General features: G+C 43.0%; 2 protein-coding genes across 3 annotated transcripts; both read right to left on the bottom strand.

The window, feature by feature from the left end:
* Positions 1–6,986: 6,986 nt before the first annotated feature.
* Positions 6,987–23,038, bottom strand: RAB33B (RAB33B, member RAS oncogene family). Its single transcript, XM_066186417.1, has 2 exons — positions 22,759–23,038; positions 6,987–9,962 (listed from the first exon to the last, which is right to left on the bottom strand). Exons 1-2 carry the CDS (start codon positions 22,999–23,001, stop codon positions 9,519–9,521), a joined length of 687 nt encoding a protein of 228 aa, XP_066042514.1. The 5' UTR covers positions 23,002–23,038; the 3' UTR covers positions 6,987–9,518.
* Positions 23,039–32,014: 8,976 nt separating this feature from the next.
* On the bottom strand, positions 32,015–58,503 carry RASGEF1B (RasGEF domain family member 1B). Of its 2 annotated transcripts, XM_066186416.1 has the most exons (15): positions 58,399–58,503; positions 57,962–58,115; positions 46,692–46,874; positions 45,094–45,216; positions 44,177–44,314; positions 41,367–41,582; positions 41,193–41,267; positions 39,796–39,891; positions 39,131–39,233; positions 38,351–38,430; positions 37,871–37,966; positions 36,347–36,442; positions 34,985–35,108; positions 34,262–34,334; positions 32,015–33,462 (listed from the first exon to the last, which is right to left on the bottom strand). In XM_066186416.1, the coding sequence occupies exons 3-15, from the start codon at positions 46,866–46,868 to the stop codon at positions 33,438–33,440; spliced, it is 1,422 nt and encodes a 473-aa protein (XP_066042513.1). In that variant the 5' UTR covers positions 46,869–46,874; positions 57,962–58,115; positions 58,399–58,503; the 3' UTR covers positions 32,015–33,437. The 2 variants fall into 2 exon arrangements, with proteins under 2 accessions (XP_066042513.1, XP_066042512.1); XM_066186415.1 differs by lacking the exon at positions 57,962–58,115.
* Positions 58,504–61,655: the final 3,152 nt, after the last annotated feature.

The raw sequence follows: 61,655 nt of genomic DNA, 5'->3' as shown, positions 1-61,655 counted from the left end.
AATTCAGTTCAAGCTTTCCTACTTCTATTTTGTAGATTGAAAGTTTAAAAGAAATCCTTATTTTAGGGCCCATTCTGCTAAAATTTATTACAGATCTAGACCAAGGTGTTTTATTGTATTTTCTCTAGGGGACCTCTTCTTTCTCTAGACTGAGGAACTACAGCTTCCAGTCAGGTTCTGTCATCTCTTGAAGTACACAGAATTCCCATGTGTACTTTATGTTTCACTTTTAGGTGAATGTCAAGTGTTTATCTTGCCTGCAGACCTTGAGCAGGGAGTGGTAGATGACTTATCCCATGATACAGGTTAACACAGCATTTGAACAGGGCCTGGAAAATAAGTTCCCATCTTGAGAAAGTGGGTAGTAGGATAAGTCATGCCCACCACGAGGCATGTAACTCCAGGAATGATCTCATGTAAAACTTCTCTAATTGGAGCAAGTAAGGAGCCTTTCATGGTCCCAAGAGAAGAGTTGTTCTTGAATTATTGTTTTGTCTAAAGACTGGAGTCCTTTTCACAATGTTGGTAAAGGGGTTCCAATACTTAAATGGCTTTAAAGTAAAGAAGGTGGGTTTAGCTTAGATATTGGGAAGAAATTCTTTGCTGTGAGGGCAGTGACGCGCTGGCACTGATTGTCCAGAGAAGCTGTGGATGCCCCATCACTGAAAGCTCAAGGCCAGGTTGGATGGGTTGGATGAGCAACCTGGTCTAGTGGAAGGTGTTCCTGCCTGTGGTAGGGGATGAAGTGATATTTAAGGTCGCTTCCAAACAATTCTGATTTTGTCATGATTCTATGAAGATGTTACACAGCTTTTGTTGTAATCTTGAGCAGAGAAACACTCTGAGCCCCAAATTTAAGAAGTCCCAGTGAACTCTGGCACCCCTTTGTGTGTAAGGTGCTTGCCAAGTGTATCTGTCACTGACTTTAACCATTAAAATTATTAATGTCTGGGAATATCTCAGATCAAGAGAGCAGCCCTTACCACCAGGCTCCCTCCACAGCCCTTCTCAGGTCACATATTGCTTCCTTCACTGCCCAGCTTCAGCCAGGGAAGCTGTCCCCATCTTTGGGTGCTTGGGCCAGCAGCTTGGCTTGGGAGGCTTAACTATGTGCCACAGTAGCCAAATTCTTCTGGCCTTGGCTCTAAATACCTTCATGACCTTGCCTGCAGAGCTACAGAGTGACTGAGGTTGGAAGGGACCTCTGGGGATCACCAGGACCAACCCCCTCCTCTGCCAACCAAAACACAGCCAGTGTCTTATTCACCAGCTGTGAAGGTGTTCATGTTTTAATTGCTTTAATATATTAATTCAAATGTTGTGATTCAAAATGGGATGCTGTGCCTTTTCCTCTGAAATAGTGCCTGTCAACAGGCATCAAAGCACTGAGCCTGACTGCTCTCCCTGTCCTCAGATGCTTCTGCAATGAAATGCTGGGGAGTTTTGCCTTGATTAACACAATCTGGTGTTCTTGTACATGAAAAGAAAGTCAGACTCCCTCAGAGGGTATTGGGCTCACTGAGAGCTGAAAGCAGCGTGGCTCTGGTTAGCCCAAAACAGATTTTACATTGCTGAAATGCACTGCTCAGCCTCGGCATCATTTCTGGGTGGGAGTTACGGTCCCATCCAGAAGTGCTGTTCCATAACCACTTGCTGCAGTGTGACGTACTGAGCACAATTCAACAGCATGTGACTGCTGCTTGAACGGGACATTTTGCTTTTACTGTGAGCATGCAGAGCAACACGTCACCAGTCCTTGTTCAGATGCTGTGCTGTTTCCAGTGGCTCAGGCAGATAATTCCTGGGATGAGGGTGGCAGTGCCACCCTGGCTGCTGCAGGTCGGGTCCTCCTGGCACAGCTCTGGGGCACAACCCAAGCACCTAGCCCGGCTTTGAAAGCCTTTGATCAGTGGCATTTAGTGACAGGTGTGGCAGGTACTCTCTTGGCTGTGACACAGCCTTGGCAGCACCTATTGAAGTCTTAGGGTGTAAAAGAGAAGTGTGCTCTGTGCTACTTCTGAATAAAAACGTATGCAATTGATTTATCAGCAGCCATAAGCTGGCTTATTTCCTACACAGTCCTTCCAGTGGTGCAACTATTGCAGATCACTCACAGACACAGGATTTCAACAGTTCCTTCCACATAAGTGGGTGTTTCCAGAAAAAATGACAGCTGCAGAATGGAAATTGGTGGAAACTGATTATCAGTTTAATGTTGCACCTCTTTGGTTAGTGTTGCAGAAAATATATTCCTGCCTGCTGTTTCCAGTGCTATATTTAGATCCTGTTCCTGTATGCGAGGTACAAGCGCCTTTCCCAGAGCCTGCCCACGGAGGGTCCATAACTCCGCCTGACTTTCACTGGTGGAAGTCAGGTGGAGTTACGGACCCTCCATCATGGACCCCAAGCATTTTGTGCTCACCTTGCATCAGCATTGCTTGTATTAAAACAAAGAGAAGGCATTTACATTAATTTTTTTTTTTTTTGTGGGGAGACAGATAGAGATGGTGCTGAAGGCAATCTTGCCCTTGGTATACTGCAGCTTTGTTAATTATCCAAGAGTGGGATAATTGCCATCACAGCCATGGGTGTGATAAAGAGTGAGTGACCTGGTTGGGGTTGGTTGGAGTCTGCTGGGGGGGGGGGGGGGGGACGACACATGAGGTCGTGTGAGGGACAGAAAGGGTAAGATGTTGTACGAGGGACAGGTAGGGGTAGGCGGCCATGCTAGGAACAGGAAGGAGCCAGCTGGAACTGCAGAAGGAAGGGAGGAGAGAAAGAGCTGGAGCTGCCCGTGGGATTGCAACAGAGAAAACGTATGAGAGACTTTGAGCTAACAAGGTGCTGATACTGAAAGCCTTCTGAAGTTTTATTGAAGCACTCTGAGTGTCGTGGCCATCTCGACAACCACGCTTCTTTATCTCAAGTAGGCTGAGACAAACACTGCCCGATTCCCTGAGGCAAAGAACACGGCACACCAAATCCCCGGGTGGATAAAAGAAGCAAAGCCAGCCAGCCCTCTCCATTAGCAGGGGCCAGAGATAATCACCCAGCGCAATCAGAAGGTTAATCAGGGAAGCTGATTCTGGAAGTTAATGTTCAACTAAGGGCAAAGGGTTTTTTGAAGTCATTTCCCCAACAGGAGGTGCAGAGGAGGAGGGAAAGAGGAGGGATCTTCATCATGGTGAAGATCATGGAACCCTTTCAAGCACTTTTTTTGCCAATGAGCCAGTTTGGGATTTTTAAAATATATGTATTTTATATATTTCTTATTTATTTATATATATCTGATTTTTTGTTTTTCACAGATGTATGTTTTGTGCAGTCCCTGCCCTGTGCTGCTGAGCTGCTGGTGCTCGGGGTCAGGGCAGTCTTTGCAGGGCACAAATGTCTTTCCCCTTGACTGGCAAAAGGCAGTGAGAAACCAGGGGATACAGTCACAGCTCTGTGTCTCCACAGCACACCCTAATTCAGCACGTAGTTGGAAATTGAAGTTAAGCTTCGCTATGGGTAGATGAAGTGGCTTAAAATATTCTGAGTGGGGAATACATAGGTGTTGCTCATTAAGCATGCTGCTGATTGCTGGGGAAAGGCAGACTACACAGGAGAGCCTTAAAAGAGCTGGGGAAGGACAGGAGTGGTACTAATGAATCAAAATACAGATATGTTCTGAAAATAGAAAGTGGTATTTGCCTGCAGCTGAGAGGAGGAATATTCCTTTTTTTTTTTTTTTTTTTTTTTCTTTTTTTTTTCCTCTTTTTCTTTTCTTATACTCAGTAGAACCCCCATCTAATCTAAGAAGTACAACATGCATTTTTTGGAGTCAGACTGTGTGAATTCTTGTTTTGTAGGATCATAGAACCACAGACTTCTTTAGGCTGGAAAGGATCTTTAGGATCAGAGTCCAGCCACTGATCGTTATAGGTCCCTTCCAAACTGAGATTCCATGACTCTCCAGCACTAAAAGTGTGTTTAGTATGGGGAAAAGTTGTTGAACTTACCTCTAACTTGAGGAGGGAAGCCCATCAAAGCAAACAGCATTCCCCACCCTTCCCTAGCAGGTTCTCTATAAAAACAAGGACTGCTCTACCCTGCATCTCTTCAGGTCAGTCTAACCCAAGCATGTTATCAAACTGCACAGTTTCACTTGCACTTTCTGAGCTGCTGCAGTAATGGCTCTTTTCCCTCCCTCCCTTTTTCTTTTTGTAGTTACAGCTTCAAAATTACACAAATGTGTGTCCTCTTTCACTGACTTGACATTTATGTTATCTTAATTTAAAATGACTTTGTTTCACAGTTCATGTTTCATCCTCTAGCTTCTGTCCACTACATGTTTTTAAGTACACTCACTACTTTCTTTTTTAGCCAATATTAGTTGCGGTATATGTTATGTTTATGGTGGAACAATACAAACATGCAAATATTGCTAAGCCCTTGCTCCTCATCCAATAACCGTAAGACTGATTCAGGATGACAGATGGTGTTTTCAGTTTCCAAATTCTTCCCTCTAAACATATCTTATAGCAGTTGCTTCTGTGTTTCTGATTTTGTCTGATGCAGGCAGCCTCCCAACCCCGACTGACCCAAGTTTTTGCTTCATGCAACACTTCTTCACCCATAAACGCCGAGAGCTGGAGCCTCAAAGCAGATGCTAGAGCTGGGATCCCACGAGTGTCATGTACCACACATCAAAAAGAGCTGGGGGAATGCTGTATGGAATTCCAAGTGTTGCATTGTGATGCAAAAGTACGTATGCCTCTGGTGATGTGAATATACATGTTTTCTGGCCATCATTTTAGATATATATAGAGAGAATATATCTTATTTATCTTCTTTTACCCTCTACTATCAGCATGCATATAAATGAAATACACCTGTTTAATGACAGAAGAAAGTATTGAAATCAGCTCTTTCAGGTCAGGTGCATTTTGACAAAAGCACTGTGAGCCTTGAGGCAAAAGACAAGGGCTGCCAGCATTTGCGCTTTTTAACTGCAGCATCACAGTGACTCAGATACTAGCTCAGAATTGAAGCTACCACTCCCAGGCAGTCATGAGGATGCACAGGAACTTGAAAACGCTCTCTGATTAGCACATGCTTCTCTTAATCTACAGCTGAATCTTTGGATGCTGAAGCCAGAAGCCCTTCACTGTCTCTAATTTATGAGTGTGTTAAAAATACCTTGAAGTAAATAGAAAAGCTGTTTCATGTATTTCAGGGTCGGTTTAGTCTTTTCCTCTTTCTCCGGCCTTCCTTAACTGAAGAAAGGTCCGAGAGACAGAGGACTGTGAAGGGTAAGGAGCACCTCAAAGCCCCCTGAGCATTTCCAGTGTTTTCCTGTAGAGGAGTGGGTGTGAAGGATGTGGGAATGACCAGGCTTTGGGGAGGATCAATGGTTTGCAAATGCAGCTTCTGCTTTATGACTCCTGATTTAGAAGCCCAGCGTGATGTTTTTAGCAGTAAACTACTAAATATTTTCAGAAACAGGGATTTATCATATTGCCTCACCCCAGCCGTTTTTCTGCCTGTGACCTTTCCAAAAGAGCAGTGCAAACAGTAAAATAACAGAAAAGGAAGTACTGAGCTGAGATCATGGTCTTATGACTCTTAGCTTTCATATGCCCAGAGCTTCTTTCAGCCTGGCCTTGAACACTTCTGGGGATGGGGCATCCACAGGTGCTCTGGGCAATGTGTGCCAGTGCCTCATCACCCTCAGAGGGAAGAACTTCATCTCAGTAAGAGCAGCATATTTGTTAAAGGCAGGCCAGGGAGAGGATTATGCTCTGTTTTGGTTTTTTTTTTTTTTTAAATGATCACTGGTATTGCTGGGAAATTTGTTTTCCAATAATTTCAAATGATTAGCTAAGGATTCAGTAATTTGTGATTCACATTAAGCAGTGATGATTCAGCAAAGAAAACAATACTGTCAATAACATCCCCCCAGGGATTGTGCACCTCAGGGAATGTCCCTGGATGATCCGTAGCTCTTATTTGTCTTCCTTTGAGCTCTGGAAATTGCTTCCAGAACTACAAGGAGCTGCCTTCAGCACGTTCTTCTGTTTTGCAGGTGGGAGGCTGCAGAGAGCCCAGCGAATCCCAGAACATCCCTGGAAAGCAGCAGCCATTGTTCCTCTCTCAATGCCTCCTCACAGCCCTCACCGATGACGCCATTCAGCTGGATAAATGAGGCCTGCTTTGGGCACCCAGCATCAACAGAGGAAGGAGAAAAAAATCCCACATCCTCAGAACAGTGCGATTTTCCTGTGAGTCCTAAAATAATGACAGTTCTAATGTTGTTTATGACTTTAGATTTAAGATTATGTGTCGGTGTTGTGTTGATTTGCACAGAAAAAACAGACTATTACATTAAAAAGTAACATTACTATTACTTTTAAATAACACATGGCTCTACATTTATCTAGGAATTGCAATGTTAAGCAACATCAAAAGTAGGACTCTGGGGAAAAAAAAAGACTATTAGAGTTATACATTCTGGTGGAAGTGGAAATGGAAATATTCACAGAGGGGACAAGGAATATGACTTTCAACAAATTTATAGAAGTTAAAAGAGGTTTTATTTCTGAACAAGGTAAGACTAGAAGAAGAGTAATGGAGAAGACTCCTTTAGGGCCTTGACTTACATCCAAGGGTCAGTATTTGCTATTTTTATAACTGTTGTATCACTTGCCCTTCTGCTGGAATCTGAAGTAAATACTGAACATGCTTCTGAACCATCAGGTGAATCCTTCAGATGCCTCAAAATCACCCAGAGTCATTGCAAGAAAGCACTGACAGTAGTCCAAGTATTGTGACAGTCTTTTTTGTACAAATTGTCACCCACACAGACAGAAACTAGAAAGTCCTTTAACTCCCTCACAGCATTTTTTTAACCATACAGAATCATACTATAATTCTGTATAATCAATATAATTCTATATAATTATACTCTAATTCCTATTATAATCATTGAAAACAAGTGATAACAGTTTGTGGCAAAGCCAGTTTATTAGGTTTCTGGGATTGTGCCTTGCCTGCCCCCAACACATACAAAAGAAGCCAACTTTACAGTCTGGTCAAGTGAAAATACACACACAAAGTATTCAGTACTCTGACATCCATTCTGTGGGCAGAACATCACCACTGAAAGCCAGGGAGCAACACTGAATCCTGCACTACTGACCACACTGCCTTCATGGCAGAACCATTAAAACATGCTTTAATGTGCTGAACATGGAATCACACACTTGAACACCATTTCCACACAATTTTCATGACATGAGGGCCCTTATTTACAAGTTGTGATAACTCAAATAAAACTTAACAGATGTGCAGGTGTTTCAGATCAAATATAACAGTAACACTGCAGCTACATTATTTTCTTACCCCAACCCCCAACCTGACTGACTGACTTTAAAATTCTTAACTCTGGGATATTTTTTAATTAAAAAACAAAACAAAACACTCGATGACGTATTTAGTATACAAAAAATTAAGAAGGATCCTTCTCAGAAAAAGGATTAAGGACATGAGTGAAAAACAATCTGTCCAACAGGACTGTAAACCATATTCACTTACCATAGTATAAATATCAATTTAAGATCAATCCTTTTCTTAGAGAAATCATTAAGGACACTAGTGTTAAAAAGGTGATTGTTTCTGAAACAACTGTAAATTCTAGTCATGTAAGGTTCAGAGTGAATACAAAAGCTCCCTTTTACAAATGTTTCCTAAGCAAAAATACTGTCACAATTGAAGCAGCTTTATACAGGAAAAAGTATTACCTTTTGTTTAGATTCTTTTTAAGCATCTTAATCATATTAGACCAAACTAAATGCTCCTTTTAAAATCTAGAAAAAAGTCAATGCATTTTTTCTGCATAAATTGCAATGAAATTACACCTTAAGAATTGTAATAGTTCACATAACAACAGTTACCTTGTTTTATTAATTTGTTTCTAATGTGATTATTAGGGTGGCAGCTTCTGAACTAGCCCTTCCCTTTAGTTTCTAGTAAGCAACACATGCTACACATTGCCAATAAAAAAATCTTCATTTATACTTCAAAAACCAAGTCACAAACCACAGTTTGATGTGGCACATGTATGAAGTCATAGATTGCACTCTACGGCTTTCATTTCACTTTATGCAACTATGTGCAACTTAGCACCATTTTTATTATGAAACTTGACCTTATGATGAAACTAGATCTTCAGATAGAACAGAAAGAAAGCAGTTGCAACTATGAGAACACAGAAAATGGTGGTTCAAGAGGAAGAATTTCCCTCATCTAACCCCTAGCAGCTCACATTAGTAATGCCAAGGATGCCCTACATACAGTCACAAGATTATACATGCAGGCTTTTGCTCAAGAATCTGTAACAGATGATGTACTTGGTAGATTTACTCCATATATCAAGACCCAATTTAGTCTGTGTTTGGAAATATTTTAAGAAAGTACCATATTCCTAAGCATTCCTATTCCTGAAATATGTTAAGTTGGCTTTTCAAGATATTTGAGAAGCACTCGTGATTTCTTAAAGCCCCGCAAACCCTGCGTTTGCCAAATTCACCTGATCTTTTACTCAACTGTTTTTGCTTACCCTGAGACACTCAACTCAAATACAGCACCTTCAGAAATAGATAAATAGATTTTATATAATTATTTTAATAATTACATAGAATTAATTTATCTATTTCATAAATTATTAACTTAATATAAGATCATAATAATAAGATCAGAAAACTTATGGACAGATAGAGTCCCAATTTTACCCCAAATCCTGTGCTACAGTATTTTCCACACAGGTTAACACAACGTAGTTTGGTATCACATGCTAATTATGAAAAATTAATGAAGTTTTAAGTATCAAATAACTGTCTAGAGGCAGGGAGAAGTTAGTCTATTCTGTTACCACTGCCATGAAGAAACAGACCAAGTTTCATAGTGGAATGACAGGCCAAAACCTAGCAATTTGCACTGACACTGGCAGCCCAAACTTTGACAGACCTGGGTTTTTTTTTGCTTTTATAATAAAAAGGTACCTGCTTTCTAATTTGCTAGAGGTCACCTAATATTCCTTCATATGCCAAAAATCTTCCCCACTTGCTGACCCAAAACCCAAGTTCCCTGGATGTCACAAAAGGCTCTTCCTCCTGCATTATTCCAACCAAAAAGTATTAGTAAACTGGCCTACTATTTATAATCTTACCACAAGTGATGAGAACAACCTCAGGCAGCATGAGCTCAATTAGAATTGCTTTGTCAAAACTTGACAAAGTGAGTATGTTCCCATATATTTATAGTGAAATTTTAGTAATTCAGAAAGTACAATTACAAAGTGCAAGAGCATAAGATGGGCACATCTACATAAGGAAAAATTAAAAAAAAAACCACATTAAAGTGCCATAGAGATTTGCTATAATTGCTACCAAAACCTGGAACTTTGCCAAGACCATAATTTTGAAGCACTTGCAAACAAGACAAGGTGACAGCCAGTGACAATGCGATCAGTGACAATCCTAACACCAGCAGGATGTGGTAGGTTTTGGTTCAGGCTTTATATGTATTTCATCATGATCTGGGGGTTGACTAAGCATTAATGGCTTGTGACTCTTAAGCTTGTGAGCCAGTGTCATGAAAATGGCCTCCACATGGTCATTGTCATTGGGGTTCTTGGCAGAGGTTTCAAACAATGGCATGCTGTGAGTGTCAGCAAACTTCTGGGCCAGGTCCGTGGGCACCTGAATAGCATTTCTCAGGTCACACTTATTTCCAACCAGAATCCGTGGGATATCATTGGCAAGCAGGTGCTGTTTGCATTCCTCTATCCAGGAGGGCAGGCTGTGGAAACTGGCAATGTTTGTCATATCATACACAAACACCACAGCATGGACATTCCTGTAGTAGTGCTGCACCATGCTCTTCCTGAAGCGCTCCTGGCCGGCAGTATCCCAGAGCTGTATCTGAAAACAGGAAGAGAAGGAGAGGAAAAGATGGTTTATTACTCAAAATAATAACACAAATTACCTGTAGTGAGGAGAGTTATGTAATCACAGAAATCTACTCTTCTGAATTAATCATATTGACAAGTTTGTGCTGAAGAAAACCGTTGCATTCACACGGTTTCAAAGCTGCTCACAAGTGAGGCCAGGAGGAAGGATCACACAACTTGAGAGAAAATACAAATTTCTGGAAGTTTACTGGAGCCTGTATTATTAAAGATTTTTATAAAAACCAATCCAACAAAACCAATAAAAACCTGTGTCAGTGAAATGACTGGATTTAATAAGTTTTGTTGATTGTAATCAGTTCTTTATCCATCTTGTCCCGTATTTAATTGATAACCAGTAATAGCCTTAATAAGATGCAAATTGTTTTAACATCAGAACATATGAGCTTTTTAAAATTAATTATAAAGGAGGGGGATGTTGTGACAGGGAGAAGAATTATAAAAGAAAGGCCTCATAAAATCAGGCCTGTTCTATTAAATTAACAGCTAGCCTGTCATCTCTTCTAAGTATAGTTAAGCAATTTGCAAGTTCCCATGCAAAAACAATCTTGGTATGAAAGGTTCCTTAACACAACCATCTATTCTTGGGTTGAAAGTAAGTGCATCTGTGTAAACAGTAAAATCTGTTCCAGGAGACCCCATAGAGGAAAAATGTAAACAACCTGAATCTTAGCACACACGCACAAATCACCTTCTGACCAAACAATGAAGTAGTAAGAAAGCTACCGGCCAATAGGATTTCATAAAAGCTTCAGAAAAATCAGAATGACAGAGAGAATACCTGTGGGTGCTCAGTTGTGCCACCCATTAGCGCATTTTGCATGAAGCTGTGAGTCCTTTGCTGCTTCCTGCATATCTGAGTGTTTATTCTTCCATCTATGAGCTTAATTTTGTGAGAAAGCAGATTATGGCTGATTGTGCCAGGGGTTTATTGCTGTTTGCTTTTCCTTCCTTTCCCAGAACTGCTGGAGAAGAAGAACTGTGAGCTGAGAACAGCAGGAGGGGCCGTGAGGCATTCACTGAGTGGGGTGACATCGCAAGACATCCATTTTGCCACCACAGCCACCCCAAGAGATGAAGGAAACGTTCACAGTGGCTGGTATTCATCTGATCAGTAACAAAGGAGAAAAACACGGAACCATCACTGCCAGGGTTGGTTTGGGGTTTCTTTGGATCTTTTCTACCTGTCTGTGGATGTGCAGCACGGCCAGTAGAAAATTTGCTCCTTATTTGTTAAAGTATCACAGCAAGAGTTTAAATGAGACCCTGCTTTAAAGCCTCGAGTGGGTTTTTTGATTATTCATTGTAAATTCAAGTAATTATCATATTTTTGATGCCTGTAACCCATTCATGCTGCTGTGTCATCACCAGAAAAGATAATGCTGTCTGCCCACACATGATGCTAATGTTTCCTGCTCCTGATTTCCTCTCAAGTTCTGTTTCCTCTGCCTCGCTCTTAATCCATCTCCTGCAGGAAGATTTCTGCAGGCTCTGTAGAAAACAAATAATGTCAAGATTATTTTCAGAAGTTCCTATTTCTCAACTCTGTACAAAAGCACTGCACATGTTGCTGTGCATGTGTCCACCCACTGTACACAGACACAGGACTGAAAAAATGAGCAGCTTTTGCATTACATTTAATTTCATTACGTTTCATTACATTTCATTTCATGGTTGTGTTGAAGTAACAATGTCTGTGGGATTTGCAGCTCCATGAACAGAATTTTGAAATGTCCGCTCTCAGAATAGGTGCTGTCACTGAGGGACAGCACACAGAGGTGGAGTTCACCACTGACTGACATAAGGATGCTGAGAGGAGGGATCTCACTGTCCATGTCTTTAGGTAAATCTGAAAAACAGTTACGTAGATGAAGCAGTGAATTTGAGTTTTGCCAGTGAATTCTGTCTCTGTGTCAAAGGTCTGCGTAAATCATGCGATGATCTAACAGACCAGGTCAAATCATGCAGCTTCTCATTTCCAAGTGAGAGTGTTTCCTCGTGTCAGGCACATTTGTAAATTCATATTCTGTTTTTTCATTTTTTCCAGGTTTGGATGGGACACTCTATGATTTCTTTAACGGCTATCAAGACTTGAAAAACAAGAAAATCAGATTTGTGGGGAATCAGATTTGAGAGAATACAAGATTGTTTAAGAATCCTGAGATTTTTCCTCAGGAAAAAGGTTTTTCCTTTCCTTGACAAACTGTATGAAGTTTCAAAAACATGCAAGAAGATACCAATGATGTAAAAAGAGTTGTAGTTGTCATATTTCCTTTCCAACCTAAATGATTTTATCATTGTAAGTGAAATAGTTTTCTTATCTGACATCCAGGGGTTTTATTTATTGGCAGATTTTATGGAAGAATTGCAGTGAAACCCAGAGATCAATAACTTAATACACTGCAAGCAATTAAAGAAAATGCCAAAGGCTTGGCTGGAATATCAGGAGAAAGGATTCGGGTGGACCTTAGAAAAAAATTCTTTGTGGAAACCATGTCAATCATCTGGTTCAACTTATGTATGAGCTGGATATTGACTGGTACGTAGGTAAAGTGAAATGAAGTTTGATTTCCTACTCCTATATCTTACACAGACAGAATTTTGTGGCAAATTGAGATCAAACTTGGGTTTACACGGAAATGAGGTTTTATTTCTATCCTGTGCTAACACCCACTTTTCTTATTAAGACTTCTTTGCACTTCTTCTGTGTTTTTAGGGCTACTTGATGGGAATTTAGAGGAATTTGTCAGAGTCACTAGAAGTCCAAAATCTGTCTCCAAAACCCATGACTGTCCTGATATCCTTGTTCAAGGGGAAGGACGATGTCACAGACCTGAACCTGAGGCTGAAAATCTCCAAGGAAGAAAAAAGCCTTGGCCTTTTCTTGGTGAAGAACAGGCAGGAGTTAGCCCGAACCACTTAGACCATACCAGGACTTCGTGATGTATGAGTGAAGTTCAGATTGCTTCATTTGGGGCTTCACAGTGAACTGAATTCATTTTAAGACATTTCTAAAAAACAGTCCTACTGTATTTAGCAGTTCTGAGCACCCTGTGCTCTGCAGCAATTTTGGACTGATTTAAGAGTCAGTCAGGCTGAAAAATGTCCCGTTCCGTTTCTTGTGACCTTACCTGGGACTGGCAGTTTGCTGTACTGTCCTACTGAAATATATGGAACAGGAGCTGGACCTCAAGGAGAATTTGGCTTTTTTCTGTGAAATTCAGCTCTGAATTGTGCATAGAAAATCAGTGCAATTCCTGGCGTTCTTCCCAAGGCCCACTATGCCTTAGGCAACTTTGGATGTTCTTCCACAGCACAATGAGGTCACTTCCAGGTGAATTCTGCACTTCTGGAGCAGCACCTGATCCTGAGGGCAAGAATCAGTCCCCAGGGCCAGGCCTGTCTCCCACAGGAAAGGTGATGGATAAGCATTACAGCTATTACCTGGGATACAGGGGGTTTCCAAGGATCTCCCAGAGCCTGCAAGGCTCCATTTTAACACTTGTGAGCCAGGAGAGCTTCCTTGCTTCCTTAGTCCCACCTCATCCAAGATCTTGCCTAACAAGGAGTAATGGGAACAGCACACTGCTGAGCACACTTGGAGCTGTCTTTGCTGTTTCATACTGAACCCTCTCTTTTTTTCCCCTTTTCTCTTCTAGTCTAGGGAAGCTAACACCAATGCCAAGACCTTTGAGCTCCTGAAGTAGCAAGGAGAGGGAGAGCTTTTGAAAGAAATGCAGGAATGGACTGTGCCCTCCTTCCCCATCAGTAGCCGCCATCTCCGGAAGATGGGGCTGTCTTCTGGGAAGGGAATTGGGACAGCACTGCAGCGGCTGAGGGATGAGTGGAAAAAGAGTGGATACCACATGGATGAAGAGGAACTGCTGAACTGCCTGAAGAAGTAAGTTGTAAAATGAGTAATATCAGAACTGTTTGTGCCCTGATCCAAGTGGGACTGAGCTCCCAGGAAACTGAGCCTCTCACAGCCAATTGAGCATTTGTCGCATTTAACATTTTCATTACTAATTCCTAACTTCTGCAAGGAGAGATTTCATTTTATAATAATGTAAAACATTGGTTGACAAATTCCACCTTCTCAAGCTTTCTTTGCTGTTTTTGGTGATAAACAATTACTGCTTTATCATGACTTAGGGCATGAGAGGTGACAGCAAGACTTTTCTCCTGACTTTCTACATCCAAAAAAAACCCCAAAAGGTTGTTTGTATCCTGTAGATAAAATCATGGAGGGGTTTTGATGTGCCTAGGAGAATGTGTGGAAATAATGGTCTCTACCTTATCTCTTTTTGTATTTAAAGGTGGGTAACAGATGGAAATACTCCAGCAGTTCCCAACAGCCTTGCCGTGGAAAACCAGGCTGTTTTCTAGGACTGTGTCTATTTTCTGGAACTCCAGAATCAGGTTAAAAGGATGACTTGGCTGAGTATCATGAATTTCCAGTAGTTTTTCAGTCACTTATCACTGAGTAACTAAATCCACAGCAAGCTGGTGAAGGTTCTGCATTTTATTTTCAGCTTTAGGTGTGAGACAAACTATTAATGTTAATTAACATTAACAAGGGGAGATCCAGCTCCTTGTCTTGGGAATTTGCGGATTTGGAGCAGAGCTGTTCCTGGACTTTATTGATGTCTTTCTATCCCTGGGGTTTTTGGTGTGCTGTTAAAAAATCTCTGGGAGCAGCTCTTGTGTGTATGTAAGTTTTCCTACAGAACCAGGGTAACCAATAAACTCCTTTGGATTTCATTTTCCTTACACATCCTTTCGCAGCACTAGATGCCAACACTGGAGCAATGCTGGAAAAAAAATCAGCATTTTGGGCTTTCACACAGCTTCCCAGCTGCCTTTGATTTTCCTGGGATGTCTAGTCCTTTAAATAAATTCTCCTGAAGGTGCCTGGGAATTTGTGAGAGCCAGCAAGGGAAGAGGGAAAGTGCTGTTTGTTATTAAGGCAAAATCTCAAAAGAACAGGATGGTGCTTCATTTTAAGGAGGTGATTAAATGGAAGCCTCCTTTGTGTAATTTCTGGAACTAGCTTGGGAGGGAGAGTGACAAAGTTCAGGGCTGTAGAGAGTCCTTTCAAGATTTCACCCAAGTGCAGCTCTAGGGCAATGACTGTGCAGGTGGTGAAATATTGACACTTTTACCCAAAATTGCTGTCAGGGTCCAACTCCCCTTGGAGAAAGGATTTTTAAGGACAAGAGCTTGAAATTTTAGATCTTGGCATGGACCTTATGGATACCTTGGACAAAGTTTAGCAGGGAGATCTTCCCATGAAGTGCAGTTAAGCAATTTGCAAGTTCCCATGCAAAAACAATCCTGGTATGAATAGTTCCTTAACACAACCACCTACTCTTGGGTTGAAAAGTCAATGCATCTGTGTAAACAATAAGATCTGTTCCAGGAAAAATGGAAACAACCATACAGGAAAAATGTAAACAACCTGAATCTTAGCAGGTTGTTTACACACACAAATCACCTTTTGACCAAACAATGCAGTAGTAAGAAAGCTACCGGCCAATAGGTGCTGCACACGAGGTCTGTGAAAACTGTATAAAATCAGTGAATAATTCACATGAATAAAGAATTGGCTTTTCCCGCATGAAGAAAACGGAGTCTCGGCTGACTTAATCCCACAGCTGAGGACTCCAGGCAATCGCGGGAGGCTCGGCCGAGGCTGCCGCGGCAAAGGCGGCGGGACCGAGAGACGGAATCCACAGAGCCGCGGACGAGCGGCCCGCAGCGGGAAGGAATTCCAGCGGCGGATACACGGAGCAGCGAAAGGCGCCGGCGGCAGCTCCAGCCGGGCGGGGACGGCCCCGAACACACCGAGACAAGGAGCGGCGGCGGGGCGGGACCCGAGCGGGCAGAAACAGAGAAACCAACAGAGAAACCACAGAGAAACCAACAGAGAAACCAACAGAGAAACCAACAGAGCTGCCGGGAAGGCGCCGCCCGGGGGGAGGGAGCGGGACCCGAAACTGCCCCGCGGCCACCGGGACGGGGCGGGGGAGACAGCGGAGGGGGCGCGCCGCGGAAAGCCGAGATGCGCCGCGCTGCCGGGTATGGAATTACGCGCCGCGTAGTTTGAGGACATCAAAATACGCACTGCGGGGTATGAAAGTACGTGCCACGTATTTTGATGTTCTCAAAATACGCACTGCGTAATATGAAAATACGTGCCGCGTATTTTGATGTCTTCAAAATACGCACTGCGTAGTATGAAATTACGTGCCACGTATTTTGAGGTCTTCAAAATACGCACTGCGTAGTATGAAATTACGTGCCACGTATTTTGAGGTCTTCAAAATACGCATTGCGTAGTATGAAATTACGTGCCACGTATTTTGATGTTCTCAAAATACGCACTGCGTAGTATGAAAGTACGCGCCGCGCCGCGTAGTATGGAAATTACGCGCCGCGCAGTATGAATTTACGCGCCGATGCGCGGAATCGGCATCACCGCGCGGCGCGGCGGAAGATGGAGATGGGCGCCGCGGGGCGAGGCGCAGAGGGAGAGTTTAAACCCGCGGTACGATCCGGGCAATCTCCGCCGGCCGATTCCCGCTGCCTTTTGGAAAAGCCGCCCGGGAAGCGCCTCAGCCCGAGCCGCGGAGCCCGGAGCCGGAACCCGCGTGCGGCGCCCCCGCGAAATGGCTCCGGCGGGACGCGGCGCCCCGGGCGGCGATGGGGGCGGCCGCTCCCCGGGAAAAGCCGCGGCGGCTCCGCCGGGTGAGTTTTATCCTCCGGAGAGCCCCGAGCCCCGCTCACAGCTCCTCCCCGCCGCCGAGGGCTCCAATGCCGTTCCCCCATTCCCTGCCGGGCTCCGCGCGGCGTTTCCGACAGCCCCGGCGGCTCTGCCGGCCCGGCCCCGCACCGGCGGCCGCTCCCCGCGGAGCTCCGCCCGCCCCGGGCCCGGCGGTGGGAGCCGCAAGCGCTTTGTGCCTGTTTAACCTTTTCTCTGCGCGTTCTCGCTGTTTTCCCTTTGCTATACGCAGCCTTTAGGGGGGTTTTGTGTTGCTTTTCTCCCGCGGGAGTTGGGGGCAGGCGGGGACGCGGCAGCCCCGGGAGGGTCCGCACGGCTCCGCCGCTGCCCGGGCAGGGCAGAGTTCGGGATCTCATCCCTGCGGATGTGAGCACAGCACGGCGGCGTTTGGGGTCTCCTTTCCCCGGCAAAGGCTGCGAGGTGGCAGCGGCCAGAGGTTTCTTTCTCTTTCCTTCTCTCCTACTTCCTGCGGGCAGCGCAGCCCCTCTGCCCCAGCGCGGAGTGGGTTCTGACTGCCTCTGTTTAGTGAAGCTTTATGTATCGTGTTTGTATACCTTGAAAACGTGGTGATATAGGTCTTTTTAAGTTAATTTTGATTTCTGAGTCAATTCTAATCTTTTACAGTTTTACAGTTGTTGGAGAGATAGAAAGCAGTAAATACAGTGCCTGAGTATCTATCAAAGATTTCATCATAGTCTGATTTCTTTAACAAGAACGTTAACAAATTTGCCAGATAAAATTACACAAAACACAATATTGAATACAATTTTGAAAAATGCAGTATTTACATTAAAATTTAGGAAAAAAGATCATTAAATCTCAATTCAATGTACAACAGCAAAGCCTTATTTGATTCACTAACTCAAAAAGAAGATAGGCATGTGTTTTTATCATCAACAGGTTAAAAGTAATCTGTTCATTTGATCAGACAGCAATTGCCTCTGAGAAAATGAAGCCCAGTGAAAAGAGAAATGACTTCACCATTACCCAGCCTTTGTAATCAGAACAGAGCAAAAGCAGGAGTGCCAGAGCAGGGCTGTGTCTGGAGACTTACAGAGGAAACTTGCAACAAAAGCCTTTTGTCATCATCATGGTACAGTGTTCCTACCAACCTTCTTCAGCTATTCCCTGTTCCAGCTCCCAAGAAGACATTCTGTGATGTCAAAGATCAACATTTCCAGCTAATGGACTTTCTCCTGAGTCTCAACTATTTGGACTTTAAAACAATGGTCACTGATCTCAATTTCCCCCAGAGACACTGGACATTGTTTTTATTTTTCTCATGCTGCAAGACCCTTTGTCAGTGACATGACTGGATTTAATAAGTTTTGTTGATTGTAATCAGTTCTTTATCCGTCTTGTCCCATATTTAATAGATAACCAGTAATAGCCTTAGTAAGATGCAAATTGTTTTAACATCAGAACATATGAGCTTTTTAAAATTAATTATTAAGGGGGGGGGGATGTTGTGACAGGGAGAAGAATTATAAAAGAAAGGCCTCATAAAATCAGGCCTGCTCTATTAAATTAATAATTAGCCTGTCATCTCTTCTAAGTGTAGTTTTAAGCAATTTGCAAGTTCCCATGCAAAAACAATCTTGGTATGAAAGGTTCCTTTCCACGACCATCTATTCTTGGGTTGAAAAGTCAGTGCATCTGTGTAAACAATAAAATCTGTTCCAGGAGACCCCATAGAGGAAAAATGTAAACAACCTGAATCTTAGCACACACACACAAATCACCTTCTGACCAAACAATGCGGTAGTAAGAAAACTACCAGCCAATAGATGTTGCACACGAGGTCTGTGAAAACTGTACAAAATAAGTGATGTGAATAAAGAATTGGCTTTTCCCCTATGAAGAAAAGGGAGTCTTGGTAACTTATTACAATAAGTATAAACCTCCTGTAAGCTTAACATGTGACTGTCATTTCCAGGTACACACCTTCTGTCCAAACCAGACTGAACACAGGTGCCAGAAGCTTAGAATAAAAAGACATTCAGAAGAACTGAAATGCTTTCAAATTTCTGGGGTCCAGGCTGAAACAAACTAAAACAAAACAAAACAAGTTTGTAGCACCAGCAGATGTAAGCAACAGCAAACATGAATTTTATATATCAATGGATCATCCTGTGTAATGGAAGCCTGGAGTCTATGATAATCTATATTGATCCAAATGTTTCAGGAAAACTTCTTTAGAAATTGCAAATATTTTGAACGTTGTCTTGTTTACCACTCCAACCAGTGACTTTTTATATTAGAAAAAAGGGAGCCCAAGTATAAGGGAAATCTGCTGAGAGCAAGAGGATGATGCATCATTGACAGAGGGGACTAGAGTATCACATAAAATTGTTTTGAAAGCTACAACAGTGGCAATATAGTGAAACTGAATAGAAGCAGATGCAAATTCTTGATAATAGTGACTGACAATAAGTTTTTCTTTAAGCACAGGGTTCATCAGGTTGGAAATTATTAAAATGGATGACAATCCAGATACACAAGTCAACCACAGGATGTTATGAATCAATCATGTGACAGACTGAAGAAAAAAGAGGAAGAGATGTCTCAGATGATGTGACTTTTTCTTCAATATTATGTTCAACCTTGGTCATCCACCCCAAAAAACCTCAGACTAGAGCAGGTGGGAATGGCAGCTACTGTTTGCATCAGGGGAACTGAGAATTTGCCTGAGAACATCAGAGCAGCTTGGCTTTTGTAGCCTAGTCCAGTTCTCTGCAGTTTTTGATCCAGACACTTAGAAAAACCCGTGTGCTGCTTCTGGAAGGGTCATTGAGCTTGTCAGGAAAAGCAAGGCAAGTTGCCCTGGCTCTGATCCCATGAAGTGGTACTCAGACTGTAGAGTAACCCCCACTTTTTGCCAATGGTATTACACCCTGCACACAACTGACAGCATCTCCATGAGTCTACAAAACTGGACTGAAACAGGCACCTCAGTTTGGGTAAGAATCTGTCACACACCAGGCCAGACATACTTCCAGTTCTGTGCACTTATAAAACATCCTAAAGTCAGGAGACTGATAGAAAATGTTCGTGAATTTGAGAAATTAGAGGAAAAAGCAGCGCAGACTAAAGCAATCCTATGTACAGACAATATTATGTTAAGGAATCAGTATAGAGAAATCTTGGAAAATGCTGTGTGAAATTAATTTAAGGAGGGAGTTAATTTTCACACGCAGCTGTAAGCTTACAGTTCTCTCCCCAACTAATTCACAGAGCAGAAATCAGTCATGCTTCAGTGAGGCAGAGATCTGCAAGTGTATTGGAAGCTTTGGGTAGAGATGGGGAAATTAAATTAAAGGTTTACATAACTTGCAAGCAAAGCTTAAACTACAGTTCTTCCAAAATTTCATTTACATGCAGCATTCAAGCTTGAAGGGCATTATGAACTGAGTCATTTACATTGACAAGTAAATCCTTTCCCAGTGTTGAAAACTGCACACTTTAGAAGTTTCCTTTTTTCCTCATTCAAGGCAAACTTGAGGAAATGGTTCCATTTCTGACTCTCAGCCCAAATACTTCCTCTTCTGAAAAACAACACTGAAAATGTTCATGTTAATGGGTGTGCACTGATGAAGTAACACCAAGATTTCTATTTCATTGTTAGTCCAGAAAAAACCCATCTTAAGGACACTGCAGTTTTTTATAACAGCTCTTTAAAATACATAGTTTGATTGGTTGGTTTAACAGCATAATTCAGCCAATAAAACTGTACAGAATCACTTGGTTGCATTCCTTAGGAAAGACAAATGGCATAAAAAATATAAAATACACTGGCTCAGCTATCACACCCCACCTTCTGATTCTGTTCTGTGGATCCAGAAAGCTCTTTTCTAAACAAGGACTCATTTTGTATGTGTGCTTTACAACACACTGGTAAAAACTTAACTGGCCTTGATGCTATGTCTTCTTTTAAAAAGACATGGGAAAAAAACTTGGAATAGCTCAAAGGTACAGAACATGATGTTCAGACTTTCTTCTTTGAATTTCATTTGCGTTTTGCTCTTTCAATGTAGGTCCGTGAAGACTGACATCATTGTTTTCTTCAATTTTCAATGCTTAGATCAATTGAGGAAGAGAAAAATTAAGAAGGCAGCAAATCCATTTGTTGAAGGTTTAAATTTACTCTTCACATTTAGGCATCAGTGTTTGATATGAACATATCAGCCTACTGTACAAGGAATATACTTGTTCCTATGTCTTGGAATATTACACAATTGCTGTGTGAGAGACCCTCAGCGAGAAGAACTGTGCTTGTGTTCCTGCCAATGACACAGCACTTTCCCAGCTGTGAAGGAAACAGCTACTGCTGTAGGAGCACAAGAAAGAATCATCCAGCTGGCTGGGGGAAGGGAGAAGACACTACTTTATAACCTACTTCCATGCAAGAGGAAAAATTCCCTTCAGGGCACAGCAAGGACTACAGTAATTTAGTTTACCAGAGCTGCTCTCTCCTGGTTCAACTGGAATTGCTGGAGCTGACTGCTACATGTGGAGAAGGTGAAGAGGAGTGAGAGAAGTTGCCAAAACCGCCCAAAATCAGTTCAAACACGTTGACAACATGCCCACTAAGAACTGGGGTCCTGACCATAAGGATCAAATTTATTCCTTTAATGCTGAAACAGAACTTGCACAAAACAATGTGTCTCAGAAAAGCCTCCTTCACTTCTCCAACTTCCTCAACCAGAACTGATTCATTTTTGAGATAACATTCTCAAAAATGTAGCAAAACAATCTACAAAAACCTATATAACAGAGTGGCACCATAACCTATGTGAAGCATCGAAGAGCTGCGGATGTGTGTGCTTCACTTCTCTCCAACTAAGGTCAGGCATCATTTCGAGGTGATGAAAATAGCAGTGAATAAGATGGTGCTGACAAGACAAGACCCTCAGGAGGTCTCTCCTGTCATGGACAGCAATGTACAAAGGAGTACAGAATTTCACCTGTCACAGAAGTTCTAGTCAGTGGTTTTCCAAAAAAACCCCAAACAAACCGACAACATAAACCCCTACTCACCTTTGGTTTTTAGTTGAAAAAAGATATGACATAAAAATCCCACAAGAACAGGAAATCACATTGGCTCTCCTATTCTTATATATCCTCCATCATTTCTTTAATCATAAATAACAAGCAAGGAAAAACTATAGCTTTCAGCTACGGAACTCTAAACTGCAATTATAACTCCTGACGATAATAAAGGCCCAAGGACAAGCACCAGACTACTGTTAACTTCCTTTTTCTGCACAACCGAGCTTTCCTCATAGAAACAAACTGTAACACAGAAGCAGATGGGGATTCTGTTTAAAACCACGTTAGTAAACAAACTGCTTTTGTGAGCTGTTACAGAGTATTTTGCAAATGATGGTTGCGACCATCACACAGCGAACTTAACAGAATCCTAAAGATTAGAAACTGAAACGCACTAAACAATATTCAATTTCCTAATATTTTAAAATCAAAATTATCGTAACAGTGGCACCAACAGAGCTCTGTAGTGCTGAAGGTTAAAACAACAGTGATGTCCGAAGAACAAAGCAGCAGAATTTCTCAGAGGCAACACGCTGCTAATAACAGGCACAAGTTAAGACAAAACTACTGCTAAGAAATCTATATAGAAGCCCGCTGTAATGACAAATTACTGACCAGCACTTGACAAAAGACGCAAGAAGGTTTGGCCTACGGTAGGAATTGGTCCACCATGACAGAAACCCACACCGTGACCGCCTTCCCAACAGGAGCACGGCCAAGCAGCGGAGCAGTTTCAGGGCCGACACATCCCTGCGGCCGGCGCCGCGACCCCCCGAAGGGACCCCGCGGGGTCCGGCGGTGACGGGGCCCGGGGACCCCGCCAGGGCTGCGGCCCGGGGCACGCCGCTCTCCCGGCCGCTGGAGCGCCGCGCCAGGCGCTGCCCCGCCGCCCCCGTGCCCGGGCCGGGCCCCGCGGTACCTTGATGCGCTCGCCGTCGATGGTGACGGCCCGCTCGCGGAAGTCCACGCCGATGGTGGCCTCGGTGCGCTGCGGGAAGCGGCCGGCGCAGAAGCGGTAGGTGAGGCACGTCTTGCCCACGTTGGAGTCCCCGATGACGATGATCTTGAAGATGCGGGAGCGGGCGGGGGGCAGCGCGCCGGGGAGCGCCCCGGAGCCCGTCAGGCTCAGCTCCAGCGAGGACTCCACGTCCCCCGCCGCCATGGCGGCCCCGGCAGCGCCGCGGAGCCACCCGGGCCCAGCCGCCGGGCCCGAGCCGGTCTCGCGAGAGCGCTGCGGCCGAGACCCGCCGGGGGGGGGTGTGGCCAACGCCGGCACCAGGGGGCGCTGTGCGCCCGGCCGGCTGCACTGAGGGGGCGGGAACGGGAATCTCCGAAATCAGGGAACAGCCGCAAATAAGCGGGAACCCCGCGCCCGTCCGCACAGCCTGAGTGTCGCCAGGCGTAGAATGTGTAAGGTTTTCTTAGGAGCGGTTGAGAAGGGAGACTTAATCCATGAAACAGAGAGCTGCCAAGAAGCTCTGAGTGATGGCCAGGTGTTCCAAACACCAATTATTTGTTGGTAGAAGTGCCTTGTCAGGGTTTGGGGCCGGACAGGCTTCAATGTTCTCAGACGCAGGGGAGCTTAACAAAGCTTGGGAAGAAGGGTGTACCTCTGTGGGCACAGCGGCTGTCCCACAGTGCACACAAAGGATGCAGAATTTAGGGGCCACAGGGACATCCGGCAGAACTCCCAAGACAAGGCAGAAAGAAATGAAGACAGCTCGGTGATTGTGCTGAAATCGGCTCCGGCTGGATAACAGGTAATTCCGGCAGGGACAGACCCCGAGCGACTCACGGAGCACCGACCCGAAACACCCACCGGCCCTAAAGGAGAAACTGAGCATGGCATTAATTAGCATGAGAAGAGAGAATACCGATTAATAAGAGAATTGTGTGACTTGTAACTAATGAACACTAATCTTTTTGTTTGCTAAAATGTTTAAATAGTAGAAAGTTCTGAGAACTGGAGTGCTTGAGCTGTTGAATATCATGGAGCACCAGGCTTGTGCAATCTGAAATAGATAATTCTCTTTCTTGAATAACTGTTGGCTTGTTGGACATGAGGTAACAAATCCAGCTTTTGCAGACAACATGGTGTCAGAGACTGAGATAGTTCAAACCTCAAACATTAATATAAAAATTTGCTCATTACAACAAAAACTGTATAAAGAAGCTACAACCCAAGAGGCTCCCTGAGGATACCTGTCTGGGTCTTTGGACTGAAAGTCAAATTGCTGAGATTAGATGAAAGGAAAACCCATTCTTCAACCATCTGAAACAAGTAAACAAGGAAAAGAATGTGATCCAAACCCAGCTACGGTGCTGAGAATTATCTCTGGCTTGTTTTGGGGTGGGCAGGCCATAGCCCACAGACCCCTTTGCCGGGAACAGGTTTGCACAGATTTCCCCCCAGCCGAGGTGGGGAGAGGAGGTTTGGGTGTCCTGTAACCTCTGCTCAGGGGCAGTGAGCCCATCCTCCCTTACACAGCCTGGCTGTGGAACCCTAATGGGACATTCATTTACTGAGAGGCAGCTGTGGGGGGGCCTTAATCCATCCATGGCCCCCCAGAGTGTCCCCAGAGTTATTCCTGAGGCCTTACAGCACAGCTCTGCTCGTGGTGCAACAAACCCAGTCTGCTGTAAGAGACAATGGAAAACTCCCCCCCACCAGGGAGGTGCCTGGGTTTTCCTACCTGGTCTGAGTGTGCATTAACCCATTGGATTCTGCTTTTTGGGGGGACCTTCACCACCAGGAAGACCAGCTGGAGAGCATAAATGGAGCATCGTTGGGATCCACAGATGGTGATATTTTCTTTTTCTGTCCCTGTTACTCTCTTTCCGTCTCCCTCACCTATTTTCTATTTCTTTCTCTCTCTCGTATTTACTATCAAATAAAGCCTATACTATTGTCACTGGCATTTGGTCTGGTTTGCACCTTAATTCAGGCAGAGGCATTTCTAAGAACCTTAGCAATGGGATCCTGACACATGGGGAACATTCACAGGGAGTTGCATTTGTGAGATGTTTGCACGGATGTTGAATACTCAAAGACAAGAGGCCTGGAGTGAGAAGGGGAAGACCAAGAGCGTGAGGGCTTGTTTGTAATTGTGGGGAAGGTTTTCTGTGATGATGTCCTCTCTCAGTCGTGTCAGTGCTGTACAGCCCCAGCTCCCTCATCCCTCCCTCCTAAGAGAGGTGATGCAGTCCCTTAATAACTTCATAGCCCTCTGCTGGACCTGCTCCTGGAGCTGCATGTCTCTGTTGTCCTGAGGAGACCAGAACTGGACACAGCACGCCAGATGTGGCTCACCAGGACTAAGTAGAAGGGCAGCAGTGCTGTGCTCCAGCCTGACTCTGCCGCTGCTGCCATTTACGGGCAATAAGCAAGTTATGCCCGGCAGGGAAGGACACTTGGATCAGAAAGGACTGATGTGTCTCCCAAGAAGAAGGGAACTATGGCACTGCCCTAACAATCTGTTAACTCACCAACACAGGTGAGAGGTAAGATACAGACATCGAGTTTAAGCAATGTTAACCAGCAAAAAATTTTAAAGAGTTTAGTCCCTACACCGAAAAGCAAATGGAGACTACAGTAGTTGAGGGAACTGTTACCCTAAACAGGGGCTTTGCAAACCGAGCCAGAATTCCTAAAGTTCAGATAGATACCTAATAATAGCCTTTGAGAGTCCTCCTCTTCACACTGCTACATGTGCCCCCGACCACTTGGAGTTTCTGCCTCAACAAATAATAAATGATCCTGGGGTCCTATAGATCAACTGTCATGTGGTTGAAGGAAAGTGCTTTGAGCAACCCATTATTACTCATGTGAAAACAGGAGGCTAGACTAAATTTTGAAAAAGCATTAAAATATCCTGAGTTCAGGGCAGTTTCAGTTACAGTGCCCATCTTAGTTTTTGTCACTCCCTTTCCCCCTCTCTTGGACCAATCCATAAGACAGTAGAGATATTCCTCCCTGTAGTCCTCTTCTGAGACAGGATGACTCCATTTATGCTCTCAAATAATTCATTCTGTCAAAGAAGAGGAGTAATTTTATTGAAGGGAGACTAAAGGGTGGGGGGAGGAGGTTGTGCCACCCTCAGGTTCCTGCTGTCCCTTGCACAGAGTTGTTCCTTCTTGCACCCAGAATGTAGAATGTGTTTGGCTAAGGAGAGGAAGCACAAGCAAGCCCATCTCTATAAGCCCAATGATCAAAGAAGCAGAGAAATGATAGTTCTAGTGGGGGATACTCTGATTTGGGCTCTGTCTAGTGTGCTAAAAGGTGAGTTTAAACAGGTGTTCACAGGGTCTGCCAACAGCTCATTTAACTGATTTTGTTCTGGGTTACACCAGGAGGGCCAAAGTGAATCAGAATTAGATATGAGCTCTTCAACATCTCTTATTTCAACAGCTGGAACTTTAAATGGCAGAATCAACACACCACCTAGTGGCTGAGGGCATTCCCAGTCTTTAGTCTTAGCCTAATTTTAAATGAACGACCCCAACACCTTGCCAGTGCATTTGTCGCACGATGCTGCCAACAGCCACCATAGCTCCTGTTTTGTAAGCCCTGAGACAGACAGAACCTCCTTCACGGGGAACACAGCTGGCTCCTGAAACGATGGACTTAGAGTAAATAACCTAATTTAAACCTGAGAGTTTAAATTTTGTCCCAGATGTGGATGCTTTTGTGTGGGCTGTTTCAGTTTGGTACTGGAAATTTCATCACTTCTGCTATACTTGAAGGAATAAAGATGCTGATTAGATCCTTACATTTCATCCAGCACACACTATTTCTGGGCATTCCTTTTCCTTTCGAATGTATTTGGAAACCAGCAAATATAACTGAGTTTATTTATCGTAACAACAAATTAAAAATACTTTTTGCTATAAAAGCATTTGGAACAGCTTTTGGTTTTCTTCTTTTGCAAGGACAAGTACTTTTAATGTGCTCTTCAGATGTGCTCAGTGAATGAACATATAAGAGCCTAGATTCACAGCTATTTTTATTTAGCAGATGTAGAATTTTCTAAGAAGGGATTCTGAAAATAGTTGCAAGTCTCTGGACTTACTTAGCATTTCAAGAATAGTTATTTCTGTTGTCTCCTGAAGGAATATTTTAACTTGTTAGTCCCATGAAAATGCAGAATGTTCAATATCTAAAAATTGTGTCTACTAGGTTTTAAGTTAAGGAACAAACTAGGGGAAAGAAGTGTTAGTCTAAGTCTGTCTAATTTACTTGCTTTTTTCTGAAGGGATCAACAAGTTTCTAGGTGATATAATGACAAGTAGTTTAAGAATGCTTTTAGAATTTCTTTAAAACTTTTTTTAAAGTTTTGCAGAGATACTGTATCTCTGACTTCTTGCGGGGCTTTGGTGTGAGGCTTCACATCTTTCATTTTTGCAGGACAAAGTCCTGTGCTTTGGCAAGGGAAAGTTCTGCTATTGCAAGACTTGATTCTGCAAGTCTTAAGGAGAGTTTGACCCCCCATTAACATGTTCCTTTATGACAAAATACAGATGGCAGAAATGTTGGAGCAGCAAAGAACAGCTTTTTAGGAGATGGGGTTCAAGGACCCTGAATGTCAGCCTGAAAAAGCGAATGTTAACACACCCTGTTGAAATCACAAAGTCAAATGTCTCATCTATCTTTGCACTGAAATGAAATTTAGATACAGCTGATTTACTGCCAGCTACTACAACGTGCCTTTCATATTCACTTCTGTGCCCTTGTTCTTTGTCAAAACCACAAACCAAAAAGCTTTCTGGAAATTAAAAGCAGTAATACCTTTCCCATTTCTAGCTTGTGCTTGGATGTTTTCCTCATTGCATACCCGGAACGAGCCTTGGGTCTGTCAGCATAGCTTGGTAGCTATTCCAAGAAAAAAGCTGAGAGAAGTGAGGCTGTGTAGGAAACATGCCCGAGTAAAATTCATTATGATGCTTAATTCTCACTGGCTTCACACCACATGTTGGCAGAAAGCAGTTGCCGGCTTCTGGATATGGTCACAGTCTAAACACATTTTTTCTTGGGAGCCTTCATCCATTTTTCCTCATTCCATCCCACTCAGAGCTCTGGATTTGCTTCCTTTTTATCACAAGAGGGCACCCTGCGTCAGACTAAAGTTTCCCATCCACATCTTAAAAGGCAGAAGCTGAGACCAGGAATGTTCCTGGACTGAAATGGGCTTACGGGCAGAGGGGCACTGAAGGAGCAGCCATCAGGGAACAGCTGGTTGCACCTGCAGTGTCAATGTCCTCTCCTTGGGTGGGAGGAATAAACACAACTCTCCTCTGCAACTCAACCTCTGCAATTTTTAAAACTCAATTCAAAAACAGCAGACTATACAGCTAAGGGATTTAAACAGAACAACCACGTAACAACTGAAAATGCTCTCTCAGTCATGCTGGAGATAACTGAAGTGCCTTTTTCACTTCTTTTTACTGAAAACCAGCTAGCTACTGATATACCAACTGGCACTCTCCACAAGACATTGAGTAACTATGACTTCCCATGGCAGTCAATAAAAAGGAGTTTTCTTTGAGAAGAAGAGCAGCATTTAAATAATTCAATCAAGTATGCTACTGTTATACGAAATGAGATATGTATAGACAAATATATGGACTTAAATAAATCCCCACTTCACTTCTAAAGGTGGTGAATGACTGTTTCACAAGTGTAACAGGCACCTGATAGCACATCAGCAATAGCTGTACTGTGTCCTGAAAGCAACCATGTATTATGAAAGCAACCATCTGGGATGAATCTGAATTCGATTTTGTATGAGGAAAGGAAAATTCTGTTAAAAAGCTAGCACTGTGATGCACTGTTCTCATACACTTACCTTTTCCTTGAAACCTTATCCACTACTGACATACTCTGTGAATATTGCTCCAGAACATATTTTCTTTAATATTTTGTGAAAAACAGCTCAACCTGTATTGCAGTTTTACGTTCTCACTAAACCTGTTGAAACAGAAATTCACAGATCAGGTGTCCTTAATGCTCAGCCCTTCAAATTCAGGTTGGATCTTCAAATAAGACCTGTTCTCTGTGAGGTTGCTTGAGAGTATGTAACGCTATCAGCACTTTTTTAATGAGGGGCAAACAGCCTCTGAATACTAATTCTGCTGGTTATCAAATTGAGTCACACAGGGATCAAGGAGCATCACCTGCTGCTTCCTCTAGGCCTGATCCTGGACTGTCAAACAGAAAGAAGCCCCCAAAAAGTTGTATGTTTGCTCAAACAGAAATTAAGGAGAAACAGTAATGTTCTTCATTGTTAGCATCAGAATAGATTGTTACCTTAGCAACAGCAATAAGAAGAAACACATTGTATGTAGCCAATATTTGTTTTACCTCATGTTTCATATGCTATTTTTCTAAACTTTTCTTACTAATTGCTCAAATTTTTTGTAAACTTCTGCTGTCACCCTACTAGGTTACTCTTGTTGGCATTGGATGTTATCTTCTCTTAAGCCTAGTAGCAGACACAGCCCACCTCTGACTCCCTTTACAAGAGAATCACTCTGGTATTTCTGAGTGAAGCTTCTTGGGCAGCAAACCTGAAACTCAACATATGCAAGTCAAACAAACTACTGTAACTTAAACTTCTACTGTTTGCACTTCCTTCTATCCAATACTGCTGGCTACAATTATGTGATATGCCTCAGGAAAGGGGTGCCAATTCATTTTTACCAGATTCTCTTTTCTATTACTCCATAGATCCTCTTCTAACTTTTTAAATGGAAAAGCAGAATTCAACTCCTCTGAACCGTCTGGAGGAGAAAACGACAAGGGAAAGTCTAACTCCTTCTGAAGTAATTTTCTCCCAGCCCTAATTATTTCTGACTTCCTACATATACCTTTCTCCCAAGAAAAACTCATCTAAAAAGCAGTGAGGCATTCCATATGTAAATGCTAGTGAGTTGTCAGACAATAAGGACTCGTTAATGCCAGGAAAGTGATTTAATCTTGACCACTAGGCCAGACTTGGGGGGCTGCAGAAGATGCTGCTGTAACACCAGCAGATATTCTATTTGGTTTATTGTTCCCTGGAATACCCTGGCTCCAGATGCTGCTTTCCCCTGCAGCTCGAAGTCCACCTAAGAACAATTTCCCCTTCCAACCTCTGGACTTCACAAGACAGGGGAGAAAAGCACAACAGGAAAGCAGATAATCTGGCCCCACAGAATCACTGGCACTCGGACTTCTTTGGCTATTTAAATAACTAATGGAAACCAGCTGCTTTTTCACATTATCTTTTGCATTTTTCTTCCTGAAAAGTAGTCTCCATGAAAGGAAGACACTGTATTTACCTGGCTGTAGCTTTAGATTGTGTTTGAAATATTTTAGTTTTCTGAAGTTCTTTTTCTGTAAACAAGAAGTGTTTTTGTAAACTGTACTTTGTTTTCATTTTTTCTCTAGGAGGGACTTCTTCTTGATGTCCCTCTGGTCTGACCAATGTGATTGAAAAGGTTTGTCTTTTTGTCACCAATCAAACTGGCCTGTGTAAGAAAGTATATAAAGAAGACACATCCTAAAAATAAAAAAGTCATTTTCAGCCTTCTGTTGTCAGAGTCTTGTGTCGTTGTGGTGTACAACAGCATCACTTGGCTTACAGTGAGATCTCCTTTAGGGTCACACTGTAGCTAAAACTTTCTAATGAAGGTGAAAGAAAAAATCATATTCCACAAGCACAGTGTAATGATGACGAAGTGTCAGTGGGTATCAAATGATGCCCTTACTGGCACCAAACCCTCACTGGACCTGATCAGTTCTTTGAGTATGAAGTGTCAGCTTAGCACGTGTCTTCCCTTTAAGCAGGGGAAATCTGCTACCAAGATTAGACAGAGGAACTGAGAGAAAAAGCAGACATTGGTGCACTACAAAAGGATTATTATTCTTTTTCAGCAAAAATACTGCAGGAAGCCCACAAAGCAGCATACTACACACAACTAGTAAGGAAAGCCTCCCAAAATGACAGGGGGTATTCCCTAGAGTAACAGAAGTCTTGAAAAATTAATGACCTTTCGCCTACTAGCCAATTTGCCTATTTTAGTGCTAGATCAAGTACCAGTTTCAGGTCTGTCAAGAACATCTGTCTGGCAGGGCTGACAAAATACAACACAAATGCAAAATACGTGGATCTAAAGGTTCCTACTTGCTCTTCCAGACACGACAGCTGTAAATAGGCTCTTGCACATTTTTGCATTCATCTGACTGTTCTTTTCATGATGATGCCATGAGGATTTTTCCAAATAGGAGAGCAGGGGAATAGCTGGATGGTAAGGACAGATATTGTTCTTGTGGGCTTAGCCAGACATCTGTAGACTCTTTTGAACAAGTTGATTCACATGGCTCTGTAAGAGGCAGCCCAAGAAGAAAGTGCACCACAAAGAAATAAGTAATGTTTGAGCCATTTGTACAGGAGACAGCGTTGTTGCCTCTGCCCCCATTAAGCACTGAGCATCTGTCAGCACTGAGCTGGGATTTTCAGTCCTGCCTGAACACTCAGCTTGCAGTTAATGAGTTCTTGTAACTCCTAATTTCTGAGAGTCTGTGATGTTTCCTTTGGGAGCTGCTCGACCGTGGAAGAATCAGTCCTTTTCTCTCCCATTTGCTATGGACAGGTGTGAATGGCTCTTTTCACATCAGTGGTTCAACAGCCTGACATAGCTTGGGATGTTCAAAATTAAAGCCCAGCTCGGTTTGGCAGCACCAAATGACGGAGCAGAGGGCACAGAGCATGGCAAAGCTCTAACATCAAACACTGAGTTAAATAACGGCTGAAGGAGCAGCTCTGGCTTGCCAGAGGTTTGGGATTTGCATTCCCAAAGCACCAGGCATAAGCCTCAACAACCGGGGAAGGATGTAGAGGGGAGGATGGGAAAGACCTCACCTGATGAAAGCTGGGAGGCAAATCTGTGCACAGCAGAAGCAGTTTTCTCCTTTCCAAGAGTTGGCCTCTTCTTTCTCCTTTACCCCAACACAGGAAGTGGGAAAGGAGGAGAGGAAATCTTCTGTCAGAACTTGAGGCCCTGGTGCTGGTCTTTGTGGAATATATACCTCAGAGACTTCCAGTACCTTGTACCAGCAAACAGAGGCTGTAGTTAAGGACAGTATCCCCATTAACAAAGGCTACCTCAACATGTTACTATGGAATTCAAAATTAAAATATTTGCCTGGAAAGGTACAGACACAACACAAAAATCACCTTACCCGAAAACTCAGGAGATGCAGTGCAACAAATAAATATATTTATTCTTACTTTTTTCCTTTTTTTCAACAACAGTAGCAGAATAATTGCAAACAGGGTTTTCTTTTTTTGCCAAGTATGTACTTTGCTTATTGATTTTTGCATCCAGGGTGATCTACAGCTACAGCTTGGTTTTGTATTTTTTTTTTTCAATCAGGTTCCTCCTAGGATAGATAGAGTGACTAAGTATTCAGAGCTACTAAAAACTTAGGTGTGTAACACAGTGAACTACTTCACAGTCATAAACATAATCCCTAAAGCAAACACACAGGAAAACTGTTTTGTTCAGAGCTGGAGCTGAGAAGAAGCCTCTTTTTTTCTTTTTGCCATCTTGCTATTTCAGTCAAAGTGGATTGTGTTCTCCACTGTTGCTCTTTCAGAAAACAAAAACCAGTTATAAAAATTACTTCATAAAAACATACTCTCATATTTCAACACAGTTTTTTATGCCAGTTTCTCAAAGACTATTCTAGAAAAGTCAGCTTGTTCAACCTAATATAAGAAGACGGTTCAGTCTGGAAAATCAAGAGTAACAAAACCTCACAGTAAAAATAAGAATGCCTGTAGCATGTAGTGGTTAGTTGTAAAGAAGTGAACAAAAGAAAAAGCCTCCCTAGAAGCTGTAGAGCTACATAGCTATCTTTTTATAGCAGGTGTGTTTTCTACCACAGCCTTCATTTTTATTACTTTATATTTTTTAAATAACTTAAAATAATAATGAGTTTGCCAGCCAGCAGCCAACTCAAAAACACATTGGAAAAAGAAAAAAAAAAAAAACACAAAACCAGAAAACCAAAAAACCCAGCCACCATTACAGTGGTAGGGAGAAATTCTCCTCAGCAGCCAATTTTTGTGTCCAATCTATTCCCTTTTTAGCAATCCCAAACTTCTGGGGTATATTCAGCTTATCAGGAATGAGAGCTCTTCAATGCAGACTTGGGTTTCACTGAAAGGAGTGGTGAACATTTCCCCTCCATAACCTCCTGTGAGTCCTTGTAGCAGCTCTGCAGAGTCCTTGCAGCAGCAAGCTGCAGCAAAAAGAAAGGCAAGATTCCATCCAGGTGTGAAATGATTCATAGGCAGCATCGGAGATCTTCAAAGGATTCTCAATCAATACCTCAGCCTGATTCCCAGCTGAGTGGGCTGTGATTTTATCTCATCTGTCAGATGGAAGAACCGGCCTGTTTGTTCTTGAATTAACTTCTTTCATCTTTGCTGCCACGGTATCACAACTGACTGCACATCTTTCATTGCTCTGCCTGCCACTCAGTGCACAGAAAAACAAACCCAGCCATGCCCCTTGGCAATTCACGTAACGCAGCAGCAGCAGACATGGTGTGCTCTAGACTCTGCCCAGAAGCGCAGACCTGAAAGGCAGAGGGAAATGGAAATGGGTAAAGACAACCATTAGAATGATGAAAATCTTCTCAGACAGAGTGACTACGATAAGGAAGCTGTGAAACTGAGATTCGTGTTACTACAGATTCTCATCTTGTCACCCTGTGTAATGTGGAGTGTCTGTGCCCTGATGTGAGTAACTCTCTTTCTGTCTTCTCCTCAAAATGAGTGGAATCAATCAGATGGAATTGTTACATCCCCCTGCCTTAATGGTTCAGGTATCCTGCCACAATTAGTAAAATCAAAGAGCTGATGAGGCTGCATTCTAATAGCAGTAGAAGAAAAGCCAAAAATATAATTTTGCTGAATATTTTTCCCCAGCCTGAACTCTGAATTGTTAACTGGTTTCATTAATGCATTTGCCCCAGAATGATCTTGATGGAAACCTCAGCCCTGCCTGAAAGGCTGGTGCAGAAAGGGACGCAGTAGCTGTGAAAACATCTGTGTGGAATCCAGAGTGCTTTGTGAGGAAGTGGGGATTTCTTGGAGTTTAGAAACTTTCTTCCTCCACTGAGTAACACAAGAAATTAAAATACAAAGTTACTTATTCTAATTCCCATTTCCTAAGGCAAAAAAGGACCAAGAGGGTGTAAGAAAGACTGATTGTTCTGTTTTTTCCAAGAGTCCCAGATTGGAGGAAGGGATTTACAACCATGCTGTGCCCCATCTGTTGAAACATGTAACATGCCATTTGGTTTTAACTGCTTGATGCTCTGCTCTGTATCCCATTCTATTTATTTATTGATCCGGGCAACCTCTGACACAAACCTCAGTGTCTTCCATCTGTCCTTTTCAATGTGGTTCTCGGGACCTTCGCTTTCATAGGAAGCCAAGTAAAGTGCTGCAATCAGAAGCAAATACATTATGTTAGGCCTACTGGCATTTTAAAACTTGCTCTCCCCCCCGCAGAGCAGACCGAGTTAAATGAAGCAGGCATGTATTATCCATCCCTCAGTTTAGGGCTTCAGAATCCCATTAGGAAGTATAGCATAGCTTATAATTGCAGCCAGACAATGCTAACAAACTGTGCATGAGAACAAAGACTGCCCTGAGGGGGGGGGAAAACCAACCAGTGGAGACTCAAAAGCACGAGGAGAAGAAAGCACTCAAGAGAAAATAAAATGAGCCCAGGGACATGGTGCTTTGTAAGCAGCTAAGCAGCCAGTGAAGTCCCCGTTTTCTTCCTTAAGCAGCACCCTTTAGTGCAAAGTATCCTGGAAGTCCACATAAATACATTTCACGGGACATTTAGAGGGATCACATCAATTTAGTTGGTCCTATTTCAGAAGCAATATTGATTCTCACAGACTATATGCACATAAAAGAAGAATCTTATCTTCTCTGTCATTTGTAACGGAGGAGCATTTTTCACTTGCCAGACAGAGATGTCTCAGGACAGTTTCCTTACTGTGAGGAGGCCACAAATTAACACAGAAAGAGATTAAGCAGTAGCCAGTGACACCATCCCTGCAGAAGTCCAGAGCTCCTTACCATCATCACTGAAGACTGGGACAGAGAGCAAGTACTGCAGAATCTTCCAATCCCTTTCAAAAGGACACTCCACTTGCTTCCATGTCATAAATTCACTGACTTGTTTTGCCAATTCCCAAAATTTCTGTCAGAATGCAAAGCAGAAGAGGTGCTATATGTGGAACAGCACTGCTTACCCTGAACATTTTTTTTTAAAAGAGGGAGAGATCTTGGCTTGGAGACCAAGGCTTCAATTGTCCTTGGTTTTTAAAACAGAATTGAACATGATCTGACACAACAACTCCTCTAACTTTTGTTTTCTTGTTTCAAGCTATGGTAACTTTCCACTCCTTCGCCTTGTTAAAATTGCTGTTGTGAATACAAATATAGTAGATCATGAAGTGCACTTATTTTTTTTTTTCAAGAAGCTGGTAACACCCCTTATGCCCAAATTTTAACTTTGATGATGCTCACACTTTTTGTTTTGCAATTAAATACATAGTGATTTTCACATCAGGTGCTTAATACTGACATTTCAAAATCCAAATGTTTCCTGTCAGTTAGCACATATGAAATGCACTGTTTTCTTGCTGAAAATTTATGCCAAAAATAAACATTCCCCATGTAGTGTGCTAATGCCATTAATTGATAAATTCTTCCAAATAAAATTTAACATGCCTCAAGTGCACATGGATTCCTTGAGCAAAAGGATATTCCAGGTGATTGCACAGCCTAGTTTTAGAACCTTTGGGGTGATTGAGGCCTATGACTACAACTGAAATGTACTGCACTTTTGTGTGAATGATCCAGGCTTCTTGAAAACTGAAAGTACCAGGAAACAAATCATTGGGTTAACTGCCTGGGTCAGATAACAAGCATGAAATCAGAGGCAGAAGAGCTACTGGAAGACAAGAGAATCAAAACTCCCTCACTGCTGCTCTATCACGTATTTTTTCAGCATCAATCTGGGACTTACACGCATGAAAATGCTGCCTATATATCTTGATAAAGGAGGAACTTGTTTTTTACTTGAGAAATTAAAAAATAAGCCCTGAAATACTAATTTGAACATTTTTGTCGTTACCAGTAACAAACCTGTGAACTGAAATGTTGAGATGAATTAGAGCACTGGGAAGAAGTCCTGACTTTTTCACCCCCACTTAAAAAACTGGGAATATTGAAGGTTTCAATAAACACTCCATCTTTGATAAAACTGCTTTTTCCTGACTGCCTCCCAGCTCCCCTGAGAAGTAACAGGTAACACTCAAATTCCAGTCTATGTTTGCTCTTTCAGAATCCAGTGGAAATTGGACTGTGATCTGCTTCAGTTTCCTGTTAAAGGGGCTGACCCTGCATTGAAACCGCACTCAATGCTCTGCTCACCTCAAAATTGATGTGACCATTTGGAAGGCGATTGGCACAACCCTCATTGAGGAAGTAAATATCTTTGATCAAGAGGCTGAAGAAAGGGATCACGATCTAGGGAGAGAACAGCATTATTATCAGTCTGGTCCTGAATCTAGACACAATGGTCTACAGAGAAAAATGAAAGGAAGTCAGGTGATACAAAAGGTAAGCAAAATACTGAAGAACTAAGGATTCTACACCTTTAAACAAAAACTGTGCATTCACTGGATCTTAAAATACAAGTCTCTCCACAAAGTCCTCCATTTCTATGTCACGTCCTTCTTGTTTTCATTTTTTCCTTCTTCCTTGCAGATTCCAGAAGATAAATGGTCAGAGGCACCTACTTCTTACATGAAATTCCTGCAGGGTATCTCATTGTGTAGCTTTCCCTCTTGACAGGACTTGCTTGGTAAACGAGGGGAGATGCACATTGAAGTACAGCAGGGCATATTGGGGTAGCAGCACAAATGGTTTTCAAGCTACAATTCCCTGAGCTCATGCAAATCATGGAACCTTGATACTGACTGGCTTAAAATTAAGCATTTCTTGCCAACTGAACAAAGTATTTCATTTGGAGAATGTTGGAGAATTTTACTTTCTTAAAATGGTTCTATTTCAATTTTCATCCTGCGGAAGTTTCCACAGCTACACATCCTTGTTACAACTGGGGATAAAACCAATAACTCTTATTATTTCCGTGGAACACTTCACCGCACCATATTTCAATATGTCTAAGGTCTTTCTTTGAAGTCTTAAAACTGACTTTTCTCTGAAAAGAAGTAAGCCTCTTACATTTAAACTTCTGTTACTCTGAATGATATGTGAACAGATCCTTAGGACTCAGAAAGACATTCCATGTATAACAGTACAGATCAGCAGACTGCACGTGGATTTGCTTCATCTGCCTGGTACTTTATTCCATGAACTCCATGATCATGTTTATTAAACACAGCATGAAGTCCTAACATATAAGGAGCTGATGAGCAACTGCTTCCAAGTGGAGAGCAGCTAGGAAGCTATTTGATTCCTCCTTTCCACAAGAACTACCACCGAGATTCTGCATCTGAAGACTATACACAGGAAAGGAATGCCACAGCTCTGTCTAGATTGGAGGTTTAGAATACCTTCTATGAGTAAGTTTTAAAGTCGTTCCACTTTAAGCCATGAATTACTGAAAGTTCAGCACAAGTAGCAGCTATAAAAATAAATTACTAGCAACCTCGTGTCAGCCCTTAGCCTTTCTATTTGTGGTAGGGGTTTGTTAAATGTAGGTGTCTGTCAAACAGAAATGAGCTGAGGCAATGTACTTATTTTACTTAAATAATCAAAATTCTCATTTAATGTTTGGACTTTCAGTCAGCACCAAACTGATCTGGCAGCTTTATATAAGCCCACCAGGGGTAGAGTTACTGAGAATCAGAATTCCAGGATAAAGGTTTACCATGCAACTTAACAAGCACATTTCCCTTTTGCCCACTGCCAAGTCATTTGCAAGCTCACCTTCTCTCTGTTGCTGTGAGCTGTCAGGGACCTCTGGGTGGCCCCACGCAGAGCAGTTCGGTAATTATAAAAATTGCTAGAAGGGTCCATCTGATGCTGCAAGGCATGAAAAGATGCAAATAATGAGGTACACACAATCCTTTTTCAACTGAGCAACTCTTAAATAGGAAAAGGTCTTCTGAACAGCCCCACAAATACAGCTTTGTAGAGGACTGTGCTATTGCTCTGTTTGATCAGAAGGGAACATTATTTTAAAAAATGTCCAACCACCACATGAAGGAATCCAATACACTCTCCTGGATAAATCAAACTCATATAATGCTGCACCTGCATGATCTTTGACAAAGGTCAGCTGGACAATATCCATTAAGAGCACAAGTATACTAAATTAAATATCATAATGAAGCCAAACTCACATTCTAGAGCAGTTAAAAGTTAAAGGTATTAACAGCCTCCTGTCCAAATATTAGCCAAACTTACCTCAAGGATATCAAATTTGGCTGTCTTCACTTTTGCCCAGGTTTTCTTTAATCGAGACACAGGACTCATGTTCATGCCAGCTTGATGTAAGAGAAAGAGATTGTTGGAGTATTTGAAAGAAAAAAATCTTCCAAAATTTTTTTGACTAGTAAGTATTTCTAGAGCAAAGAATCTATTACCAATAACAAGTATTTTCAATGGAGCTACTCAAGAAATCAGTTATTGTTTTCTTTAAATTCCAAAATAACCTTGGAAACAAAATCTTCGTCTCTTGAAGAATGAAAGTTCTAAAAAAATGCTATAACATTATTTCATGTGGATTTGATAAAACATGTATATACAGCAGAAAAGCTCAAATGAGTGTTCTGAACACCATCTCTTACACAATTCATTGAAAACTACACATAACTACGAAGTTTTGACATTTCAAATGAAAATATTCCCAGTATTTTCCTACCAGATATTAAGAGGTGTGCAATTTTTAAACCACTAGGATGTGATGGAAATGATGGAAGACATCAATTCTCCATATTACAGGGAAAGCTACTATTCCAATTTAGCACTCAAGTTGGTTTAAGAAAGTGGGAATTTAGGTCTCCGAAGAGTTGCAATGAAAACTTTGGTTTATACCAGCTTTATACTACACACATAGCACTACAACAGTGTTGAGCAACTTCATGCTGCTGACCAAGCAAAGCAGTAGACTTCTGTGTGAAGCACTCTGCTTCCTTTATCCAGATTTAAACAGGGATAAAATCATATCTCAGTACATATACTTACAAATAATAGCCATTAAGGAATTGAAGTTGCCAATGTTAAAACATTCCCGTGCCACATCGATGAAATATTCTATCACTCTTGCTCTGTGCTTTTTCTTCACAGGCTGCAAGAGATGCGTTTGTAGGGTTATGCTCAGCAGGAAACAGCACTCAGACACGTCCCCAGAGAAATAACACCCCTGATAAAAGCCTTTTCCCTATGTACCACAGCTTCACACTATCCTTTACATGTAGAGGAAGCCACACTATTGTGTTCAAAAGCACTCGGGACAGCAAAGACAAACCAGATCCCTGGCAGGCAAAGAGGCTCTGCCAAGAAGAAGGATATGAAGAACAGCAGAGGAGAGTAGAGGGTCAGCCAGAGGAGAGAATGTGCCTCAATTCACAAGGGGCTTTCAGAGAAGAGAACAGCAGGCCAGACACGCTAACGTACCAAGAAGGGCTAACCCAGAATAAATCATCACCGTCACACAAACAAGACTGAGGCACCAGTATAATGCTAAAAACACTGAGCTTATTTCCTCTTCAGACGTGCTCTGACTGCATCCAAATGTGAACAATTACAGAACTGAGTGAATGAGAAGTCCAAAAGGCACCAAACCAGAAAAGGCTTCACAGTTTTAGATAGCTAAACAAAACCTTTCAGCACAAAAAGTCCTTGCTCACCATACAGATTTCTGTTGCAACCAAGTAACTGAGCCTGTTAAACCACTCTACATACGCTTCAAGGTTCCGAGTCTTCTTTCCATCTCCATAGCAGCTCTACAGACAGAAATAAAAATAGCTACTTTTAGCACAATTTTTATCTTTTCCCTGTGAGATCTTCTGGCTTCCTGCCTTGCCATTCCCAAACATTGTCAAGTAACCAGGAATAACTCAAATTACCCCAAGTGACAAAAGCCTAGAGGGAAAGCAGCAGTGGTAGTGTTCAAGCATGTGTAACTTCCTTCTGAGCTGTCAGCCCAGTAAAGCACTCCAGCAGGCATATGGAATCCACCCCGTGCTTTAAGTCCTGTTGGGATGCTTTAAGGACTTAGGACAGACTCATGCAAACAATCAGGGCTAAAGATCTGCATAAAACTCCCTTGAATGTGCACACTGTTTCTGTCCTTACTCCTGTCCCTCTGATAAGAGTACATGCAACATTAAGCTCTCTGCAAGTGCAGCAGGAAAACAGAGGTCAGGAACATTATGTTTAGCTGTTGATGACAAATGGACATACTGCATCCTAACTTTGGGAGATCAGCTCTACCATTTTGATGGGATTATCCCTTTCCTGAGCAGTGCTAGGCTGTATCATCTTGGAATCATTCTTACACCACATCTCAGGGTTGCCTAAAAAGGGGTAGACAGCAGTTTCAGTGATCTCCACCTGGAAAAACAATTTCCGAGACCATCTGACCGAACATCAAATTGTAAACTTGCGTCATTCTATTCTGTTTGTCAGTTTTAAGTTAATTCAAGTTTTAATGGATCGATTTTGTCACCGTTTATTTACAGAGGTCAAGTAATCTTGAAAAATATAAAAAATTAAATCATTTTGAAAACAGCACTAAAAGAGATGACAACTCCATCATGGCTGGTTAAAACCACTGCATATTTGCCCTCCATCTCACACAGATCTAGAGCCCTCTGTGCTCTTTTTGTTATGTCTGCTCTACCTGCAAATTCCCCCATGTGCCACTTGGCTGCAAGAAGTCCAGTTTACTAAAAGGGAAGAACAGATGTCAAAAATGAATAATGCAGAAGGTGAAGTTAAACTCAGCCTCTTCCAGCTGTAAGCACATAGATGGCCTGGGGAAAACATTCATAGGATTAGGTTCTCCCTCAGCTTAAGTCAGAAAACCCAGGAGATGTGTTCATTTAAGTCAGTTTGTTGGCTGAGTTCTAGAGCTTCAGGAGTTGTACTCCAGAAAAAAAAAAAAATTAACAAAATGTTTAATGGCAGAACTAAAGCTTGTTTTCTGCTGGTGCTCTTTCATTGCTGGAACTCACTTCCAGCTCATGGTGCACCTGATGGTAAATGAAGCATTTCAGAGCTGCTCCAGATCTGCTCCCATTACCTTGTCATTATTCAAAGGATCCTTTTGCACAAACGCCTGGATGAATTCTTCTGGTCCGATATAATTGAGTCTCTCCTAAATAAAGCACAGAAGCAGCCAAGTCATATCCCCTGTTAACCTGCACTTCAAAAAGAGGGGAAGGATGAAGTCATCCCTGGGAGTGTAACAACTCACAAGCTCTATGTGTGTCAGCTGCTGAGCTAACACATAGGGATCATTGCAGACTGTGATTATGTCCCTCTGGATGGACTGGGGCTTGGTCTTCAGGAGTGTGAGGCGATCTGTGGATGTGGTGGCATCGATCTTTGCCAGCACTTCCTCGTACTGGGAAACAGCGGCCAGCTTCCGAATCAGGTTCTGCAGCAGCTGCTGCACGTTCTTCCGGTACATCTGTGTGAACATCAAACGATCAGAAAACACTTCCAAAATGGGAGAAGACAGCATTGAAGTCTGCATGACACTGCCACAGATGGATGCTGATGCCTGTATCTGTTGTCAGCTTAAGCTCTATTATGTGAATTTGTAATATTACCATTTCATCAGACCAAATGGAAGCTAGCTGAGAGTTTAAGCAGTGATTGTCTCACAGGTTCAATATTGACCCAGTTAGCTCAAAAAAAAAGATGTATTCAATCTACCTCCTGAAAAGTAACAACCACCACTGGAGGAAATACAAGAAATGAAAGAACTCCATCTTCTCCTGCTTAAGACCACAGAAAAAACCAAGTATGTGGCCATTCAGTGATAAATAAAGGGCTTCTCTCTGCAGCAAATCAAGATCAGTTTCACCAAAGTCAAAACTCAAACTTGCAGTGAATCTGAAGAAAAGGAGAAGATAATAAAACCATCTCTCTTCTTTTGCCTTTGCAGGCCTTTCCATGAGTGATTTCAATCACCAGGAGTGACAATTTTAAGTAGGAGCAGAACTCAAGTCTTAAGTAGATAGATTTGTGTAACCAAGGTGGTTATTCTTCCAGATTCCACATATAATCCTAAAGCCATTAAAGCAAAACCTAAGTGGCTTCAAAAAGGATTATCCAAAAACTATTGTCTGCACACTATAGTATGATCAGTCCAAGGCAGCAATATTTCCTTTATTCTGATAAATTTGTCCTTTCCTCCAAAGCTTTTTCCAAATATGTTGCCTTGAAGGAGTGATATGTTAGTGTGGTGAAAGGTTTTGGTTGTACTCTTACTGACAGCTTTTAAAAGAACTGGAGTACAATAATTCAGGAAGTGGAATAAGAAGCTGTAAGTAAAACTGTAGTGAACAGGAGTAGGAAACTGCTTCTCTTGTATCCTTTAAGGTAATGACTCATAAAAATCCAAGTGATCTGAAGAAAAGCAAGGTCAAGGAAGTTGCCATTTACTGTTCCAAGCAGTTCACAATAAAACAAGTCAATTTACTGCAGTGCTGGCTTTCACTTTGTCTTTCGAAAGAAACTTCAAAGTCAAAAAAACCTCAAAGCTACAGCTAGAAAGGATTTACAGTTCTCTGCAGAGTAAGATTTCTTCCTTTACACATTTTCTAGCAGCTTTGTACATCTGCTTTTCCCTTCAATAGACAATTTCACTGTTAAACTGTCTGCAGTGCCAGAAACTTCATTGCAGACAACCCTTCCCTCTTTTCATTTCATTCTTCCATCCACCAACTCAACTTCCTCTGGGCTAAGTGGTTCCTTTTTTTGTGCCAGTGAGTATTTTTTAAGTGGGTGTGAGCCCTCAATCATAACCACTTTGCCTGGAACTGAACTTCTGTTTCTTACCTTGCTATGAAGAGTATCTAGAAACAAAGCAACCTGACACCCCTGGAGTGAGGGCACGCCTCTTGTCAGTCCAAAGCTCCCGGGAGCTATCTTGCAACCTTCAGCTTGCACATCAAATTTGGTCTCTTTCTCATTTGTATTTCATAGCACATCTCACTCTCTTGTCCCGTCTTCTTTCGTCCCTCCCCACTTTGACAACATCAAAATATATTTCAGCTTCCAAGGTCAGTTTAGGTTTGCTCTTTTCCATGCTTGTGTACAGCCTCTCAAGACTCTTCTAGGCCTTTGGCAGCACTCTCAGCTCCTCTCAGTCCAGCTTACCTCCACACCTGTTAATGTGCTCTTTGCTGCCTCATCCATATCATTACCTGAAAGCTTATATAAGGAGCACTGGTCCCTGAGGAACACTGGAAACACAATGCCATTTAGCAATTGCTACTTGTGTTTACAGTTCTTCCAAATGCCACTCCAGTGTCTTTTGCAATTGCAGTGTTATACCAGCTACACAGGATTTGCTTCCTGAAACCTTGTTAATTCCCTTCCACTAAGTAAATATAACCCTTGGCTTTTGGCTGAGTTTATTTCAGTACTTAAAAGACAAGCACCAGTTAAGCATCAAAATATTTCATAATACCCACGTGGAACTTTACTTCCATCTGAAAAGCAGGATTTAGAAAAAGGTCAGGTGATTTCCCTGTGTGCTCCATCCACAGGAAGGAGTATGACAGACTTCCTCCAAGTTGATACTTCAAGCTCAAGACAATTTTTCCTGGTCCAGTCCTCTTTTGGAAATTTCTCCCCAAACCTGCGATAACTTTCCACTGACCTACAGGTCAAAGGCCCAATTCCAATGCACTTTACTCAAGAAATGATCAACATTGCTAGGGATTTCTCAGCTATTGTCCTAGGTAGCCTTTTCCAAGTAGAATCACTAAAATGGTAAGTACTAACCTCCACCAAATTGTGCCTGTCTGCACAAAATGGGATTATGTTCTGGGCTTAGAGGTGGAGAGAACCTTGCCCAGGCTTTGGAGAAGATTTGCTTATGCTGTGTGGTTTCACCCTAGGCTTAGGTAGCAGACAGAACTTTTTGCCTACCAGCACCTTTCATAATATGTTTTCTTAAGCACCCAGAGCCACACCATGTTATTAACAGCAATATCAAAGCAGTAATAGGAATGCCTTTTTATCCAATAACTTTGTGTGCAGACAACTTACCTCATCCCCACTGGCTATTCTTTGTGCCAACTCCTTTAAGTTCCTCATCATTCTTTCATCTCGGAAATCATAAGGAAAAGTCTCTGTCCACTCAGTCAACAACTGTAGGATTTTTGGTGCAATTTTCTGGGTCCAGTTCTATTTGGAAACAGTAGTGAGGAATGTTACATGTAACAGCAATGCAGGCAATATCTAGCTCAAAGGAAATGGAATTCTGTTCTGTAGGATACTGTGGAGCATAAGGGTATGAATGTCAGGTAAATTTTAATCTTAACTTCATTCAGCTTTGGATTACAGGCCAGAGCCAATGGCTATGGAAGCCAATGAAGAGACTCCCAATGTCTTAGCTGACCTGGAAATTATGCCTTAGGTGGGTGGAAATGACTCCCCTCATTACCAGGAGTGTCTCAGTGCAAGGCATTGATTAGTGTTTCCATAACTTGTGACTAACCATCAACAAAGAAAGTGGTAAATTTCAGTTGTGCCAAGACCTGTGCATGCACTACACCTTATAGGGAGAAACCTGTGTACAGACAGAGAGGCTGGTGGAGAGATGTGGTGGTCAGAGGCTGCCTTGGGCACGGTGACCACAAAATGATTTTTGATTCTTGGTGAAGTAAGGAGGAGAGTCAAGAAAACCTCGGCCTTGGACTTTCAGAGGGCAGATTTTGGCCTGTTCAGGACCCTGGTTCAGAGATTCTCTTGGTAAAACAAATGATGCAGCAGAAGCAGCAGCCCTCATGGGGGACAGGCTGAGCAGTGTGGAAATTCCCCATGGATCTCAGTGAATAAAGGGTCAAATTCTAGTTGCTTCTGTCAGGTTTTCAGTCTGTTGAATCAGACTGAGGACTCTCTTGAACAGGAGCATTTTGGTTTGGGCAGGGACCTGGGAAGTCCCTGAGAGTGTGGGATCTTACCTTGTCCAGGCCAGGCTCACTGAGTCTCTGCTGCTCAACACACAGGTGGCAGACTTTGGCCATGAGCTCGTACGGGTGCATGAAGAGACGGGAGCTGAGAAGGAAGGTGAAGATGTATGTCCTCTGTGAACAAGAAGAAGACAGAGAAAGGCATCAATTACCAGCATTTTTTATATTTTCTCAGAATGCCTTCCTGGAAAATCTGCTCCTCATACTTTACTATCTGCAAAAGAAAACCCTACGTGTGGCTGTGCCAAAAGCAATTACTACAGAGGTAAGCATTTAATTTAACACTTATCACTGCTCCAGAACCAATATTATAGGTCTGTGCTCAAGCCAAGTTATTCAAGATTAAACCAAAACAAGGCAGGGCAAAGGTGGCTTAGCTCTCTTATTGCACACAGCCCTATTGCAAGCTAATTACCTGAAATTACTCAGAATAAAATTTCAACTCATCTTCTCTTGCTCTACAGTAAACCTTTGTCTCCTGGGTGAAAGTGGAGGGAGCTACATAGTTTAATTTTACAGTATAAAAATCAGTAACTGATCCTGAGGTTAGAAGAGGCTCCTAGTCTTGCTTTGCTTTTCCATGTATCATGACTGGAACACTATGTGAGATGGATATTCAGAATATCCATTCCACTTTTCACTTTGCCAGTAGTTAAATATCTATGGCACCCACTCTACAAAGACGCTAAAATGTTCTGGCTCTAGAAACTTGGAATAAATCATCATGTTTGACCAACCAGTGTCTAAATTGCTATATATTTGAAGTTACACCAAGGATTAATGGATAAGCACTAGCTTAAGTACAGTCCTGTGCTGCTGTTAATTCTGACCCAAGTTAAAAAAGATCCTGTCTTGGAAATGTGAACAGATCTATGACAATAACAGAAGCTACACATAAGCAGAGTCATGTCTTCAGCAGAAGCCTGTCGACAAGTAGAGCTGCAGTTTCATCACCCACCAGTTATCCCCAACTGTCCTTTCCTGCCACCTTTTGATAACATTCTTTTTTATCTTCTTTTCTAAGAATTACAGAAAATGTCTCAATGCACGGATGTGCCTAGACAGGTCAAAAATTCTCAGATGACAAACTTCCTGTTGTCACATCCAGCTTTTGCTGATGCTAAATAGTGTGGTACAAGTTCAACATTTTGGTTGCTTATTTCAAGATACACGTGGACCTCAGATGAGCAATGGGGAATATGCATTAAAAACCATTTGGTTTTGCAATAAATACTTTCATTCTGTCACAACGGTGGTCATGCCTTTCTCTTCAGCCTGCCTGGCAGCTTTTTGAGGGTCAATGGTACACACAATCCATCAAGCAATAAGCCAGTCTAGGTGTGTGCTTTATAAATGAGTCACCAGGGTTGCTCACCCTACAACAGGAGTAATAAAACACTGCACTTCCTAGGTTGGGTGAGTTATTGCATGCTGCACTCAGGTAAAGCACATGCTATGTATCACTGCTGGTCAGCCACCTGAACCCCTTCCTTAGCCATGGATGTGACACATTCTGCTCTTGCTGCACATGTTCCCCTTTAGCAGACACAGCAGGCCTGGCCATACACTTAGCTGGGTGTGCAACTTACATCGGGATAGTAATCCACATTGGGTACTAAGTGCTGGATCAGAGCTTCCAGAGACCCCGACAGGAGATTGTTGTCGTGGTAATAGAGCCCCTCACAGTTGTCTTCTTTTGTCTGATACAGGTTCCTGTTGTAGCTGCTGCTGTCAAACATGGCTGCAAAGGGAGGTGTCTGTGGCATCTTTCCCTGAGGAGACATACAAAAGAGATAAGGGATAATTCAGAGAAGGTACAAGTTAAGGGGTTTTCTATCTGCAGAGATAATACTGCACTAGAAAGCAAAACTCTGTGTCACACCAGGGGTTACTTGGACACAGTAAAGATTGTACTGCTCTCTAGCCTGTGCAGACTTCTCAGGAAAGGGCCAACACAGGCTTTCACCACTGCCTTGTCACAATCGCCAGGTTCTTCTTTTATATCTTGCTGTTTCTTTATTAAATGACAGATAAGATGTCCAGGTTAAGAGTTAGAAGGAAGTATAAAAATCCTGACAGGCTTTAGAAACTCATACTTTCTATAAAGCTTTTGGGCATGTGGCATAATGTTCACTTTGGTCAAATCCTGAAAGTAGCTCCCTAAGAGCAGCACTCTGATGGGGAAGTGTGTTCAGGCTGTCCCAGGCTGACACACCCCCAGCCAGTGCAGAAGCAGAGAGACTGAAAAGATTATGTGAGAAGACAGTCTCCTTTATGCAATGTGACAGCCATGTAACTGCAATCCCAAACCTCCCACTTCCCAACTCCACCCTGGTAAATTGGTGCTTGGTTTTCCCAATAATACTGTCACAGGTGTGACCCAAGCTAAAGCCTGATGCTTCAGTGCACCTGCCTCCACCTACTCTCTGAGTGGCTGTACAGAAATTCGGAAAAACTTCCCTGGGCATAGTTGCTTACTACTGTTGTCCAAGTTCACCAATGATATCAAAGATGAGACCAGATTCAGAGTTTTGTTAAACCTTCTCCCCAAATTCTGTGAAAATGTGAAAAATCCAACCCTGTGTTTTCCAGCTTTAGGAAAAATAAAGCCATTACTCATCAGTCTGCATCTTAGTGCCGGTGGAAGCAAAATGTCTTTCCAAGGAAAAGATCAGTCAGTGCTTGCAGGCTGTTTAGTCACTCAGAGCAGTGGGTGGGCAGCAAGGGGGCCATGACCACCCAGGAACTCTCCTGGTAATGCAGTATCTGAAAAAGCCAAAAGATAAAATCTCTCTGATTGCTTGAGTGTTGAGTTATAAACGCCTTCTTTCTCCCTCCTTCCCTCCTTTCTGGGAGTAGCAGTTCTTGTCAGTTTAAGGAACTTGGGTTTTACAGCCTCGATGGGAAGCCAAGTTTGTGCCCAGTTTTAACCACAAACGTGCTGGTTTTAACTCCACTGCAACAGTTACTGGGCTGTGGCTGCTGATGGGCATTCAGGGAGAGACAGATAAACTGCAAAAGGGGACGGCATTTTGTTTCCAATCCTCCCCACAACTTCAAGGAAAGGGAGATCAAACTGAGAGGACAATATCCACAGGCTGCTGTACTCATGTGTCAATCAAGCATGTGCGTGTGCCTGAGAAAAGCATTAATGCCTCTGAGCCATCATTGTAAGTGCAGATGCTGCTTCTTTTCTCTCCATTGTATTAAATCCTATTGGAGAAAAGGCTCTTTTAAAGCCACAGACCTCAGCAAACACCAGCCTGTGAAGGCACCCCGTTTTGAGAACAACTAGTGATGTGACAGCCTGGAGACAAATAGAGTGCTGCCATCTGTGTGCTCCCCAGCCCACAATAAAGCACTTTTCAGAGTGAGCTCGGTGGAGATGAGAAGCTAGTAAGTTATTAGCCAGAGTCCTTAGCTTGGACCTGAAGCACCACACAGACTTGCTGCTGCTGCTGGCAGTGTGTCCAGACAAGGGAGACATTCAAACCAGCACAAGCCTGAGTGGTTCAGTAAATAAACAGTAAGAGAAAGCCAAAAACAAAGGCAGAGAAGGACAGTGGAGAGAGCCTCCTGGCCTACATGACCTGTGCTAATTCCACCTTGAGAGGTGCCAAAAGATATCTGCATCAAAATGGGAAAGACTGAGAAGTCTCCATGTCTGTGAAGTGACATCAGAGACTCTGTGCAGCTGTTCAACCAGCGATTCAAGACAATGCAGCCCAACGAACTGGGAGAAGAATAAAGCAAATGCACATGCCTCAGCGTAAGAGGGTGAAGTACAGGACTGAACTTAACAGGGTTCCTGTACAAGGGAGTTCAAATTAGTGGGCAGGTGAGGTGCAACCCTACCACAGCCATGCTGTGCACTGATGAAGTATCCTGATGCACAAAGACTCCTGCTCTTTCAGGTTCTTTGCAAGGCTAACCCAATTTAAGGAACAAAACTTTACTGAGAAGCTGACAGGAACCTTCTGCAGCATTTTCTAGGTTTTCATACTGTGCATGTAAAGCCACAGACTTGAATCAACTCCAAAATATTCTTTAGCCCACTGACACTGAAAGATGTCCTATTTGCACCAAAACTCAGAATTTTTTTCCAGCCACTGTAGCGCAGTTTATTCAGTCAAAATACAAGTGGTAGTGAACAGTGTGTAAACACTGCAACCCACCAAACATTTGTAGCACTGTGGCTCCAAGGCAATATTCCACAGGGAACTGAGAAAGGCTAGTCTGCATCTGCAAAACAACTTGACATCAATACTAGCACTTACACAAAACCAAGGTGAGCAGTTTTTTCAACCCAGATCTTATATGAATCAAAACAGCCTAATTCAGGGTGAGACTGGAATCTGAAGAGGATTTAGCCAGACTAGCCAGCAATTAGTTTTGATTTCATGCCATCCTCACAGCACAAATCAATCAGACAGGTTGGAGAGACAGTCTCCTAGAGCCTGATCATCAGGAAAGAAAAAAATCATCAGGCCATTAATAGATGCACTGATTTGCAACCATAAACTAAAATTCTCAAAAGTCTGTCCCAAAGGGGACATATTGTCTCACTTATTTGCTATCTGTTTCTGGAAGCTACTTGACAGAGAGGGCTCAGTCCTGCTCCAATGAGACACCAAGTCGTGGTGATGTCCTGTATGGTGGGAGTGGGTTTCACTTGGAAGTGAACAGGACACAGGACACGTTCTCCATGCGATGAGAAGGGATGGTATCAAAGTGTGACAGAGATAAATATAGCCTGGCCAACGGGATGATTCACACAACACATGTGCTTTTCCAGCATGACTCCTTTATTATCTTGACCTTGAACCCTCTGCTGTATTTTATTTGGAGGTGGAGACACAAAGCAGCATGCTTAATTCTAATTAGAAGCTTCCTTAGCTAAAAGCTTCAGCCAAACCCAGCCTTCCGAATAAACTGAGTGGAACTGAAATTTGGTTACAGAGTGGATAATGGTCCACAAATCCGTGGTATATAGAGCAGAGGTATCTTGGGACCTAAAAATATTGTTGACAAAGCACAGCAGGGCAAGTTCTGATGAACAGGAATTGGGAAAAAAGTCAAGAAATATCAATCCAGTGAAAAATGTTCTAGGAGTTAAAAACTGGAACTTTTAAACTGGGCTTTGGAAACATTTGGCTAGCAATCACATGGAAACCCATTTATCTCTTCTGTCTTTGTTTCTTATTTTCCAAGAATTAAAAGAGTGGAGTTGTTGGGGTTTTTTTGTTTGTTTGTTTTGCTTCGGTTTTTTTTCATTAAAGATCCAACTTGAAGGAAAGAGCAATGAAATATTTTCCTGGCTTTACCAGTGATACTCTCCTGTGACAGAGAGAAGTCAAAAACTATGGAAAGAGAAATACAACATTTTTTCTGTATTTAGTATCATTATGGAGAACACGAGACCTTGGGCACTGAGGTCCATATTCTGGCTGTGAGTAGCGTCTGACAAGAAAGAAGCCTCAAGCTTCCCAGTAACAGCACTGTAAATAGGAAGTCAGAGCCAAAGATGATGTACTCAATCCCCCACCATCTCCTGCAGGAGCCAAGTTTCAGTTTGGCAAAAGTAAAGGAATCAGACTTAGCTGCCAAGTGCTTTTCCAAACCTTTATGTTCAAAAACATCTGTTTTCTACTACACTAAACAGTGAAAGGTTGCGTTGGTTTGTTTTAATTTACATTAAAGAGCTAAGGCTGCACATCAGATTCATAAAACAAACACAACAACATGGACAGCTAGTATCCTTCATAGAAGCACCCACTGAGAAGTTTATTAGTAGCCACGAAAGGTGCCTTTAAAGCCACCGCCATCCAAACATTTTCAGCTCCTCTGTTAGGTACAGTTTTCTCCCACACTATTTCCCTCAGGCAGAGAAATGGTGTGAGTCCCAAGGCACGCCTCCCCTTAAAAGATGCAAACTTCAGAAATGCAATTCCATGTCCTCAGAGCCGTTCCCTATACAATCAGAAACCTTTAACCACATTTAGCAGGTGATTACCGTCCACTATTGTTATTAAGGATGCCATCGTAAAACTGAGCTATGGCAAAACAAAAGACTGACTTCCTGCAGGAGCCAAGTTCCAGAGAGGGCTCTCATTATCTCCACTCTTTCTTTCGTTAGCAACATGCCTACAGAAGCATTTCCTTTTGTCTTTGACATCTCTGCCCGGACTCCATTCTAACTGGCCCTTAGCTTTCTTAACCTCATCCCTATCTTCCTGTACATTTTCCTCATATTCCTCCAGACTCACACCCCCTCCTCCTCTCCCTAGCCTGTCTTTCACAAAAAGCCAACTACGTTCCCTTCCAGTGCTCCAGCCACAGGAGCCACTCCAGCACGTCTGTGTGATGCCAGTGATATCACACCCGTTCAGGCAAGTGCATGTCTCTAATTCTTCTTGTTTGTTCCCCATGCTGCGTGTGTTTGTGTAGAGGCATCTGAGCCAGGCCCTTCCTTGATAAAGCTGACTCGCTGGCTGGAGCAGCTGGAATGCTTTCGCAGTGCTCGGGGCATCCACCCAGGCTGCCCAAAACAAAAGCACACCAGACACAGAGGCCGCCCATCGCATTCCATACAGCTCTTCCCGGTGTGTGGGCTTTGTGCACAAAGTTTTTGTTTCTTGTTTTTGTTTTTTGCTTTCCCCCCACTGGAAGGTAAAGGGAAATTTTGCAGCTCAAGCTACGGAGAAGATAACAAACCTGAAAAACTCCCAGATGGGTGTTTCATGTGTTTTTTACTCGCAGAAATTAAGATCACAGAATTATCCCAGCTCAAAAACCTTCTTGGTTCCACTTTTTGTGATGAATTTGCCATACAATTCTCAGATCGTGACTTCAGCACCAACTCTGAGTTATAGTTCCTTCCTAGAATCACTTATTAAGTGTATCTTTTAAGAGGCAGAGTACAGAATATTTCTTCATGCTCACACAGGAGATGAAAAGGGGAGTGATATCAGCTGTTTTCAGACTGAAATCAAGAGGAAGATTAAGAACCTCTCATAAGGAATCCATCCCAGAGGGAGAGGACCAAAACTATCCATGCTGGACAGCGTCATACAGTAGAAAATACATCTTGCACAGTTGCAGGTGGGGTAGGGAAAGACCTGAGGTAGATGTAAGAAACCCAACTGAGTCTTAAAGTACATTCTGGTTTTCACTAAAACAGCAGAGGTTGAACAATTTTGTAAAGTTTTCCAAATGTCACCCAGGCAACAATAAACTGCAAAGGAAAATGAAAAACGCTAGTAAGCAAAGAATAAAACAGGAACTGAATTGCAAGTAGAGGCATTTTCCTCCTGAATATGCATTTTTCTTGGGTCTATAAATAGACCCAGCTGATGATTTGGGAAGGTCAGATGCAGCACTGCTATCTGATCACTCACCTATGAGAACTTTGGCACAGTAATTAAATGAACCCTGAACAACTGAAAATTAAAGTCCTTGGATACTGAACGACAAAGGTGTGATGGGTACGAATATATTTGTGTGTTTACTTGGGAGCATTAGGAACACTGTGGAGCATTTAAAAATGCCTTGAGAATTTCTCCAAATCTGCAAGCCTAGAAAAAGGGAAGGAAAGAAACAAGTTCCTCTTTGTTGCTGATGTGCTGTAAATCCATGCCCCCTGCTTAAGCCCCACAACTCAGCTCCCCTTCTATCCTCTCCCATCCTCTTCTTCAGTGGGGCAGGAAGAGAGGGAGAGTCTAATGATGCCGAAGGTGGCTGTGACAGCATTGCTGCAGTGCCAGACAAGCACATGCAGGCAGACTGCATCGCAGCAAAAATCCCAGCTGCAGGAAAATTACTCAGTCCAGGGCGAGGACAGGACATATGTTCCTCCCAAACAAAACACATGATACAATTTGTCCGTGTTGCTGGACACATAAAAGCAACAGCCTCCAAAAGCATGACACTAAAAGGATACCACACCTATAATTTCTTAAAGCACTTGTCTCTTACCATGACCACAATGCTGCTGAGATTTCTGTCGTAGGTTAAACCGAAAAGGCCACAATTATTTAAAAAGATATGAGACATGCTCCATCACTGATTGATTAATCTTTTTGTTAAGTTCATTTTTAAGTTATTTTTAATTTTATGGGTAATTTCTTCATCTGGATGGTGTCCTTTTAGCATTTGAGTGCAAAATAAGGCTTTCCTCAAAGTGTGGGGGTTTTGTACCTTGTACATAATTTTGCTAATCCCAGTTTCAGAAGAGAAGTTTCAAACATGAATAAACAGGTTAAGTATACATTATAAGTGACATGACGGATTAGTACAGCAGTAATTAAATGTCAGAAGGTACAAGAGGTTCTAGAAAAATTCACTCCATTGCATGCTCCATAGTGACTCTTTAAAACTTGAGAGATTTACAGAATGAATGGAATGGAAAAAGATGCACAAGAGCCTCAGGCCAGCCAAAAGATTCAATGAAACACACCTCCCATCTTTAAAAACAAACAACACATATAGCTACTCTTTTCCACCAAAATTTCTGAGCAGAGAGCTGGACTGAAAGCAAGAATGCTGCTAAAGCCTTCCAGTTCTTTACATTACTGAAGCAGGGTGGAGACTTTAGAAGCAAAGCATTCCCCTTATTGGACCCAGCGAAGCACAGAACAGTTCTGTCATTTGCTCTATTTGTTCTTAAACATTACAGCCTTAAAAGAGTAAAATCCCACCTCTCTACTCAGCTAGCTGCAGACTGGTTTGTCAGGGCTGCCATCCACCAGCAAGATGCAGAGCTCCACAGCTTGGAGGAGTTCACCACCTCAGCTCCCACACTGCTGGGCAGTAGCTGGGATGCTGCTCCTCAATCAGCTGATGGGTTGCCACAGTTCTGAGGTCAGGAGTTTCAAGGCAAGCGAACAGCAGTGATGTTTTATTCCAAAACATCACACTGCAAAATGAGTGATTCGGCAGCTGATTCACCGTGGCTGAGATGTCCAGGAATGGGGCGTGGGGTGGGGTGGACAGATGGGGCCTGTGATGCCATCCATGCAGTGCTACCCCCACTAGTGAATCAGAACTCTGACATGAGTCCTGTAGCTCTGTATCTACAGAGTTCTGCACTCTGCATCATTTCTGTAGCATGCTTTGTACCTCCTGCATACTTCAAACTGATGAAACCGAAGTTTGATGTCTTCAGCAGAGATGGGAGCTGTTTCCCCTACACTATCACCAGAAGAGTATCATTGTGGTATTAGACTTTCACTAACCTTGGGGAGTGTGATCCATTCTATGTGACAGGGATGTAATCTTAACCCAGCCCAGGTGATCAAAACCAAAAAATCCACCTTCTCTATCTTCATGGTCAGCAGATAGATGGTAGCTAAGTGTGGTTCTGGATCATTTCAGAGTGATAACCGGCTTCATCAAGAGCTGTTAACACATCCATCCACAGAAAACAGAAGTGGCATTAGTTCAGTGCTTAGACCTGGCAGCTGGTAGTTTGGATCTGCTCCTGACTCTGCTACAAGCTCTTCACGTGGCTTTAGTCGAGTCACTCAGTTTCTCATTACTGCATTCCTCTGCTTGACAGTATAGAGAAGGATAAGTATGGGGTTATTTCCTTTCATTAAGCACTAAGATTTTTTTTTTCAAAAGGTGTACAGAAGGTGTATCACTGCCAGGAGCACGGCAGGAGCCTTAAGCATGAAACTCTCTTGATATGCTTCCTTCTTCAGCCTCATCAAAGCAAGGTACCTTCTGAATCCCAAAAGTGTTCCTCCTTGCAGACACCCATGCTTGGCCTTTTGGTGCAACCTACAGTACACTTCAAAAGAAAACACCTTTCCCTTTTGTAATCATAATAGGCAGCCAAGTTATAATTTACAACAGCAAGCTCTAGTAGCGTTAAGTAACAGAACTAAATTTCATTTAACTGTTTCTACCTAAAACCTCATTGCCAAAAGTCTCTGCCATTTAGATGATGTAGAAAAATTGCTGGTTTTAAGGCAAACAATTAATATGATTTTTTTCCCATAAGCTGAGTCCTCATGTTTCCATGAACAGCACAGAACTTTTACTGACACTTCAATATGCAGCGGGTTGAGAGCAGTATTTTTACACTTTCTGCAACAGAAATACTTCAGTTAACCTCCCCCTCCCCCCCCCCCCCAGCAACAACAAAAAAATACACTTTCCAATGTCTAGATTGAAGATAAAAGTGGATGGTTCCACTTTGCAATTGAGAAAGAAGTACAGCTCTGTATCAGCATCAGTTACGCTTGCCTCGCTGGGTATCAGCCAGTGGCTTCTACAACAGAGCTGGGTCTGAGATGCAGATGACTTGTAGAACAAATGTCTGCAATCAGCTTGCCTCACTCCTTGGGAAATCAAAGGACATTACAGCCAAAATTACCGAAAAGGTCTTTTTTTCCCCAGTCTAGGCAAGGCCATAGGAGAAACCCCCTCCCCTCACAGGCTGCCTCTGCTGGTTTGTGTCAGCCTTGGAGAGCCAGCAGCAGTTCCCGTGCCCGACTGAGGGTGGACCCCTGGGCTTTGCAATCGATGGTCAAATGCTCCTTGCCCTGGAACTATTACACCTATTAAATCACCACCCAGTAGGTATGGTATTGAGCAAATGTACACCACGCTGGGCTGTGAAAAGATCATTACAAACGTGGCCTAATAGTGTCTGAATCCCTACAGGATGTTTAAGGGAGGATCAGCTCTAGTCCTGATGGACAAGTACTGTCAGTTCAGCACGCTACATTCATGCAGAAAGCACCTGGCCTTGTATCAATGAGAGCAATTATCTCAGAGAATACCCCACTCCCCAGTCTGACTCAAGCTTTTTTTATCCTCTGTGTTACTCCTGATGAATCCAAGCGTCTCACTGTGCTGGCTGATGTCAACTCACAGCTCCCAGGCTTCTCTCTGCAGGTGTGTTACCTGGCATTTCTGGCCCTATTTCCAGATGCGACGAGAAGCAAGCTGAATACCTGACCCCATGGGAGGGGCAGGTGACCTGGGGAACGTTCTATTCTGGGGAGAAGATGCATTTTGATGAATCAAGCCCAAAATAGTCAGAATGCATGGATCTGAGTCATTCAGTGCTATTCTGGAGCCGCCTAGGGAGAGTGAGCTGGATTGTTGTCATGATCCTGCACATTTTCCATTTAAAAACACAGCCATACCAAATACCACCCATTCAGGTTCCTCCCAGTAGCGATTTAGTTTTTTTAATACTACTTCTTAGAGCAGCTAGAACAGAGGAGAAATTAGCAACAGCTTTCAGCTAGAGTCTTTACTTCCTGTTTGTAAATTATGTATTGTCTTGCTGTGGCTGCAAAATGCTCTCTGGAAGCTTTGTTTACAAGCTCATTCTCTATCAAAGTGTTTATTAGATGATGTGGCTCAGTCCCTCATACCCATGCCAAGCAAAGGGTGCTTGTCAGTGCTTGCAGAGTACACCTGTGTGTTTACTAACATTTGGAAAAAATGCTCAAGTATGTGCAATCAAAACTGCGCCTCCTCCTCAGAAATGCAGGCAGTCTATCCCAACCAGCCCTAGTACGTGTCAGCAGACCCTTACAGCGATGTACAGCACAGACCGGCAATATAATAATCCACACACAGCTCCTTCCTGTCTTCACCCCAAGAAAACCTCAGTTTTCAACTACTCAGTTACAAAAGTAAAGCCCCACGTTGCCAGCTTTTCCAGTTCATATTCCTTCATTGGCCATGCTCCAGGCTTGAACTGTGCCTGTCACTTCTGTGTGACAGTAGCTCACCCAGCGCACCAGGAGCAGGCACGGTGACCCTGCACTCCCCAAGGACTGTTCAGGTAACCCACACAACTGGAGCACAGGCAACAACACACGGTGCCGTCCCCCAAAACCTCAGCAGAAAGAAACCACAAAGAATGTAAACCAACAGGGATTCAGTGCACCATCCAAAAAAAAAAAAAAAAAGCATTTTACTCAGTGCGTGGCACAGCTGTGAGCTTAACCCCTGCTAACTCAGTAATTTCTTTCCTCTTTTACAAAGATTTAACAAATCCTACAGTGGCCTGTTTCAGTCCTACTGTTCAAAGGAGTGATATTCCCACTGCTTATCCAAAATCAGGGCTTGGTCTCAGCTATTAGTTCTCTCCAGTACAGCTCATCAGTTAGCTACTTGTCTTGAGTATATTTAGCATTGATTTTCAGCTGATTAACAGCTTCTCTCCAAGGCATCTCATTTGGAAGCCGTAAGATAAGCCTGAGAAAGCCGTACCTCAAAAAGCTCTTCTCAGCTTTCAAAATAAAGAGACAGCCTGGAGACCCAGTCCTGCCTGCCCAAGTCCCTGTTTCCCACAGATGGCACGACATCTCAGCCCACCAAGGCGGTAATCCCACTGAGAGCAACCCCCTCAACATTCCTCGCTTAGACATAGCTGCCCGAGGTACAGAGCACCTCTTTGTTCCCGGCTCTTTTGATTTTTCAGGCCATTCTTGCCCTTTGAGAGGAGTCAGCCCTCCTCCGCTCTGTTCAGAAGAGCTCCTCTGGAAGGGTTCCTCATCCCTCTGTGTTATATTTTATATTTAGCTTTACACACAGGCAGACTGAGAGGCACTGCTTGGTAGGGCTGCCTTAGTTTACAGTCTGGACTAAGCACAACGTAGTAGATGTAGCTGACGCACCAGTCTTGGGTCATTTAACACTGATTTTGGGTCACTGAACGCTGATTTTGGGTCATTTAACAGTCCTTACTCTCCTCCTACCCCTGAACTGCTGCCACCTCACTCAGCGCAAGGAGCCTGAAGTTCTACCACACTTAGACTCAGCAGATGCCCGGCGAAAGACATACACACACATCCCGCCCGCACACCCATTTACTCAGCCTTACAAACACAACCTGGTAAATCAGTGGTTTTTTATCCTTCCAGTCCAAGAAAGCCAGCAATCAGTCCAACTGACGGGCGCAAAGAAAAGCAGGGAAAGCTTCTCCAGGGATTACAGTCACGGAAAAAAATCCACATCGTGCAGTTGTAGGACCCTCTTCGATCTTACTACAGGGAAGGGGACAAGGAGAAGGACCCAGTCACTGCACCGCCACTGCTGGGTTAAAGTCTCTCCCTTCCCCAGTATGCTGATACCCCCCCAAAAAGCAGCACTGTCTGTACAGAATTGGGTGGGCAGGAAGAAGATTAAACATCAGGAGGAATGAGACCGTCCTGCCGGGGCTAGCAAAGAAGACAGAGATGGATGGATGGATGGATGGATGGATGGATGGATGGATGGATGGATGGATGGATGGATGGGCAAGACGCACCGCAGACTCACGGACTGTACCTGGAAGTGGCCGCAGGCGCTCCCGGCCGCAGACGCTGCTCTGTGGCTCTCACGCACTCATCATCCGCGACACAGCACAGAACAGAACAGGACAGGACAACACAGCCCAGCTCGGCTCCCCACGGGCAGTGCCGGCGGCGGGCGGAGCGCCGGGAAGGAAGCGCCGCTCCCGTCCCGCCCCCGCCCCGCTGCAGCGCCGGGGCCGCGGCGGGGGCGGAGCGCGGAGCAGCCTGGGCGCCCCAAGTGCGGGGTACGGCCGAGTCGCCGCGGGTCCGTGTCACCTGTGCTGCTGCCAGGCATTCCCTCAGCCCGTGTGCCACTGGCCCGGCACCATTCCGCTGGCAGCGGTCGGAAGAGAATCGTTCTTACAGACGGGCAGGAACGGGACGCGCACACACGCAGTGCATCCTTTGAGTCTCTTCCCAGGTTGTGTTTCTATCACAGAGGGTTTCCTCAGCCCGGTGCTGTTTCTCCTCTCCTCCCAGTTCTCATCCAGTTCCCCGTGCAGCTCATGCACAGTAATCTTCAAAAAGGTCTTGCACAGATCCACAGCAACTCCTCACCCACCTTCCGTTTTTTCTCTGCAACTCAAGTTTACTAGCTTGGATCGGGTGCCCCGTTGCTCTTGGACGGAGTGACAAACACTTTGCTTCTATGTGCTCTCTCCACAGCACTCTCAGTCAGCACTTTGTCAGGGTGAAAAGTCCAGGTTTACCCAGTCACTCTATAAACAGGGTCCAAATCTCGGACAAATCTTATCCTCCATCAGTGCTTTTGCAGTACCTCTAAACCTTCTCAGATGAGGGAAGTGGAGCTGCATAGGCACAGTTCAAGGTGCAATTGAACTCAGATTTATGGAGCAATACTCCAACTTTCCCTGCTCTCCACCCCCTCCTAACATTTAGTGATTTATGCTCAATTTCCTTGTTTTGACCACTCAGAACATCTAGCCAAGGTTTTCCTGTGGAGTGGCAGCAGCCAGGTCAGAACCTGCACTAGCTACATGCATCAGATCGTTCACTAAATGAAGAAAAATTGTCCCTGAGAGTTGAAGCCTTGAAAGACAGGTGCCTCTAACTACTATTTCTACATTCAAGCATAGAAGGAGCTTGAATAAACGTCACACCCTGTGGCCAGGATGATTTTGGAGGCAGTCACACAATCCTGGCTACCTGCCTTCCTGTTTCTTTAAATGGAGGATATGAAAAGAAATACTCATAAAAACTAGTTTTAAAGTAATTGCGCTGTCAATGTAACTAATAGTAAAAGGAACACAACACAAACGGCCTTTGTGCACATGACTCTCTCTCTGGAATTAGGACTTAAACACGCTCGTGGTCTCACTGTGGATTCTAGAAGTTGCAAGTCTTCAGGTTCTGGATTCACCCAAAAGCCTGTTCTGTCCCTTATTGTCACATATATTGTGAAATATAACAAAATGACGTTGCAATACTATTTCTGAAGGAAGATGACATATTGCCAAGTCATAGGCCCCAGCACTTACACACATATTGTGGTACTTTTCCCATTTGGGTGAATATCTCAGATGATGGTGCTATGTATTTTCTTCAGGCTCTGCTCTGTGGTGGTTCTACCTCCAATTCCTCTCTGTGACAGATTTCTCGATGCAATAGATTACCTGGCTTTCTTGATTCCTGTTTACCCCTATAACTCCCTTCATTGCACAACCCTTGTTTCAATACATGCAAAAAATCTACTGGAAAAAAGATTTGGACTTCATCAGAGGCTTCCTTTTTTTTTTTTTTTTTTTTTTTTTTTTTTTTTTTTTTTTTTTTTTTCCTTTCTCAGATTCAAGGGCAAACATCAAACATTGCTTTTCCCTCCCTTTGTCTCCTGTGTTCTCAGACAACACCTTTGATTAAAGCAGAAATATTTTACTGAAGTAATTGCAAGTCCAGGCACATTTATTCTGGTTTGTTTTGGTGCAGGCTGACAAGAGTGAAGGCAGCCTGTGGGCTCCCTGGCAGGGAGGAATATCCCAGGGAAGTGACAGGTGATGCACTGAACAGACTCAGTGGTGCTGCTCAGGCCTCCTTTGCATAGTGCAGGTGGCTATGAATCACTTGGCCAGAGTTGAAAGGAGATCAAAACTTGGAAGGAGGTGAAGAATTACAGTTATGAGTCAACACTGCAAGCACAGAACATGCCTGGTTTGTGCTGCTCAAATGTTTTGCTTGTTTATTCTTCCCATTTTGATACGGCTGTCCTCACAATAGCAATGCAGATTTAAGGGAATTAAGCACAAACAAAGCCCAAAAAAACTACAGAGGGGATGATTAAACCAATTCTTGCCAAACAAGTTTTCCTAAAATCCAGGCCTAGTCCTTGTGGATCTGCTAGCATAAAACCCAGCATCCAGGCTGGGCTTTAACATGAGATCATTCACCATGGCAGAAATATGGGCTGCAGGTTTGGACTGCAAACCAGGCCTCTGCTTTGTCTGTGTATTTGGGCTGTGGAAAATGTCATCCACAGTCCCATCTTATCTCTATTATTACTATAAAGCATCAGCATGTGAGAACAGAATGAGTTACTTCAAAACAAAATGGATTTTAAGAGAGAACAGTATTCCTCTGTGTCATAGATGTAGAAAATCCCTGGGCAAACAAACTACAATTCTGGCTAATTGTAACCAGGCTCCTGGGTTTTTAGACCCGCTCCAGAAAAGGTGAGATTGACATCAATGCCAATATCATCTGCTGAAGGAGTGAGGGCTTTAAAATTTCAGTACTTTCATAGAATGAAAATGCATTTTTTCAAGATATTTCTGTTTACTTTTCTGGTGACTAATAAGTGAGTTAATATGCTTCAAATCAGCATATTCAGACTGTTCGATCTCTCTCTCAGACACAAGAATTAGAAGTTATAAAGAAATGGAGGGTAGGGGGAAAGAAAATTTAATGGTGTCATACAACTTGAAGAAATGAAGCTTTGGAAAACTCACCAAGCCTGGACATAGTGAAAACAGAGTTGTTAACTCTATGCAACTTGTGTTGTGGCCTAACTTCTGTTTTGTGGTTGAAAATCCATGTACTGATAAAACAACCTAAAAAACCCTCACCATCTCCAGGTTTATCCTGACCTCGTGCAGGACAGCTTGTGCTAATACTGATCATCCAAGTGATAAATCAGAAACCATTTCTCTCAGTTTATCTAGCAATCGTTTGCTGGCCAAGCAAGCATGGTAAAACAGTTAAATGACAGTGAATTTTAAACATCAAGAGAGAACATTCTCT

Source organism: Chamaea fasciata, unplaced genomic scaffold, assembly GCF_029207755.1.
Source record: "Chamaea fasciata isolate MVZ Bird 193981 ecotype frontalis unplaced genomic scaffold, bChaFas1.0.hap1 SCAF_6, whole genome shotgun sequence".
Taxonomy (NCBI): domain Eukaryota; kingdom Metazoa; phylum Chordata; class Aves; order Passeriformes; family Sylviidae; genus Chamaea; species Chamaea fasciata.
This window is presented reverse-complemented; position numbering and strand designations above follow the sequence as displayed.

Coding starts and splice junctions, on each gene's coding strand:
- RAB33B (XM_066186417.1), bottom strand. CDS start 23,001: ATGGCGGCGGGGGACGTGGAGTCCTCGCTGGAGCTGAGCCTGACGGGC. Junction 9,963..22,758: donor TCGACGGCGAGCGCATCAAG/GTACCGCGGGGC, acceptor TCCTGTTTTCAG/ATACAGCTCTGGGATACTGC.
- RASGEF1B (XM_066186416.1), bottom strand. CDS start 46,868: ATGCCACAGACACCTCCCTTTGCAGCCATGTTTGACAGCAGCAGCTAC. Junction 36,443..37,870: donor CTCACAGCAACAGAGAGAAG/GTGAGCTTGCAA, acceptor TTCTCTCCCTAG/ATCGTGATCCCTTTCTTCAG. Junction 33,463..34,261: donor GACAGATGGAAGACACTGAG/GTTTGTGTCAGA, acceptor TCTGCCTTTCAG/GTCTGCGCTTCTGGGCAGAG.